This window comes from Astatotilapia calliptera, chromosome 7, assembly GCF_964374335.1.
Source record: "Astatotilapia calliptera chromosome 7, fAstCal68.1, whole genome shotgun sequence".
Lineage (NCBI taxonomy): Eukaryota > Metazoa > Chordata > Actinopteri > Cichliformes > Cichlidae > Astatotilapia > Astatotilapia calliptera.
Genome location: NC_137428.1, coordinates 50,687,168 through 50,748,115, shown reverse-complemented (window position 1 = coordinate 50,748,115; position 60,948 = coordinate 50,687,168). Strand labels below are relative to the sequence as shown.

Here is a 60,948-nt window from a genome sequence, read left to right as displayed (position 1 = left end):
CTGTGATGGAAATCGTCAACTATATCCGCACACATGCGCTTAACCACAGGCAATTCAAGAATCTCATCGCTGAGCTGGACCAAGGGCTTCCAGGTGACCTGCCGCTGCACTGCACTGTGAGGTGGCTGTCAAAAGGCCAGGTACTCTCTCGCTTCTTTGAGCTTTTGGATGCCGTGAAACTGTTTACGGAAGAGAAGGACAAGGACTATCCCGAGCTCTCGGACCTCAAGTGGATTATGGATCTGGCCTTTTTGGTCGACATGCTGTGTCACTTGGACAGACTGAACCTGACCCTGCAGGGTAAGGTAAAAATGCTGCCTGACCTGGTGCAAAGTGTGTTTGCGTTTGTCAACAAACTGAAGCTGTTCAAGACACATATTCAAAAGGGAGATATAACGCATTTTCCCACTGCTAAAAGCCAGCAGGCAAGTCTCCAGCGCTGCCCTGAGTAAGCAAAGAGCCAGATATGCAATGCTGATTGAAAACTTGCACGAAAGCTTTGTGACCCGGTTCCGTGATCTACAACTGAAAAGGCCACAGATTACGTTCCTCATCGACCCATTTAATGCAGAGACCGGCTGTTTGAAAGTCCCGCTAGTCACAGATGAAGCTGCGGCTGAGTTGGAGATGATCGATCTTTGAGAGGAGGACCAATTGAAACCTGCTTTAAGGGAAGGGACCATTGAGTTCTGGAAAAGTGCGCCAATGGAAAAATACCCCAATGTCAAACGGGCTGCGCTTAAGATACTGTCAATGTTTGGGTCAACATATGTCTGCGAGTCTGTGTTCTCATGTGAAATCAAAGCATCGATCTGTTGTGACTGACACTCGTGAAAGAATTGCTCCGAGTGGCAACAACGGAATACAAGCCAGATTTGAAGAGGATTGTTCAAGGCAAGGGATGCCAGAAGTCCCACTAAACAACATGCATTGTAAAAGTAAATGCTATTGTAGATTGTTATATTTTTGTTTCTGGACTTGGTTGAACTGAGAGTTTGTGTGTGTGAGACAGTGCACACAATGTTCATTGTTGAAAATGACTGGCCTGTGGTTTTAGTACTGTAGGAGTCCATTTCTGTCATTATCACGTTGGTGTGTGACATTTACAATAAATCTGGCTGAGCAGAGATGTGTGTGTGTGTGTGTGTGTGTGTGTGTGTGTGTGTGTGTGTGTGTGTGTGTGTGTGTGTGTGTGTGTGTGATAGAGAGGGAGGAAAGGATGGGTGATGTTCATGTGTGCCCATGCGTATGATGTGGCTCTTTGCGGTAACACAGTAAAAAAAAAAGTGGCTCTTGGTCTCTGACTGGTTGGCCACCCCTGTTTTACTTATTTAACATATCAATACAAATGCTTTAAATATATTTTTTTCTTTTCTTTTTGAGCATTGAGAGTCGTGATGTGTGTATTCTGTACAGCAGGTGGGGTTATAGTTTCTTGCAGAGGCATCTTAGACACAAAAATACTAAAACTGTTTCAGTCACCCACGAATTTACAAACCAAACCACCATTACATTAAAGCTGGACTCCACTGCTGTCTCTCAACGTGCTCCTGGGGGACCTCGAGCCCTAGCTTGGGATTATGCAGTGGGTCATATGAGGGGAAAGGACCTTTTTGTGGTTTGCACTGAACACGCGGAGGAAAAAGGAGGAGGAGAGAAAGGGGGAGTAAGTCTGCTTGGGCGGGGTTTCCCTCTTATTTCAAGTCTGCACAGAAGAAGAGCGAAGCGGGAGAGAGGACGGAGCGTCTTCGGCTGCGTGGGAATGTTGCTTTCGTCGGCGAAGCGGGGCATTTCTGTCCCTTTACGGCATTTTTGTACTGTTTCTTTCTTCGTTTTCGTCTTATTACCACGTACTGGCTGAGGTAGTAGTTTGTGCTGTTGGTTGGGTTGAGACACTGCCCGCTATGGAGATGACTGCGCAAGCTACTGCCTTGCTAGTGCTGGTGCCTCCACTCCAGCCGAAGGAGAGAGGGAGAGGAAAAAAGCCCAGCTCCCAGCGCTGTTAGACGGTTTTTCCAGGTAATGCACACCTAGCTATGTAGGCTAGCCTCTCGTGGTGTATTTGAAGCTGTAATTTAAACAAGGACATCTGCTTACTGTTGATTTCTAAGCTGAAGCAGTTTAATTGCTGTATCATGTTTTTTCTTCTTCTTCTTCTAATAAAATAGTCAATGACTGTGGGGAGGGGGGGCACTTTTGTCAATGTATTTTTAATTTTTATTGTGTGAGATTTGAATTATTTTTGGAGAATGGGTGAGAAAGCTGGCATGTGTAGTAATATAATTAGCGAGTTTAAAAAAGGAAAAAAAGCAATTTTTTTCTTTCTTTTTTAAAGATGCACGAGGAAGTGTGTATGCTATAGATTTGCAGTTTTCCGCCACCTCGGGCGGAGAGGGCTATGTAGGAAGCATGTAGGTCAACAGTACTGTTGCTATGAGGAGAGCAGTGACGTGGCTGCTGCTGCCCACAGAGGTGTCCTACAGTACATCTGCTCTGATGCACACAAGCTGGCTGTATGGCTCTCCCTGGACTTCTTTGTTAATAAGAATGCATACCATCATGCTGTGTGTGCTTCTCCTGCACATGAACATCTCTCATATATAAAAGCAGGGCATAAACGTGCACTGTGTTCTCCCTGTATTCTGCCTATCATGCTAACTCTGAATGGTGAACCTCTGTGGTGTCCACATACAGTCACACCACATGATCCGGACCCCCCCCACACACACACACAGTCTGTTGAGCAGCGGTGTCCTCGCGGGTGTCGGTCATGCCTTGCGAGTTAACCTTTGAAATCCTCCCTCAGCTTCCCAGCAGCATCTGGCTCTGCTCTGTAACACATCACCATGAGCCGTCAGGGGTCTCGTGATTGGGGTGTGACCCAGAATGGGTAATGAGCTTTGATTGGCTTGCAGCCTGGGTCGATTAACCCCCACCCCACCACCCTCTCCACACATCCTGAGATGAGAGCGAGCCACTCATTCAGTCGGCTGTCTGACTTGAAGATTGAATTCTGCTTTGACCTTCCAAGAAGACTCCCCATGAAATATTTATGAGTTCACGCTGGATCGTGTGCTATGATAGAGTTATGTTCTTCCTGGGCCACAGTTCTGCCCACTAGCATCTGTGCTGACATTACACAATAAATTCTACGCCGGCTACTTGCTGTAGACACATGTAGGTAGGTTGTAAAGTAGGAGCGCCTTGTGTTTGCAAAAGCCTCTGACTGGTAAATGTAGCACAGTGGAGAGGTGTAGTTATCAGGCCCATGGAGCGGAGGTCCTACAGGCGTTGCATATATTCAAATAACTCCCCCATGTAAGAAATGCAAGTAATCCAGCCTGGAGGGCAAAACCAAACATCATTTATCATATCCTGACTGTAAAGGGAGCCGGTCTATGGATCACTGAGCAACACAGAGGCGGCCTATAGTGTGTCCTTCTCATCCATCTTATGCTGAAGCTCTCATTTGCTGCAGATAAATCATACTTCAGGCAGCCGAAACCCTAAAGCAGTAAATTACAGTCCCCTTTGTGGAAAGTCTGCCAGCTCAGATGGGTATCACAGCTGCACAGATGAAGCGGTGCACCGACAGGACGGTCAACCCTCGCGTGTCCTTTGTGTTATCAGATCCCTCTGCATGATTGTAAAAGAGAGGGGGGCAAGACTGAGAAAACCAGCAGTTTGGCACGTTTAAGAAGGTGACGGAAGTGTTTGGCACCTTTGTAGACGTGTTCAAAAATAACTGAAATCAACACTTTCTGAAAGCTTATCTGTGTTGGTGTGTAGAGGGCTCGCATGATTATTAGATGGATTGTGAACAATGTTTTAAAAAAATTTTTTAACTAATAAATATATAGTTTAATGTATAATGTTGAAGTAATAAACACGGATATTTAGCAAAAACTATCTCTCCTTTTGCCTTTCATTGACACAAACTGGTTACATTCAGGCCTCTTTGGAAGGCAGCACTTTTATTTTTTTTCCTAAGGGCTGGGTTAATAAATAAAACTGTTATTTACTACCTTTATCCTCCTCCAAAAGGAGTGTTTCAAGGCCGTGCCCTCGACTGTCCCATGCGGCACTGCAGCGAGGTAACGCATCACCTTCTATTACAGCAAATGAGTATCGCACTCCGAGCCCACTCAGCATCTCCCTCAGATCTGTCCATGGGTGGGGTGGGAGTGCTGTGACCTTGGAAAAAACAAGCCACCCACAGGAATGACTGTGTCATCATTGTCGTCATCCAATCTGGACCACACACGCACACACGTGTGGAGAGTAGGAGTGGAGTGCCAGATCCGAGCTGGCCTGACTGGAGGAGGATGCGGTGCTGGCCTGTGGGGACCAGATGGCCCTCCAGCTCCTGCAGAGGACCCAAGAGTGTGAGATTCCCACGACAGCGCTTAAAAAAATCTTCTGAGCGCGTTCCACATGCTTTCATAAAGGTGATCAAGTATGCAATATCTTAATATTGACATGTTGGAAGGATAACATTGGTTATAACAGCAATTACAGCTCCATAAACATAATCCTAGGTATTTATTTACTGTCGAATTACCGAGAAACTATAAAGTACAAATTTTACCAATAAAAATTGAACATGGAAAAAGAACAAGTTTAAATAACAGCAAAGACCTGGCTGCAGGACCTTGCTCAACATTCCACACCCGTGTTAAACAGCATTATGCAGCAGTGCCTGTGAAAGGATGTCAGGAACAAATGGTCTTACTGATCACCGTCAGTGATGCAACTCTGATGTCTGAGAACTAAACGAAATCCAATCTCTCCAACTTCCTGTGCACAAGAACACAGTTATTACTAATGCTTCATTTGACACGATCCTCCTTTCATATTCCTGAATGTATATTTAAAGGCAGTTGTTTTCTTTTGTTTGTTCGGAGGTTATTTTAGCTACACATTGGGGACTTTTGAGTGTCACAGCTGGGGAGTGGGGGAAGAGTGGGGTGGGGGCACTATTAACCAATCCAAAAACTAACACTTTCACTTTAAACATTTAATTAGTTTAGCCAGGTTTACTTTCCCTCCTGACTCATATTGGATGTTTTATTCTCCTGACATGTTAATTTAATTTACATCCATGGTCTCTCAGGTATTTCAAGTATTCAGTATGACATCACCGGAGAAGGACTCAGCAAAAATGTTGCAGATATTCCTTTTTAGCTCCACAGATGTTTGACTTGCATTGACAGAATTTTTGGGTGAAAGAAAATGGCCCACATTCGTACCTTTTTTTGGTCAAGCAATCAAGTACGTGTACGTACGTGTTTTTCAAAAAGTCAAGATTACTTTCCTTGCAGCAGCCTCCACCAGGAAATCTTCATTGAGTTTGGCTATCGTGTGAACTAATACCCTTCATCCACATTTTTGCTTCTGGACTGTCTTGACACAGTTTGTCAGAGCGGTGATGGTCTTATGTGGTGCAGATGCTGTCTCCATTAAAGTCTAAGTTCCAAGAAAATTTCTTGTTTGATGCAGAATCAGTTATATCCAGTATTCGATCGTATTTGATGAGTCATTTACATCAGCGCTATATCAGTTCACGTTTTTAAAAAAATCTTTTCTTTCATAAAGTTCATTTGATACAGTTACCAAAGAGGCCAGGCCGCTACTTTTCCCAATACTCTGAGCTGTCTGCCAAGTGCATTCCAGAGCCAGGATCAATCAACACCATTTATTTATTTTTTAAATCACTGAGGCAGCAGAGAATTGTCACAATTGTTGACCAACTACTTTAATAGAGCAGAAAAATGAACTTCTTCACATTTATTTTTTTTATTGTTCCTATGGGATTCTAAAACAGTACAAATCATGTGTGTTTTGGTTTCGGTAAGATATGCGTGACTTACAGTAAAAGGAAGGGAGAGTTTGTCTGCTGGAAAAGGTTATTTACATTTTTACATTTAAATAAATTTACTCAGTTTCACCATTTTCACCTTCAAAATAATAAAAAAAAAAAGTACAATTTGAAATAAAATATGGAAACCCACTCCGTAACGTAAGAACTGTGTTGACTGCTCAGACACAAGTTTAGCAATGACGGGCCAGATTTATGCTCTGAGGGACATCTGTAACATCAGCGTCGTTACAGGTACCTGTTATTTATACATTTTGATGTTTTTTTTTTTTAAAATGAGAACAATAAATCTGAGAAAAGGTTCTATGAGGTAAAGCAGGGATGTCAAACTCCTTTTACATCATGGGCCACATGCGGCCCACTTTGATGTTAAGTTGGTCCGAACCAGCGATACTCCTCTCCTTCTGTCAGTGTAAAGACATTTGACTACACATTTAATCCCAATTACTATAAGAAAAAGAAGTGCAATTTTTAATTTTTCTACGTGATAAAGAACTGTAGCTGTTGGAAATGAGAGAAATCGGTCAGTGCAAATAAATAAATGTGTAAAAATTACAGAAAAAGCTTCTGGTGGCTCATTTACCCCCCGCGCCCTTGTAATTACAAAACTGAAGGTTTTTGTTAATTCATAGAAAATGCCTTGTTTTATTTTTATTTTTACTCATTTAAAAAAAAAAGTTCAGTGAGAAAACAGGAACCTTTTTGTTTTGATCTTTGTTTATCTGTTACATTATTACCAGTGTCTTATAATTGGCAATAAGGGAGATCTTCATAAGGGGAAATACTATGTCCTCTTTCACATATCCCAAAGCCATCCAGTGGGCCAGATTGAGTCTTTGCTAGGCCAATTCTGGCCCCAGAGCCTTATATTTGATGCCCCTGCTGTAAAGGATGACTACGTAGCTTAATGATGGCACATGCAGCAGGTGAACGACAGCTTAAGGAGGAACATGTCTGAAACATGTTTGTTTTTCTTTGTAGATCTCAACTGATGTTCAAATAAATACAATAGTAAAGAAATAAGGAGTGTGAAATGTATTGGGCCAAAATCTTTTAAGTGTCACTCCACCTGGTAGTGTAGTCTTCATTTAAAAAAAATCTCTCCTTAATAGCAAACGCAGTATCGCAATGGTACAAATGAGCAAAAAAATGGCAACTGCAGTATTAGAAGTAACAGCCGAAAGTCAGCAGAAGGAAACCCATTTTTCCCACCCATTTCACTGGGAGGTGTGGAAAAGTGAATGGCTGAGTCTGGCTAAGTTAAAAGCGTGCGTGGAACAGAGCTGGAATGATTCATATTTACAGCAGCCTTTAGGTTTTGGGGGGGGGGGTAAACACTGTACAGGTGTTCAGCCAAACACACTTAACCAATGTCTTGTGTTTCAGATTATTTACATTTTCACATTATTAAATATTGTGCATTAGTTAGTAACAGCAGTCCTGAGATGTCGTCATCTCATTCGAGAGTCCAGGTTTACAGGGTTTGCCCCCCGAAACACAGCTAAGGATGGCTTCCACGAGAATTAAAAAAACAATAATAACAGTAATCATTAACAGCTACTCTTATGATTGTTTCCTTTTCAATATTTAAAAAAAGGGAGAGAGAGAGATCACCCTGATTGAGGATAATCAGGGTGAAACTGAGACAGATCAGGTTTTGATCTGAGCAGAAACAAAAGCACTTTTAAAAGGAGAACAAGGAATGAGGTAAAACTGCACATGTGAAGTTTTAAAAGGTCAAGGCAGGGTTGTGTTTCAGCGATGGCTGCGGTTTCGTAGCTTGGCTAGTTCTGCTTGTTTCCATACATGAGGGGAATGATGTAGACAGAGATGTCATCTCCGGAGCCTAATCTGTCGTTGGCTATCCTCCAGCCTCGATCCTTCAGCACCCCCCTCGCTCTCATTATGAGGTCTTGAGCTGCCATCGTGTACCTGAGGGAACGAAAGTGAGAAGTAGTTACGGTGTCAGCATCACACGGCGATATTCAATTAGATAATGATCAGAACAGGGAATAATGGCAACGTGCAGCCATTGAATAAATGCCTCTGCCCACAGTCAGAAGAAAACAAACAAAAATTAAAAAAGTAAAACCATTGAGGAAATAATCAGGGAATCCTGTTAATGAGCTGCTCTTTGACATCATTATCTGAATGTTTGGAAATTTGCGTAATCGTGAGAAGATAACCACGTTCACCCTCTCCAAACAAGACAGAGGTGAGAGGAAGTTCAGGCCTGTCTGCGACTGCAGCTGTGTGGGATGGGTGAACATGCCTGTGCTGATCGTCAGGGTCGCAGTTTGCCAGGAAACAGCCGACCGATTCAGCCACTTCCTGGTTGGAGAGGACGTCCCACAGTCCGTCAGTTCCCAGCACCAGAACGTCATCGGCTCCATGCTCACACTGTGCTAAAGGATAAACTCTGACCTGAAGTTAGAAAAAAAAAGAGAAGCAAGAATTGTAAAACTTTGCTGTTTGTACAAACCTTGTACACCCGTTACATATTTATAGACAGAAAATATTGTATAGATGGATTGTGCATTTTAGCCGTGTTTAACCTGAAAAAGCTGCTGCAACGCACTTTATAATGTGCTGCACATTCATCTGTTCAACATGCTCACTCTGTAATTAATGGACAGCAGTCTTAAGCCTTAGCCATGGCCTCCTAGTGGTTATCTTTAATCTTGAAAGGGTAAACTGATCCAGATTATATTCTAATACCAGGGTGGTGAATCTGAATTACAGCAATAAGAGCATTTAATAATTTCAAGACGGGATGCAACTTTAATACTTCAAAACTAACAGAGCAGAGGATTTGCTCTGTACACAAGGCTCAGAGTGAATCCTGGAAGTTCATCTCTGTAACTGATGGCTCAGCTGATACTCTATCACACAACATACTGCCTGTCAGAGGTGGGAAGCAATGAAGCACAGACACTTTATTACTGTACTCGAGCAAAATTGTCAGGTAACTGTATTTCAGTGTTTATTTTTCTGACAACTTTTTACTTTTACTCCCCACATTTTAACACAATTACCTCTGTTTTTTACTCCTTGCATATTCATGTACAGGCATGTTATTTTTTGGTTCATGCATTTTCGGGGAGTCATTGTTTTGTATTTGTCATTGGTGCTTATTGCATAGGATTCACTGCAAATCTTACTGTGCACATGATTCATTACATTATACTCAGGGGTTAATATGTTATAATATGTTAATAAGTTGTGATTGCAGAATACAGCACCTAAGTATGTATACTCCTGCTTAACTGACAAATGTATGTACTTCTGCCACCCGTCTTGGCTGTTTCATACAGGACATGTAGCTTCGGCACCTCTGCAGGCTGCTCTGCAACCCGCCTCAATCCCAGCTGTTTTTCTTTCTTCCTGTATCTGATTTAATCTGGGTTGTATCTGTTGTCACTGACGCCTCTCCTTTTCTGTGCTGCTACTCTCCCTGCTCCTGGCTTTCAGTGTTACAATGCTTTCCCACAATGCAATACAGAAGGCAAGCAGAGGAGAAGCTGGAAATGGCGTAATAATGAAACATCCGATTAAAGTACACCATCTTAGTGGTAAATGGACTGGTTTATCTATAGCACTTTTCTACTTTACTTGAGCACTCAAAGTGCTTCTTGCTTCAAGCCTCATCCACCCGCATTCATACAAGCAATTTTTCTACGCCTAAGTGCTTTCTATGTCTAACATTAACACTCAGAGGGTAACTCAGGATTTACTACCTTGCCCAAGGGTACTTTTTCCATGCAGAGTGGAGGAGTCAGGGATCAAACCACTAACCTTCTGATTAGAAGATGACCTGCTCCATCTCCTGAGTATACTATAATGTTTGCTAATGGGTCACTAACCAGTGACTTAAGAAAAAATGGATTACTGAACTGCTCCCGAGTGGAGCCACGCTGGCCATCTTTTACACAGTCACTGGTACTGTTCAAAGATTTGACAGCTTAGAAACCAAAATTTTCATCTATCATTAGCGCTACATGCCAAGTCAAGGAATTTCCAATTTCATTGTTGTGCTTCAAGCAATTCTGGACCAGAGTGCTGGACCACCCAACATTTTTATTGACATAAGCTACTGAGATTATAAGAAGAAGAAAAAAAAAATCAATGGCAGCCACAGAACACAATGTAAACTGTTTTGTGGATTACCTGTACTGTAACAAGTCTCTTAGTGTGGATATCTCTACATGAATCTCTCAAAATATCAGAAGAAAAATTACTAGGATGATCTTTCCATTTAATCTCTACTTTCTTAACACATCCGCCTCCATATACTTGTCTAAACAATGTCGATGGTCTCAATCCTTCAAAGATATTCTGAAGCAGGGAAACTCGTGTTACTGTGGCAACTCTGGTGAGGCACAGTCTTTTAAATTACTATGGGCGAACAGAAGCATACTCTGAAACAGCAGGCAAAAATAATACCCAGTGGCCTTGGATGGCTTTTGTTTGGTTGCTTCAAGTAATTCTTTTGCTACTGTGGAGGCGTTGCCTATTCACAGCAGGCACACCAACTTAGGCTACTTTAAAAACAGAACACCACACGCAAGCAGGGAGAGTCACTGTAAGATTATCAAAATGAGTTGTGTGTGGATCACAAGGCTCCATGTTGTGGGGAACCTTGAGATGAACAGTAAGTCAGGCTTTGAAAGACAGAAACACAGCGAGACTATCAATCTATGAGGCAGCATTCCTATAGTATGTCAAGAAAAGGGAAGGACCTGATCCTCTGATTTTTACTCAAATACCCAAATTCTATGTCAAAATGACTCAAACTGCCAAGGTCAGCCTGTTTTATTTATTTTTTATTCACAACCTGAGAGAAGTCTGTAATTCTAACTTGACAGTGTGCAGGGAAAACATGTCCCCGCAGGACGTTTTCACATTCCCTGCAGGGCACTCTCCCACACATTTCTTTGAACATATAAACTAGTGGATGTCAAAATAAGTCAATATCAGGAAAAAATTCTTCTTTTTGAATGCTTGTATATCTCCTGTGAGAGGCCAGTGGTCTATCCAAGGTGTACCCTGCCTCTCACCCTATGACTGGGATAGGCTACCCTGAATTAGCTGAAAAACCTGAAGACGGCGAATGGGTTTATTAAAGCCTAAGTTACTTTGACAGTGACCTTCAGTTTGTGTGTATTTTGGGGTTCATCTTCCTATAATACACCACAGATTCTCTATGGGGTTGGGGGTCAGGTGATTTGGTTGGCCAGTCAAATGCAGTAATAATTAGTAGTAGTCCTGGCACTTTGGCAGAAACTTCACACTGGAGTTTAAAGACCTTTTTTCTCCTCAAGACTGTAGGACCTTGATTTTCCCATAAAATGCTAATTTTACTTTCATCTGAAGAGACTTTGGACCTCTGAGCTACTGAAACGCTTCTTGCTTTCCTCAGCTCATGTCAGATGCTTCTCCGGTTCAGGCATGGCTTTTTATTAGCGTTTCAGTAGCCTCTTTCCTGAAGACCATCTGTATGTGGTGGCTCTTGATCCACTGACACCATTCACTCCTTGTGAAACTCTCCCAGTTTGTTGAATTTACTTTTCTTAACAATTCTCTGAAGGCTGCAGTCATCACTGTTCTTTGTGCACAGCACTCTGACAACAGTCATGCCTTTCATAGTGACCCTCTGTGACTTCACCCTTAAGCCGATGTTTAATTGTATTGTTATTATTTTTCTTCAAAAGAGGCTATTATGGCCCCTTAATGCTCAGGAATACCACGTCTTTCATATAGAAATCATGTTTTTATGCTCTATCTGGAAAAACCTTGACTTCACTCATCTTATAGGAACATCAAAAAAAGGAGGCTGAACTATGACTGAACTTTGAGTGCAATGAATTAAAGATCAAGAGAATGTGCAGGTTTTCATGACTACTGCAATCATTTGCAGTGGATTCCTTCTTGCAATCCACTGCACTGCAGGGACCATCAACGCACACGTTGACCACACAGTTCACAGTCCCTCCTGTTACTGGCTATCAGCGGTTACCTCTGCGCTCTCGTTATATCAGGCGGCTGACACAACGAGGGTAATATAAAACAAAAGAGCCCCTCTAAAACACTAATGTTAACATACTGCCACTCTTGTTCTGACTTTTCCTTTTATTCCGTTTTCTCTCCTCCCCTCCTGACACATGCTCAAATGCAAAGGATTTTAAACCCTAACCCAGACTTTGGCTCCCTTCCCCAGAATAACTTAACATATCTCTCAGATTTTAGTCATTCAGCAGCTACGCAGCAACAAGGCCAAAAAGGAGTAGGCACAGATTTCCTCACTAACAGTCCAAGCGATGTATGTGCCACAAGAGTGCTCTGCTTTCATCATTCTGTATTTGTGTACCCACACACCCACTGTTTTATAGCAACAACTTTATGTAACCTGACGGAGGATAGATGCTGTGAAGTGACCGATGAAGGTGACTCTTTGAGAAGAGTGAGAAGGTAAAAAACAATTACATTACAACTGCTAACATCCAGGTTTTTCTTCTTCTGCTTTGTGACAGACGATGTAATCATTGCATTTGATGCAGTCATGTGAAAAAGTGTAACCCACAGAAATTGTTCCTATTAAGGCAGGTTATAAACTCAAGTGAATAGCACACAAAATTCATATTTTGTAGACGATTTAGATTTTTTAAGTGGCTTTAAAAATAAGTAGGTACATTTTCAGATTTGTTGCCATAGATTCAAACATCCTAAAGTGTGGTAGATGAATCCAAGATACTGTCTGGCCACAGTAACATTAGACCTGATTGGTGAGACATGGGCAGCTCTGTGGGAGAAAAACCTCATACAAGCTATAAAGGACACTGACAGAAATGTTGTATTTTGGAAGTTGCTTCGCTGCCTCAGATACTGGGCACATTGCAGTCATTGATTCAAATATGTATTCCGCACCATATCTAAGAGTGTTAGGAGATAACACAAGGCCATGTGAAGAGCAAGGTTTGCAATTTCATTAAAAGAGCACCTCTCTAACTGTTGAGCACAAGGAGTGAGGATCGATAAAGCCTTCAACTTGTGCTGAGGCCAGTGGCCGGGGGAAGCGTTTTAGTTTAGGGAAGAATAGATTCAACTGAATAGCAGCTGTTTCAAAAAGAAAACCACCTGTGAAAAAAAGAGAGAAACTGAAGATGAAAGAGGATATGATGATGCAAAACAAACCTCAAATGCCACAAAAGCTTAAGGCATTCAAGTTTGAAGGTTTCACTGTGGCCCCATAGTCCTCCAAAACGCACATTATCGGAAACCTTTATATATGTCGTACATACAAAACGGCCCAAGAGTTTCAGAGAATTAGTATCCTATAGATAAGAACTGCAGGAGAAAATCCACAGAAAGAACTGAAAGACTGCTGTTTACAAAATGCTTTTGTAATCTGTAATAGTTTGCCAAAGGAGGCCGTGCAGTGTGTGGCCAGTCTTTGCTCTTACTTTCTTATTTTGAAACTAAAAACGATGGAAACAAAAGTAGTGCGCTCACCGTCTCGGCTATTTTTGCATATTTGCTGTGGTTGTGTTTGTTAATATCATCGTTATCTATAGTCAGTATTTCAACGATTGTCAAATGTCTGGTTGCTCAGACAAGCCATAAAAGCCAACAACCTCCCATGGGATGTACTTATTTTTTCACATGACTGCATATCCTTGAGAGCCTAGAGGGTGGTAGAGCCTGTTCTTGTCAATACTTGGCGAGAGGCCCAAACCCACTGGACAGGTCGAACAGAAAAGACTCTGAATCCTTTTTCCTTCTTTGCTGTAAGGCAAAAATTCTAACAACATGACCAAGGCAGACATAGAGAAGGACACAAAAATGTAAAACTGGAGCGTACCTCTGGGCAGCAGGACAGGAAGGGCTTAATGTAAATGTTGGAGTCGTGCACTTTGAGACTGTGGTCTCCGAGGCCTCTCGTTACCCCGATGGTCGCCAGCACGCGAGCCTGGAAAAGATCAGAGGCATTTAAAGCACAGCCTCCGTATGAGTCAAACAAAGCAGCAACAAACTCTACGAAAGGCATTTTCATTTCTGCCCATGACTGATCGTCTTATAATGAGTGAGAGCTTATGTAGATGTTATCTAGAAGGCCACCGTGGAAGCCTTTTTAAACTCGGGTCTCCATTTTGAAGCTTGGTCATCATTTCTGCTCTTCGTCACAGACTGCAGAGATCGGAGAACCTGACGACACCATGACTGGTGAACAGTTTAGAAACGAGCCAGAGGTTTTGATTATTTGAATCGCTTTGCTTTTAGGAAAATCTTACATCTAAAATCTTGCATAAACCACCATGTGTAGAGCAGGTCGCACATAAACCAGGAAGATAGATGTCAACAACATCAGCCTGTGGTAATAATTCTACCATTCATTATAATTTTTCCAAATATTTGGAACATGTGGTTAACATTTGGGTTTGTTTAATTATGTCTGTGGGTTTTAGACTTCAGGCACTGACTGCAAAGTATTAAAAACAGCCCTTAGATTTTAAATTATGTTAGTTTGCTAAATTACTTTTGAGCCTCTGAAAATGTGGGATTCTGTATAAAAAGAGTAAATGTAGCACTTTGGATCAATCCACTGAGAGACAGACAGCCATTAGGCATCTAGAGCCAATTCAGAAAAACTAGTTAAACTAACTACCGTACATGTCAGAGAGAACATGCCTCACAGCAACAGATGGTGGGTTCAAACCCAGGACCTTGTTGCTGTGAGGTATCAGTGCTAACCACTGTACCACCGTGCTACGCTTTTTCCCCCCCTCTTTAAATCCTGCAATTAAAGCTGAAAGTCTGCACTTCAATCACATACTGATTGTTTGATCCTCCCTGAAGCTGATTCATATTGTCTGGAAATCTCTACTGTACAGAGAAAGAACTTTTAGGCACGAGCACAAGAGGAGCCGAGTAGGACTGAGCTTGGATCAGTATGCAGAACGACGCAGGGAGAGTGTTTTAAAGTGGTGGAAAGGTTCCTCCAGCAGAGAAAGAGGTAAAACATCCTGGGATTAATTGTAGAGTGCCGGTGCCCAGAGGGCGGCGCACCAGGGGCTTTGAAGTGTTCTGGCGTTCCTCTGTCTCACTCTATCTAGCCATCCATCTCCGCTCCTCACTTCAAAGGGAGAGGACACGACGTGGGCACCGGCAGCTGCGCCGGGGTGAGTCTGAATGCGGTTGTGGGCACATAGAATACTGTAGGGGTGACATCTTTCCCCTGCTGTCAGTCAAACTCAAATCTATTTTCTGTACGTATGGAAGTGAAAACTGGGGAAGAGCACGGCGAGAGCATATTCGGGTCTATCACACTGCTCCTTTGACCTTTTCAAGTCAAAAAAAGAGAGAAAGGCTCCTACACACCACTGCATGTACAGTGTAACTGAACGAGGGGGAAACTCTTGACCTTTTGTTTTGTGTCATTTCCCTTTTTTCAGCGTTGACAAGATTTTGTTAGTACAAGTCAGTGTTTCAGTATTGATATATTCAGTTAGCATATGTTACCTTTCATCAGATCCATCTAACACACGACTCAGATAGGACCATCACATTAGACCTCTGCCTATTTTTTTTTTGTTTTTGTTTTTTAAATTGGCTGAAAAACATAATAATAAGTCCTCGGAGAGCTCGTTTGTGCTACAGGTTGTGCAGGATTCAAAAAGGCCAGGAATGTCTCTACACAGCGATTTGGGTGATGTGAGGTCGGGTGTACCAATGATGCCCCGGTGAGCTTTGATTACATGCATGGCACATGAGGCTGTGGAAGCACTTCTTACCTTCTTCCCTTCACCGTAGATCAGGGGAAACTTTAGGTCATCTTCCTCTATGGTTTTATATGCCCTGTGCAAAGAATACAGAACACGTTAATGTTTTTTTTTCTTCCTGTTTATAGCAGGCTGCACACACACATGCCCTAGAGATACTTCACTTCCATACCCCCACCCCCTCTCCTTCCCACAGGCCCTGCTGCTGACATGAGGGGACTGGCACAGAGAGAGAAAAGGCAGAGTTAAAAATTCACACAAACACACAGAGATCCTTAGCTTAATTCTCTCACTTTCTTTTCCCCCCCGTTTCTAACTGATCCTGTGAAGGTATCCCTAGCGACAAAGAAGACGCCTGCACGAGACAGTCTAGGTGCACTGTTGGTTTTCTGCAACTGTCTGTGGCGCCTGCGCATGTACGCCTCTGAAGGTCTGAAAGTAAAGCAGCTAAAATGATGCAAGAGAATCCACACTTTCCATTCTCCTGTTCTCAGAGCACTCTTTAAACTCCCCACGCGAACTAATGAATAATTTACCATCTTCACACTGGGACTAGACAGAGCTGCGCTGTGAGGAGGAAGACTGTACAATGCTCGCTGTATTCATCTCAGATCTAAGCGATACACTTTTCACCTTTACAATTCGGAAAGTCGAAGTGAAGAAACCCAGCACTCTTGCTCCTGGTGCGTGTGCTCCTATTCATCTGCGAGCAGCTGTACTTCACAGGAGCAGCTGTGTAACTTTACTGTACCAGATACATAACAAAACCCAGCCAATTTCCACGAGAGCTGCCAGGTCAGAGTTTTCCATTCAGAACTCGCACCAGGTGCTGTGAATAAAATTCTGGCTCTTGAGCGAGCGCTGACTTGGTTGAAAATACAATTAGAAACACAGGTTTCTCTTTATTTTAGCTGTCAGATCACAGGGAGCGAGGAAAAGAATATTCAGAATGGTCATAAAAGTGGCCTAACGTGGATCGGGGGATGCTTTTCATGTAGGGAAATTTCCTGAAAATAAATGTTTAGTTTGAAAAGCTGCTAAAAAGACAAATGTTTCATTTGTGAATGTGACCCAAGTCTGCCCAGCACACCACAGTCCATGTACTTCAGATTAGCGGGGACCAGGATGGTTTCTACATTACTGCTGGTTTCACTCAGAGAGACCATATGTTTCCACCTTAGGCGAGCGCTACACTGCTGCACTCAGCACTTTTTTTTTTTTTTTTTTTTAACTGTGAAAGCAAGAACTATCACAGAGAACACAGCCCACAAACACAGGAATACAGTCTAGAGCCTCATCTAAGCGAGGAGAGCTGTATTACCAAATAAGAGCCTTCAGAAGGATTTCCTCATCAGTTTCTTAGATCTAAAATAGCACGACCGATGATACGAAACTTAAAACCATCTACCAAGACAGGATTCACTGTTTTTGTTAGGAAAAAAAAAAGAAAGAAAGAAGAAGAGGTGCTACTTCTGCTGTGTCACTCAAAACTTCTTTTGTTTTACCCTTTCACCTTCAAGATTTGTTAAATCTCCTGAAAAAAACAACAAAACTACGACACGGAGACACGCATTCCTGTCATTATTTCAAAGATGTCTTGGATAAAATCCCCAGAGCCTGCTGTCAGGGACGGCCTCCCCCTCGAGACGAGTGTTTACAGCGAATCCAGCCTGTCTGACTCGAGATAACAAGAGTGTGACAGGATGAGAAAGATACACATTAATCCTGTTATGATACCTGCTCCTTGCTCTGGGACACTGAGTTCTAAAAACAGCAAAGAAAGTTGCTCAAGGGCTGCGCTGTTTCACCACACTTCTTTTTAAAGAAGTGTGGTCACATCCCTGTGGTCACATCCTCACATCCCCTGAGCTGGGGGGGGGAAGCTCAGGGGATGTTAGAGGTGGGCGAATGGAACCAGATATCGACATTATCAATACTACCGCTGGAATTGGTATCAGATCAATTGGGCACGTCTATTTTATTTATAACCTACAGTAAAGTGCTGTAGAGGCAGGTGCATTTACACTCCAGATCTTCAAAACCCCAAATCAAAATACATGAAACGTAAAGTAAAAATAAAAAGAGGGATTTATTGGTGAAAATGGGTTCAGAATTGGCAAATTAATGATGATTCATCTCATAAATCTCCCCTAAATGACCTGCCTTTTATTGACCCTGTATTTACTTGGCATTGGTTCAGTATGAAACTTTGCAGTATTGTAAAGCACCGCAGGATGTTTGGTTGCTTGATACATTGCAGCATGTGACTAAAAGGGGGGCGGGTACACCAGGGAAAGAGGGCAGAAGGGGTTGTATCATGTTTTCCCTGCAGGTGACTAAAAGGTGGACAGGAGGGAAGAAGGTGGTGTCACCTCCGCCCGCTGCAAAGAGGGGGTGACAGAAAAACATTGGCAGTGCATGCACCGCGTCATAACTCGCTTGCACACTGCTATATATACACACCTGTCAACAGATACTGAGGTGACATTGTAACGGGCCGTGTCAGCACTGGATGAGTCACACAAATTAGTGCAATTGACAGTTGGTTTTTAAAAAAAAACAATTTTTTTGGTCAACCTTGATAGATTGAGTGGTGCTTTCAAGAGCAAAGCAAGGCCAGAGAAAATGGCAGTGACCCAGCGACTCCTCTAATGCAAGCTGTAGGCATCAGTCATACCAATACAAAGCCATAATGGAAAAAGAAAGAAGGAGCAGATGGAGGGCTGGAAGACAGAGAGATTCCAGGCGGGCGAAATTAATACAGCACTTTGTGAAGTTTTCAGCACTATGGCTGTTTAGACGCATCGCACGCTATAATCAGGGAGATATCTAATCAGCCCCCAAATTCATTCATTCTGCAGCTTGACAACAACCCAAAACATGCATCCACAGTCATGAAGAACCATCTCTAGCAACAAGGAGGCCTGCAACAGATGGTCTGGCCCCCACAGAGCCCCGATCTCAGCGTCTTGGAGTCAGTGTGGGATTACATGAAGAGAGAGAAGCAGATGAGACGAGGCGCGTTTTCCCGAGATGCCTGGAAAAATCTATTTGCCAAGTACCTTGAAAAAAGTGTTTGCCCACAAGAACCTGGTATTGTTTTCAAGGCTGACCATGGTATTTTCTTTTTCTTCTTACATACAACACTCTGTAAGAAGAAAAGTATACCTTAAAGACTTTTGAGTGAATGCCACTGATACGACTGTTTGTGCTTCACAACCATTCACTGTCATCCATCCCTTCCCTCCTTTGTGACCAACACAACATACCAATCATCCTTCCTTCATCTGTTTATCAATTTTTACATCTTACCTCAATCCACTTACTTCTTTTTCCTTACTCCAGTCACCCACCCCTCTTCCCCAACCTCCTTCCCTCCCTCCACCTGCCCGCCTGCGTTACCGCAGCTTCTACATTACGGCGAACACGGCCGACTGCTCAACATCCATCATTCTGGGCAAATAACACAGCCTTCCATGCCGGCCAATGACCACTATTACAGCCGACAATGCCAACGCCAGAACCTCAATCTGGTCCAACTGGCCGAGGGAGGGGAGGTAAAGAAAGCAAGGGAGGGAGACAGAGAGGTGGGCTGCAGGCCTGTATGCCTTCATTAGACTGCAGCCTTGATCACGGATGCCTTTGAGGGAATTGGACGCCAGCGTACGCCTACACGCTCACAGCATGTGGGCACACAGGCTGCACATACACATATACATGCACAGACAGAAAGCTGAAGAAAGATTAAAAAAAAAAAAAAAAGATCCTCTCTCCCTATACAGCATATAATCTGCACCTATAGACGATGACACAGTTAAGTCAGAGCCATGCACTTCAGATCAATTAGCTACAGCAGCTGACAGGGTACTAATTTAAGACCCAGACTTAGTCCGGGTGAAATTGAGCCATAACTGGGTTATGGGTAGAACCTGATTAAAAATACATCACAGGCTGTCTCTGCTGCTCAGACAGTAAGCAGGCAGACTGAGTGAGAGTTTTGGGCCCAATAAGAAGTGCAGCCACTGACTGACCTACATCTGCTTGAACTGAGCAGAGCCATAAAACACAACTGCATGCAGGTGGAGTCAAAAAAATATATCCTGCTCAACTCTCGTCAGTCACCCACTTCATCCTCAGTTCACGCTTTCCTGCGATAGAAGTGTCTCTCCTGTAAATGCATCTGCATAGCAATACTTGTAGTTTTCTAGAAACAATACAAAACATAAAACACACAATAATTAGCTCTGCCAGTCATTGCATGGATTCTGCTTAGTATCTCAGCCAGCTCGGGATAGACTGCTGCCAACGTATGTCGCAGTGCAAGTGACACAAACGGCACTGAAATCCTATTTAAGAGCCCAGAGCATCCTGACTGAGATGCAGAAGTCTGATTAGAATCACATTAAAAAGCAGGCTTTCTAAACTGAAATGCCTTTTCCACTAGTTTGGGGATTTTTAATAAGGGATCATTCTACATATCAACTTAAATAATCTGTAATTATTAATAATGGATAAAAAACTGTTTTTAAAACTATATTTAACTATATTACACGCTCTCAGTGTCAGCACAGGTTACCAGTTCAATTTCCTAAAACAGTGAGTCTTTTCTAAGAATTAGTCACACCTCAAGTAGAGCACCAATACTGACTGTGGTCCACCACCACGAACCAGATACGTGAATAATAATAATAATAATGATAATAATAATACACCTGCACCTTCACTTCGAAACAAGCATCTGGTTTTGAGCGTTATATTTTTCTCATCCCCTCTCTCTTTACGTGTGTCTGTGTGTGCTTGCATGCATGAGTCATTAGTTAATAAGAATACAATCATATCCACAAACTTCATAAAAGGCTCTCTGAAGGTCTTTCAAAGATTTCCTTTGGATATTGGCTGCTTTGTCACTCGTTTTCAACCCCATCCTTGTACCTGAGCATTTTTGGAAGAATGTTTTTTTCCCCTTGTTAAACTGACTTATGAATTATTCAACCTTTAAAAGCGGTCAAATCGTTATCAGGATGTAAGGAGGAAGTCAGCTGAGAGGTACAACAGTGAGTGTCTGTAGCCAACTGTAAAACATGGCAGAGGCTCGGTCATGGTTTTTGACTTGTCTAGATTTTGATTCGCAATGCAACACCATTCGGAAAGCATCTGATTGGCTGAATTTATCAGCGTGGCAATGAACCCAAACACACCGTCAATGCTGTAAAATCATACATGAATAGCAAATCTCATAGGCTAGCCTAAGCAGAATGGAGAGCTCAATATTATTAATATAAGGAGTGTTGTGATTGCACGTATTTTTAATAAATCTGTAACCCAATTTCCTTTTTTTTCCATTTATAGAGCTTTGCACTGTTCTATATGTTTAGTTTTGTAATCCATATTGTGTTAAGTTACCTGGGTAAATATGCTAAATTAGCTGTTTAATCGTAAAGGTAGCGATGAAGACCTTACTTTATTTCTGAGTGTTTTTGAATTGCGGTAATGCTAGTTTAATAGATTGCCATGGCTGGAAAAAGTAAAAACAAAAGGTGAAGATTCAGCAACGATAACTAAAAGCTTTAGTGGTCCTACAAAATTAAATGATCTATCCTTGAACCCATTTCTATATAAAGAAAATGTAAACACAATGTTTATATAATATAACCTTCCCTGCCTCCGTTTCTCTGGTGCCCTGGTCTCAGCTTTTTCTGTTAGTCACTTCTTAGTTTTTATACATTTTTTTCTATTTCCCTCCTTTTCTCTCCATCTGTACACTTTTTATTTTTCTCTTTACTTTAGGACACAGGGCAAGGTCTTTGCTTTGCCCACTAACACACAAAAGAAGAAATACGAAGGACAGTTCCTGACCTCTTTATGACAACTGATGACTTGAATGACTTTTTAAAAGTAAAAGTTTCTTCTCCCCATTGTGGCCATTGTGTTAATAGTTAAGTACTGACCTTACAATCTAAAGTTCCCAAGATGATTGTGGAGTGCTAATGAACTGAATTACTCGGTGAATGGGACACAGATGAATTTCTTTATAGGGTACATAAATGCATTCAACGAGATATGTGGCTAAATAACATCGACAGCATTTCTAACAAATGTGAAGGACTTGAGTGCAGAAACCAAAATGTTATCCTCCCAGGTGGATACTGGACACTGACATACATTCAATCAGCAGTAATTTAGTCAAGAAAAAAAAAAGAAAAAAAAAAAGTATTAGTTAACCCACCATCCTGACATGGTGAAGTCACGATACAGCATCCTCTTCCCCACCTCCTTCCTCTGGACTCTCCTTGGGAATTCCAGATGTGTAAACTCATTCCCTAATAAGTGGGGCTGCATGTAGGCCTGTGATATGAAAAGAGAAAAAAAAAACAGAAAGAGAAGAAGATTGACGCGCCCTAGGGATAGGAAAAACAATTCCATAGTCTATTAAGCTGGCACAGAGAGCAGGCCGTGTAAGAGAGACAGAGCTAAGCATAGCTGGTGTCTCAACAGGAGGGGAGGCCAGCTCTGCTAATATCTGACAGCTGTGCTTGCTAGAAAGGAGCTGAGAAAGTTTCTTTCTTACCAAGAACTGCAGTCGCTGCCTCTCTGACTCTGGTGTGAACTCTGCTGACATGGGAATGACTTCCCCAGACCGGATAATGATAGCTCTGAGGGAGAGGAGCAGACAAAGCAAAACTCTATTCATCCAGGAAGGGACACAGTTGTTCCTGTAGGCTAAAGGGCACGAGAAGGTGAGCGAGAAACACAGAGACGAAAACAAAGAAGATTCTACAGTCTGCTACAGCAGGGGAAATCACTATTTTTGAATCTCTTTCGAATTTGTTAGTTTTCTCACATACAAATAAACAACACTTTAATGAAGAGGGACGGAATATTAACCAAAAATCCAGAACAAATAAACACTTCACATAAAAGTTCTAAATTAATTTAAAATGTTATTAAGGGAAGTAAGTGTTTGATCCACTACGATCTGCTGCTACAGATTGGTTGTGCGCTTGTGTGCCACACAGATTACAATCAACCAAGCAATTAGAGATACTCCTGATTATAGCTCATTATGTCCACAGACACCTGTCCACAGAATCAGTTTAATTCATTAAAACCTCCCCTCCACTGTGGACAAGACCAATGAGCTGTTAGACCATTAACAAGAAGCTTCACGTGAAGCTGACCACTGTTGGTGTGATTATTCAGAAAAAACTCTCTCTCTCGGTCTGGAGCTCTTATGTAAGATATCACCTCATTGGGTGAAGATGATCATGAGAAAAGTGGTGGAACAGCCCAAAACTACACGGCAGGAGCTTGTAAATGAGCTGAAGGGAGTTGGACCGCAGTCACCAAAGATGACCCAAAGATTACCATCCCCATAGTCAAGCATAGAGGCGGAAGCGTTATGCTTTGTTCGTGTTTTGCTAGGGGATACTTATTTTAGTCAGTGACATACAAATCAATACGTATTTTTATGCAATGTGTTTTTTTCTGGATTTTTGGTTGATATTCTGTCTCTCCATTAAAATAAAACCAGCATAAACACCAGAGACTGTTCCTCACATCCAAGCGAGCAACCTCACAAACTCAGCAGGGGATCAAATAATCATCCCCCCCCCCCCACTGTATCTTACATATACACTCATTGCATGTGTATCACACCTGCTGTCCCCAGCATTCCCCACATAGAGGTTGCCGAGTAAATAGACGACCACCAGCGCTGTGCAGCCACCTGAGATGTTGTAGACCGCCTTCTCCTTTTCTATCTGTAAATCCTAAAAAAAGACAAAACACACAGAGACACAGACAGATTATGATGACGAGGACACATAATCCACAACCGATCCTCTGCACACCGTCATGTTTCTAATCACCACAGCTTTGAAGAACTGTTTTTCCCCATACAGCTTAAAACTGATACTGAGAAAATATTGCCTTGATACTCAAATCCTGTCATGATGCCGTTATTAATTATAGCACCATAATGAATTCATTTATCAAGAGTGCCACAAGTCAAGGAGCAATAAAAAAATAATGGAAACCAAAAAGGACAGATGAGAAAGTTTGGAGGGGCCCACTGATTATTACACCAGCTAATTAGCCCAGATTAATTTGGTGCTAATTAAACCAAAAATGATTTGAAGAAAACCATGCCGTCAGTTCATTCATTAGATGAATAATTAACCTGTCACTGAATTAATCAAAGCACTAACGTAAATTTGAACCAAGCCGCTCAGACTGCATTTAACCCTTTTTTGTGCTCTCCGTCTGCTGGTAACGGCTCCTCTGTTTTTTTTTTTTCCTTTCTTTTAAATCGCACTACAGAAGCGGAAAGATATTTCAGGGAAACGAGTGACCCCATCAGGCACCTCATTCCCATCCCGGCGTCACTATCAACAGACTGAGTGGGGCCGATAATGTTGGCAAACACATTTGCAGCAAGTCCACCCTAGCACGTTTTTCCCATGAGGGATGTCACCCCTTACTAAAGCGTATCGCCCTCTGCTCTGCCGCCGACGCCCTCCATCTGAATACAACTCTGTAAGCGTGCGAGCATTGCAGTGCGAGCAGTGTGGTTCTCTGACAGGAGACAGGAGTGGAATGCAGCGTGTGCGCACTCTGTGTGCATAACTATGTGTTCGTGTCCAGATGTAAGATGCATTAAGTGTGAATCTGAGTGCGCGTGTGTGTGGGTTGCACTCCAGCAGACACTCCTGGGGGTAGGGGGCTGAAGGAAGGGGTTGGAGGATAGGAGGGGTGAACAAATGTGTCCTTCACCCTGGATGAATTATGAATCCATAGCGAGCTATGCATATTTATCCTTGCTGTATCCAATACCTCTTGCTGCAGGCAAGTCTTCAATAATGAAAATGTCTGCATAAACATCTACACCTTTCTCCTGTGCGCCTGAGCCAGGAAGAAACAACTGAGCTTTAAACCAGAAGGCAGACCAAAAAAAGAAAGACGTAGAGCAGTTCAACGCTCATACATGCTCATCTCTTTATACCATACTACTATAAATGCTGAAGCGCTTTTTGCACAGCCCTGCATCTTTATTGTTTCCTGGAAGGAAGAAAAATACCATCAAGTAATACTGGTAGGTCTGACATCCCTGAGTGTCACATCAGTCGTGCAACATATCAACAAACTAGCCAACATACCAACAACTAAAGGGACATTAAGTGAATTAAAACAAATTTAATTGGACATTCTAACAAGGAGAGTCCAACCAGAATTAAGCAATTGTTTCCCACTTCAAAGTACAGCAAGTATACACAAAAGGTATCGTACGATTCACGCCTATATCGCATCAGACAGCTGAATCTCAACTCAGTGAAACACAACTGGGAAAACATTTCATAAAAAAAAAATCTTTTAGCTGTACCAACCCATCAACCAATCAGCCCATCAACCATGTTCGTTGCGGAAGATGACTAACTGGTTCTGCAGGATATCTTCCTATCCTAAGTTTTTCCTTCCCAGTGTCACCAATTGGCTGCACAGGAGGTCCTCTGACTGTTGGGGTTTTATCTGTATTATTGTCGGGTCTTTACATAAAGCAGGTTGAGGTCACTGTTGTTGTGATTTGGTGCTATATAAATAAAACTTAATTGAATTTGATATTTATGTATAGTGCGCCCATAAATAATTTGGATGTTGCTGTTTTAAAAAAAATCTTTAAGTTGCTCTAAAAGTCAAAAATAGACACGAGGTAGACTCACATTTTGTGTGACTGCATTTTCGAAGACCAAAAGTTTTTTTGTGTGTTGTTCTTCCAGTCAGGAAGGCCACAGTACTGCTCAGACCAGCCTTATCATTTAGTGAGTTTACTGAATCAGTGAGAGAGCCCAAAGATATTAGGTCCAAAAGCAGGAAATGAAAAGAAATAACTCAGGACAGTCACAACAGGAAAAGAGGATTAATTTCAGGCAAGAGAGCTCTCATGATCGACAGTGTGGCAGGTAATTAACGGAATTAATCATTTTTAAACTAATTAGCGACAGCAGTAACTATCAGTTGATTTTGAATGCAGAAAAAGACCTTTGGGTGAAATCTTTTTGCAAATTAGAAAAACAATCCTAGCATCAAACACACACTCACACAGCCACAAGCCTATCTGACAGGACAGGTACTATTCACTACTGCTATACTATGGCCATATGAAAAACAATGTTTTCAAATGACTGTATGCAGGCCTGGTGGTGGGACTCAAGTGAATGATATGAGGATATGAGGGATGAGTCAAAACATTTGCACAGTCGACTACTGTGCAAATAAATACTAGTTTTGTGTCTGCATGATAAATATACTGCTACAGTAAGCAGCTTGTTAGCTCAGTACAGGCTATAACTTTAAATCAAAATGTTACACTGTCACATGAGAGGTTATGTGCAAAACTATTTTAAAGCTCGGGCCACAACACTTTCAAATAACCTGTGATTATAACTCGTACGCATATTTCTCTCGTTCTGGCTCTTACGTATTTTTAACTGATGAGCTGGTATTTCAGCCAATTAAGCTAATTAAGCTAACCTTGGTTTGAGTCTCTCTCCTAAAGCTGCAAAGCTAATAGGCTAATTTAAAAAGTCAATAAGCATGTTGTAGCTTTTGAAAATGTAGTTCTAATGTAAGCTTACAAATCAGAGACCAAGCCCCACAGTTCAAAAATAGTGGTAAAATGTACAAAGACAATTATTATGGCTAAACTCGATTATACGATGTATACATAGTACGAAGTGTATATATGATATGATCTACAAATAAATTGGACAAAAAAAAAAAAAAAGAAAAAAAAAAAGGTGAGTGAGTACTGACATATTTCCTGCCCTGGCTTTAGATACAGCTCAGGTGATACACCTCCGTCTATCAGCTAACACTGGTTTTGATATTTACACAGGGTTTATCAGGCCTCAACAGCCCCTCTATTTCCAATGGGGATGTGTGCCAGAACTGAAGGTGGAGCCTGCTGATAAGATACAGAGATTGGTCTCACAAAAAAGATCTCACTCAAACCTTTCCAAGACTCCCTGACACTTTCCATTTTCTTTCTTTCTTGCTTGCTTTCTTTATGGGGGGGTAAAAACGAGCTTCCTTGAAGAAAAACAGGTCTACAGTGGGGCAAAAAAGTATTTAGTCAGCCACCGATTGTGCAAGTTCCCCCACTTAAAATGATGACAGAGGTCAGTAATTTGCACCAGAGGTACACTTCAACTGTGAGAGACAGAATGTGAAAAAAAAAATAATCCATGAATCCACATGGTAGGATTTGTAAAGAATTTATTCGTAAATCAGGGTGGAAAATAAGTATTTGGTCAATAACAAAAATACAACTCAATACTTTGTAACATAACCTTTGTTGGCAATAACAGAGGTCAAACGTTTACTATAGGTCTTTACCAGGTTTGCACACACAGTAGCTGGTATTTTGGCCCATTCCTCCATGCAGATCTTCTCGAGAGCAGTGATGTTTTGGGGCTGTCGCCGAGCAACACGGACTTTCAACTCCCGCCACAGATTTTCTATGGGGTTGAGGTCTGGAGACTGGCTAGGCCACTCCAGGACTTTCAAATGCTTCTTACGGAGCCACTCCTTTGTTGCCCGGGCGGTGTGTTTTGGATCATTGTCATGTTGGAAGACCCAGCCTCGTTTCATCTTCAAAGTTCTCACTGATGGAAGGAGGTTTTGGCTCAAAATCTCACGATACATGGCCCCATTCATTCTGTCCTTAACACGGATCAGTCGTCCTGTCCCCTTGGCAGAAAAACAGCCCCATAGCATGATGTTTCCACCCCCATGCTTCACAGTAGGTATGGTGTTCTTGGGATGCAACTCAGTATTCTTCTTCCTCCAAACACGACGAGTTGAGTTTATACCAAAAAGTTCTACTTTGGTTTCATCTGACCACATGACATTCTCCCAATCCTCTGCTGTATCATCCATGTGCTCTCTGGCAAACTTCAGACGGGCCTGGACATGCACTGGCTTCAGCAGCGGAACACGTCTGGCACTGCGGGATTTGATTCCTGTCGTTGTAGTGTGTTACTGATGGTGACCTTTGTTACTTTGGTCCCAGCTCTCTGCAGGTCATTCACCAGGTCCCCCCGTGTGGTTCTGGGATCTTTGCTCACCGTTCTCATGATCATTTTGACCCCACGGGATGAGATCTTGCGTGGAGCCCCAGATCGAGGGAGATTATCAGTGGTCTTGTATGTCTTCCATTTTCTGATGATTGCTCCCACAGTTGATTTTTTCACACCAAGCTGCTTGCCTATTGTAGATTCACTCTTCCCAGTCTGGTGCAGGTCTACAATACTTTTCCTGGTGTCCTTCGAAAGCTCTTTGGTCTTGGCCATGGCAGAGTTTGGAGTCTGACTGTTTGAGGCTGTGGACAGGTGTCTTTTATACAGATGATGAGTTCAAACAGGTGCCATTCATACAGGTAACGAGTGGGGGACAGAAAAGCTTCTTACAGAAGACGTTACAGGTCTGTGAGAGCCAGAGATTTTCCTTGTTTGAGGTGACCAAATACTTATTTTCCACCCTAATTTACGAATAAATTCTTTACAAATCCTACCATGTGGATTCATGGATTTTTTTTTCACATTCTGTCTCTCACAGTTGAAGTGTACCTCTGGTGCAAATTACTGACCTCTGTCATCATTTTAAGTGGGGGAACTTGCACAATCGGTGGCTGACTAAATACTTTTTTGCCCCACTGTAGATCCTTTGAGGGGTGAGACTCTGCCAAAATCAGCTTTTGGGTAGTTTCTCAGCAGGAGCAGAGCTGACAGTGTTTTGTTCCAAGAGGAAATGTGTGCCATTTGAACCAAACTGCATCTAATTTTACGGAAAAATGATTACTGAAATTAAAATAAGTGACAGCTCGGGAGGAGAGTAAGTACTGTAATTAGAACCCATTGTGTTGTAAGAAAAAACACACTGTGACCACCTGAAGAAACAAATTAGTGTAGCACTGAACAATGAACCTAAAATACACTGTATGTGCTTTAAAATATATGATTTAAAAATAGCTCTTTCAGGGGCAAGTTCGGGAGGAAAAGAAGCCAATGTTGGTTGCAAGTAGAAAAATAAAAGAGTAAGGAGGACTCCACCACAGAGAATGTGCTGCCTTTTCGGTGAAACACTGAATTGAACCCGAAACCTGATTTCTACTAATTAATGCCACAATGTTCAACAAATGTTAGCCTGACATTGTTTCAGTAATCACCCTGACTGTTTCTAAAAACATCCCTCACAACTTCGAATCAGCAGTTCAATAATCAACAATTCACAGTTGAACTTTTAGTTAACTAATCCTGCAAAAAGCATTGCTGTACCTACAAAGACAGACGAGCACCAGTCCACAATTTCTCTTTGGTTGGCAGTGCGGCTTCTTAAACATTACTAACCACACACTACCACCTAGTGGTCAACAAATGGAAGCACTAGACGGCATTAAGCACTGATTTCTCCGAGGAGACTGGTCCACACTGCCATTCACCAATATCTGACCCGTGTTACATTTTACAGTTAGAATTTATGATTTTGCAATCAAAAGGATAATTCAGTGTCAGGCCTAGCCTATTACAGGAGGGGGTTTACCTCCACCACACAGATATTAGTCTAAACATGGGGATGTGTGGTGTACACAAGTGTAGTGACACAAATTGTGTTGTGTTATAAAGAACATATCACCTAAAAATCTTCCAAATCAAACATGTGGCGATCCCTTGTGTATAACACAGCAGACGGAAGCAACGTTCCCAGGAAATGCACATTATGGGCTAAGGGACAAAAAGATTCCGGCTTTAATCATTAGTAAATTCCATGTTTGAGGTACAGGTGCATCAGCAGTTAGTTCTCACCTGTTTTACTGGAATTCTGAACATACCTAAAAACCTTTGCTTATGTAAACTGGCTGACAGGCATTATACTGTTTACATGGGAAACTGTGAATGACTGCAAATGAAACCCTCTTTGACTTAAGAATTTAATCTCCCTATACAGGCGTGCATAGGATAATTACAAACATAATCAAGAACAGAGAGCCTGAAGGTGAAACTGAAAAAGTGAACTTTGACCCCTCAATCACACAGGCTAGCACTGTTTTGATTAGCTCTGCTCTTGATCCCATGGCCTCTCCACGGGTTAAATCTCAAGCATCCACTTAGAGCGCAGCCAGATGCCGAGTGCTTGTGACCTGCAGCAGCTTATGGCGAAAGAACATTACTTCTCCTGGCTGTGCTACTTGCCGTCTGACTCAGGCTATCAGGCCTCTGGTAAAATTTACAGCGTGTGATCACGCCATAAGTACCTTATCACCTTTAACCAGCTGTCAGAGACACATAATCTCCTCTCTAAAGTGCTGGAGGATGATGCTCAAGACAAGCCCATTAAAACCTGCAGTACTGTTAATACAGAAAAAGTCAATTTAAAAGGTACAATGTGGAAAATCTCACCACTGGATGGCAGCAGTTGGCTCTTTTTGCACCGATTACCTGCTGTTAGCCAGTGTTAGTGAAACTTCCTTTGATCTAACATCGCTGGACTCAGACACTCAGTAAAGAAACTCTCATACAATGTGAGAAACTGTTAATTAGAGGAGTACCAAAACCATCTCAGCCACTGCATTTAAGATGGTGGAGCAACATGGTAGTTTCCACAAGCCAAACCTGCTCCTGTGTTTTTTTTTAATGGATTAATTCAAGTTTATGAAAATGCATTGATTTGTGGGAAGACATAGTTGGGCACTAATCAATGTAGCAGAAAGGGTAGCTCAGGTCATTTCTACACCGTAAACAACAGATTATATTGTGTGCTGTATGTGTGTATGCGCTCACCTTTACACACCAGCAGGAAGTTAGGAGGCTTATGTGCAATTGGCTTGACTGTCTAATCATGACAAATCAGCATTTACTGATAGCAACTAGAGGCTAACAGATGTGAAGATTATTAATTTTATAGTATGTGCGCAGGCAGTGATGAAGTGGAGCGTGGGATGCAAAAGAACAGTAGTTTGGAAATTCCCTGTATGTGTATGACAGCTAAAGGTGTGTGCAGTGATCAAAAAGTATTATATGGTTATGGGTTTGTAACTTAGCTTAACAGAATACAGTTAATCTTTTCATTTCCAGCAACGCCCTGCTTCCAGGCAAAACAGCTGGAAAAGCGTCATTTTATGAAGAGCAGGAGAAGCTTTTCTTTGTATTCTTTTCATTGTTACAGCATTTTTTTTAACTAGCGGATAAAAACAGGTGTGGGTGTGGGCAGTAAAGTGCTCTGCTTAGAGATACACCACCTGACTTTAATGAAAGGCCCAAAAGTGCCATAGAATCAAAATGCTCCTCTCGAGCCTTGAAGATGGTATCCTGCAAATCAATCTATGACGCCACTGTGGCTAAATCCATCTTTTATATACAATCTATGCATTTGACATGGAACGTTTACAGGTCAAAAGACAACTACAGATCACGCACGTGCCTCTTACCATGTCTTTGAAGGCGTTCTCGATGGCTCCAATCACCAGGCTCTCCTGCGACACCTTCTTCTCTGTGAAGAAGCGTGTCGGTGGGGTACTGGGGGAACCCGGAGCCCCTGCGGCACCCCGGAGCGATGCAGCCCTTGTAAGGACACGCTGAGATGAAGGGGTGAGGTGGTGATTGATAGGTTCCTCACCCAGGCACGTGGGCGGCACAAGGTTAGGAGTACAGAGGATCTCCATCACTTCCTGTAGGTGCAGGGCAATGTGGTGGTGGAGAAGACGAGAGGCCATTACAGCTGCCCCGGAGCCAGCGTGGCCATCGAACAGTGCCCAGTAGTGTAAAGTTAGGTCTTCAGAGTTGTCCTGGAAACGGATAAGAATCAAAGTAAATAAAAATGTGTCAACATTAAGTATGCAAAATGCGAGAGGAGGAACTTCATCTGACTTTGCATTCATACTGATCTATGAACTGCACGCCGAAAATCCACTGAATATCAAAGGTGGAAGTATGTGAAGTACAGCCTGATGGGCAAAGAGTCGTGACATTTAGGAACCGCTGATGTACAATCATGGTAATGGTGCACAGAGTGAAAAGAGAGACCTTTTTAATACCAAATCAGAACCAGTTGAACTCAAGGTACAGCTCTCAAACACAAACAGGAAGCTGTACTATGTAAATTGCGCTGCTCACAGTTGGTGGATGAGAGCGCCTTTCTACACAGCATTCAAATTCATCCCATCGGTCTTCAGTGTGAAGACTTCGTAATCTGATCTGAGCTCAAACCTCCCCACAGATATGCACGATGCCCATAAGTGAATGAACCTGATGTTAATGTTTGCTTTCGCTTAAATCTGGAGGTATTAGTAGGTGCGGCATGATGCAGTTTGTGCTCTGAAACCGCACACCGCGTCCTCTGTGTTGATCTACAAAGTCTCATCTCCCACACAAGATTCAAAATGTCTTGTGATCTGGCTGATTCATTGCTCACCTTTGAGTTTTTGGTCTTCACAAAAAACAAAAAAAAAAAACAATGGCCTGATTTCTGTTTAAAGTCTGTTACATATCAGCACAGCTCCCCTATCAGTAATGAAGTCACATAGCCACAGAGTTGCTGTTGCATGCATCACATTTTGCTGCGCAAAGTAAGCCTCTGATTGTCTATATATGGCACAGGCAAATTCTACAGCGTGAGTCTACGAGGCAGGCAAAGAGCACTAAAAAGGCTACATCACTGCGAAAGTGAGTCATGAGATACTTGCATGAGTTTGCTGTAAGCTCCGGCTGGGCCTGAGTAAAGTACTGGTGAGCTGAGAGGAGATTTTATGAGCAGTATTAGTATACTGTAATCACAAAGGACTTTAAAAGAGCTGGTAAACATTTTGCGCTTTTCATCTTTTCTCTGCCTTGTAGGGAATGGGATAAATTGCAAGTGATTGAATTAAGTGTGTCAATATGTCGTGACAGTAGAGCAGTGACACTGCATTTTGGTATAATGATACACAGTTTTCTTTAGTACTCCATGACACAATGTTCTTGTGAAAGCAAACAAGGGTGACTTTAAGAGTCATTGAAGGTTACCGTGGAGTGTGAAGGACGCTAAGCTGTCCGCTCCAATAAACTGCTGGGTCTCACCAACAGGCCCCAGGGGAATTCACTGATGAACTCATTCTACCTGCATTACCTTCATCAGTAAAGCTAAAATGTAAAGGCTTCAGTCTGCCATGGCATTTTTCTAGAAAGAAAGGAGGCATTATGACCCTTAAGTCATGCATGATAATCTGCTAAATTCTGTAAAATGTTTGGTCTGCAAATATAAGACTGTCTCGTAGAACACCGTTTCACTTGCTCAGTGATCCTTTATTAACTTTCCACCCGATTTCACCAAAAGACTTTTCCTTTTTTCCATTCTTTTTACTTCAGTGCAAATAATTATTTTGGCTGCGCACATGTTTATCCATCCAGACAGCGTGCTATTTCTAAAGATAACAAATGGAGAAGAAATGCAATAGATCACAGCACAGTTTGTACTCTATCCTTCTCTGTTGTCCTTTCCTGTCGTGAAAATGCATCTGCAGAATGTCCGTGAAGGTGGATGTGATGGGGGGATGGGGGGGTTGGGGCATGAACCCTCCATTTTGACTTACCGGGTTCTCCCGGAGGCCCAGACTCTCACCATTAGGCAGGGACGACCTCCTGCGGGTTGTGGGGGTTCGGTTAGGCGCGAGGCTTCCTGCAGGTCTCCCTTTAACAACCAGGACCTCACAGCAAGCCTGATCTTCATTTAATGTGCTTTTCCCTGCATTGATGACCCTGGACAGAGAGATATTTAAGAAATTCCATATATGAAACTATCATTTACACACTATACACATTGCAATGGCATAAGAATCTTTAAATTAATGTAAAAAATTTAATGTCTGTGTAAAAGAAATACAGAAATATAGTCTGGTACAGAACAAAAATGTTTAACAGACACGATATACTGTAGTTACAGTATGGTTATGTGGTATAGTATCATGTAGAATAGGTACTTTATTAAATTCAAATATCCAGCAGCTCCAAAACAAACATCCTTCCAAGAAATAAATACACTAATTGCATAATATTAAAAATAGGATTAGTAAACACATTTTTGAGGGAACTATGTATAAGACATCAGTTGTCATCTTTGCTCAAATCACTTCAAGTACGTCCTTCTACCAGGACAAAAACAAATTTCAATAACAGCTGTGGTCTGTGACTGTGCCTTTAGCGCAGTCACATAGACATGAATGTTCTACATGTTTAATAGTCTTAAAGTTTCTTGGTCAGCACATGGCTGCAGATGTATGAGATGGAAGCTGTGTAGTCTGTCAACCCAGTGATGGTTTTTGGACTGTAAAACCATCCAAAAACACGATTTCTGTGAAACAGTTTACGTGACACCCATTTTGACAGCGAAACATTAAGAAATGACATCAACGAGTTCACTTTAAATACATATTTCAATTTAAGCCTTACACAAGCAGGACAAAGGACAGCAAGACACATAAATACTGCATTATACAACACCTGGCAGATGGTGCGCTGCTGCTGCGAGCTGCTGTGTAGACATTGACAAGCACACGCTGCTTAACACCACTCCAGGCATTCTCATTTTAGCCACAGTGAAGTCTAGTCAAGTGAAGTGAAGTTGTCTACAGGGGGCTTTTCAAACTACGTGTATCATTTTTAAGATCAGACCACAAGAGAAAAAGAGCCAACATATGAAACTGGAATGTAAATTTATAAAAATTATGCCACTTTTTTTCCCTTTAGCCCGAACCATAACAAAGACCCTTTAATATTTCCTACTATCCTTAAAAGCATTAAGCTATTTTGGATCTTATGTGTCCAAAGGGAAATTAGACCAAATAAATGACAAGCGATATGGCTACATGTTGATATGAGAGGCAGTCACGATTATTTCCCAAAGGAGAATCCTTTGTAAACAAACCATGAGAATGAAAGCAGTGATCCTCTGTCTCCAGCTAAGAAAACACTGAGCCATAAAACTGACAGGATATTTATAGGATATTATTATTGCTGACCTACACAGTGAGCTATTCACTGCTTCCCCACCCCAAAAAACACAATAAGAGCAATGTGTGTCAAGGATACCAACAACCATTAGATGACATAGTCATGGGCCAGAACTCTTAATCTCTGAATTCAAGTTTTTTAAGCCTATTGCCACAGGTCTGTAAAATCAAGAACCTAGCCATGCAGGTCGTAAAGAGTTCCTACTATAATAGGATGCCACCACGGCAAAAATACAATACAATACTACTTTATTTGTATAGCACATTTAAAAACCAGCGGTACACCAAAGTGCTTCACAGTAATACAATAAATTAGAGATAGGAACAATAACAATAAATACACCAGCAGGTGGAGAGCACTAATTAGCTGCAGCACAGTGTAAATAAGTAAAAGAAAATACAAAAAAACTCGACTAAGAGGTTATTCAGCAATAAAGTAAAATGATTAAAAGTACATAAGGGAACATTTGCAGGAAACAGGCACTAAAAGACTGAATCGATTCAGATGGACGAATAGCAGTAGGAAGATTATTCCAGAGGTTGGGTGCAGCTATAGCAAAAGCACGATCACCTCTGGTCTTCAGCCGTGACCTAGGTTGCACTAAGAGCAGTTGGCCCGTTGACCTCAGTGCTCTCCTAGGAGTGTACAAGCTGAGAAGTTCAGTAAGATAGCTAGGAGCCATGTTATTTATAATTTTAAAGGTAAGCAACAGAATTTTAAAATCAATGCGGTATTTGATGGGAAGCCAATGCAAGTCAGCGAGGATGGGGGTGATAGGATCAAACCTGCCAGTTCCCGTTAAGAGGCGTGCTGCCGCATTTTGAACGAGCTGCAGTCTGCAGAGAAGGGTAGATTGGAGGCCAATATAGAGAGTTACAGTAGTCTAATCTGGAGACGATAAAGGCATAGATACGTTTCTCAAGATCCTTACAGGGTATGTAAGGCTTGGTCTTGGCAATTTGGTGTAGTTGGTAAAAGCTAGATTTAACTACAGTGGTACTTGTTTGTCAAGTTGAAAAGAACTGTCCAAGAGAATGCCCAGGTAGCTTACAGTAAGAAAGTCAGAAAGAAAGGTAGCAAACAGCCCAAGTGAACCTGTTAGGTTCTAGGAATATGGCTAGTGAAAACTACAATTTCCGTTTTGTCGTTTACAATTTCCAATTCATGCTGTTAAATTTCTTCCCTCCAAGATATTCTACAATGAGCTGTAAGTGTTATTAATACAAAGTGAAAGCACAGCAATCAGCCACGAAGTTACAGAGGATACGACACATGGTGTGTAAAAGTCACCAATGCTCTGAAGACTCCATGATTGGACTGTTCCAAACTTCCTCTGGCATTAACATCAGCACACAAACGGTGCGCCAGGAGTTTCATGGCATGGATTTCCAAGGAGTTTGTATAGAAAGTGTATTGTATATTGTAGGTGTATTGCGTAGGGGGTTCAGAACTATTTTCCACAAAGTGTAGATAGAGAGAGAGACAGAATTATTATTTTTTTATTAAGCAAGATGAAGAACATCTTCATCTTCAAACATCTTCAAGCGTCTGGACTTTTCTTTCCAAGCTCCTACACTACAATGACCTGGATGACTAAGAACTTTCACAGATGAAAACAGATGATACTAATCTAGAAAAATTAGACAAGGGAAGCAAAACTGAATATGTCACACAAAAGGCAGGAGACTATCAAAGTAACACCGGAAGTAAGATAAGCACAAAAACAAAGACTAAGACACACAGGCTTGACACTGGGACCGGGGAGGCAAAGAAACGAAACAGAGAGAACACTCAGAAACTAGGTTTAAATAATGGTATTAAGAACATAAACGGTCTGAGGCTCAATTGTAACACTCATGATAACCTAAAAAATAACATTCAGGAACCAGACATTATCAGTCTATCTCCTCCTTTCAAAAAATACAAGTCCAGACAAAAACTCACAGAAGTGATGCCAAGTTATAGAAAAAAAACAAAACTAACCTTGAGGCAATGAACACATAATTATAGCTTTTCATGTTAGCTAATAGATGCTGAACATCAACCCACCTATTTCAATTCTTTGTGTTTTTCAAAGTTTTATAATGTTACTATAATGATTGTAGGGTATCCATGTCTGCTCCCTAATTTCTCCTAGACACTTTAATAAGTCTGTTACTTGTACATGTATGTTTTTATCTGTATGCAAGTTTAGCATTGTTTAGTGCAATGGCACATGTCTGTATATTTGCTACAGTGGGGGTGGGCAGTGAATTCTCCCAAGAGACAACATAAGAAACTGGCACTGTTAGCTGGGAGGAGGAGGAGGAGGAGGAGAAGGAGAAGGAGAAGAAGGAGAAGAAGGAGAAGGAGAAGAACAAGAAGAACAAGAAGAACAAGAAGAACAAGAAGAACAAGAAGAACAAGAACAAGAAGAAGAAGAACACCTCAGTTTGGCTCGATGTTGATCCTGAGGAAAATGAATTGCACATTCCTGTGCTTTACTGAAACTCCCACATTATTTCTGCTGATTGTTATAAGTATTCACACTTAGATTCAAACTAACTTAAAGGACAAATATTCCTATGTTATGCATGTTTGGGTAATTTTTTCTACTTTTGTGGTTATATGCTGTTACAGCTTCCTGTCACTTCTTCTGCAGAATAATATTATCATGATATCAGTCATGATAACTTGATTAAGGAAGTGCAACACGTGTTTTGTTCAACAGTTACTCATACTTAAGATACAGATTCATCAGGATTATGTCATTCCCACCTCTGAGCGATGTGTATAAGCAACATAAGCAAAAAACCATGTGCTGCACCATGTGACAGAGCAAGCACTGGGAAACACTGTATGTATGAAGTGTGTATGTATGAAGTGCTGCTCATGCGCCTCCTCTCCACAGTTGGGACTGACATTTACTTTATGCATCTTCTTTCCCATGGGAATGATAAATTATGTAGGCTACCGGAAAGACAGTGCACTGATAATGCTTATCCACATTTACTATGCCACATGTTTGTGCTGCTTGAAAAAATGTTATCTTTTGTTACCTTGAAAATGTTAGCTGAACACACCCTAGCTGTCAAACACCTCGGAGCGCCCACTCTCTCACCTGTTAAAACAGATTTGATCATCTCACCGGCATGCCCTCACATATGAATGCCAGCAGACCTGCAGATAAAACATGCAGTGTGCAGTGGTGGGACTAGTTTTTACCTTACAGACACGCATATTGATTGAGAATTGATTGTATTGCTGAGGCTGCAGTGTCCACTGGGTCAGTGAGTGATTGAATGAGTGGGTGGAGGTCAACACAAGCATTTGGCCTCCCCAAAAAACAAATTTCAGTCATACTTTAGCAAATATTAGTAGGTAAGATTAACTGCCTTTACAAAAACCAAAAGCCAAAGTCTAAGAAATCTGTTTAATAAAGGTTAGAATCACCAGATTCCCCATAATACGATATTATCGTAATATTTCACTCACCATACAAAACTATTGCGATTTTTAACATTATGTGATATGCTGAGGATTGCAATGACATATCTTGTGATTTATCACTTTTTTCCAGCTGCAAATTAAATCTCAAAGTTACAATTTTTCATTGACTCTTTTATCCAATAAGATAACCTTATCTTACTTTATTTATTTATGCTGCTCAATTAGGTTGTCAAGCAGAACAACACTGACACTAAAACCTGCCAAAATGTTGCAATAAGCATTAGCTTGCTTTGAATTAGGAGGTCGTGTGTCCAGTGTTGGATGGTTTTTCACTTGATTTGATTTAATGTAAGTGCTTGGCTAACATTATCTCAGGATAGTGGCACATGAGATGTGCCCATAGTTTTCCTAGATTATTTTAACTTATTTAATAAAATATGGATATTTGGTGTCCCTGGATCAATACATATGCCATGCAATATATCATGATACTATATACTGATTTTTTCCCCCACCCCTACAATTTAACACGATTGACCACTCTCTATCACACATAGAAACCTGGTATGGCTTGCTAACTTGCATACTAGCTGCAAAAGTAAACTCCCCTGTTGTTCTGCGAGTACATTTCTGTTAAATAAGCCATGGACTCATTCCTTTCTTCCATACTGTTCTTTATATTTTGACCACATAAAAGACTAACTGAGTCTTTTAAGAGCTAGATAAGCTTGATTAAGGTGAGAGCAAGAGAAACTCCCCTCAGCTTCTCAAGTCTGGGAAAGTCAAGCAACACATAGCATGACAGTGCTACACCCAAACAATAGAATGAACAAGCGAAATGTTAGTGGTCTTTGTGTTTAGGGGAAGAAAAAATAAAACACTGGGGAAGAGCTGCTGTAAGTGTTACCTTTCTGCAAAAGTGAGGCATGCGAGTGTGCTGCAAAGAGACAGTGACACAATTGGAGTGAGCAATACTCAGTGATCCATTCAAATGTTCGCGTTCACTGGAGCAGACAGTGCACCCACTCAGAGACAGTGCATCAGAATCCTCCTTGTGAAGGCGAACTGCTCATTCTTTCTCTGCTGGAAGCCACGAAATAACCCAGGATAACCTCGGAAAGCTCAGCAAGGACTACTCAGAAGAGCAGGAGCAAGAAGGAGAAAAATGAGGCTGAGCCAGCCTAAGCCCAATCAGACTTTTACTTTCCATCGCCAGTGGTCAAATGTTTCAATCAAACCTACAAGAGGGATTAAATATTCATAATATTGAAAAAGCAAAAAGTGCAACAAACATGAGCCATTTGAGTAGAAAGAAAAAAACAAAAAAAGCAATAAATGTGGTCAGTACTATATGCTGGTATAGTACCTTCAAAGTCTTCATGTTTTTTGGTTTATCAAAGTGATCCATTGACTCCACTAATCCTTCTGAGTAGACCTGCAACGGATCACCACTTCTCAGATGGGCTCAGGTTTTCTCAGCTGGCAGTGATATTTCATGACAACAAAGCCTGCTGGTCAGCCAGCTGTTGACAAATCCCTGGTATGACGTATGTCTCGGTTTTGGTTGATTCTATGCCAAGCTAACACACACACACACACACACACACACACACACACACACACACACACACACACACACACACACACACACACACACACACACACACACACACACACACACACACACACACACACACACACACTGCTGGCGGGAGTATCCGCTGGATGTGTTAAGCAGAACTGTTGAACTGATCCTGCAGAATTATGCATCTCATTTGAATATGTTGATTTTTATAGCCACAGAAACCTTGTGACACAATGATGATGAATAACAATGATCACAGTATCTACACAAAAATCTGAATTTTCATTTTAATGGAAACTTTGATCATAAAAATAGTCGATGGCTTCTAAAAACAAGCCAGTCCTAATCTGCTCTTTTATGTCTTGAGATTAAAAATTCACTATGGTAGATTAGTAAAAATAAATAAATAAATAAGGGCGACTCCCACAATTTCTCTGTACTTCTTAAATCTACATGAAGAGACAGCAGATAGCTCTCCTAGTATTGAAACAGTCAATTTATCAACTAGCTGATCAGCAAAAAGTAATAATAATAATAATCTGCTGTATTTAAGCAAGACAGCAAGAAATGTTTTTTTTTTAATTCTCTTCTTCCAACTTCTAAAAATTCAGGATTTAGGAAGTAATGTTTTTACAAATAACCAGTATTAACAGATCACACTGAGCTCTTGGAAATGATTTGGATCATTTCCTGCTATAGTTTAATGTTTTTACTGCATAAAGCAAGAGGAAACATTAACAAAAGATCAGGTCAACTGATAAGCCAAAGTGCTCTTTCAGGTCCTTGTCTCTATGCTGCTCAAGCAGCTGTGTCTTAAGAAAAGAGTGCTACAGCAAGAAAGCCTCGACTTGAGATGACATTCGCTTGCACTACTAAACTGGCTTCCTAGCAGGACTGCTAAACTGAAAATATTAGATTTCCATCCTGGTGCTCTTACTAAATGTAATCGATCAATAAGGAAAGAGAAACTTCTTTATAGAGAAACGGCATGAAGATAAGACTGAACTGGGGCGTGGGGCAGTCACGCACTGTAGGTGTAGGTTTAGGATTTTTAGGACAGGACACAACCTCACTGACTTTTTGTGGGACTGCATGAGTAGGAGGGACTGTGACTCTGCACTCTCAGGAAGCAGATAATAATGAGACATCCCCAGATTACTTGAGCTGTGTACATCAAATGTAAATGGAACATAGTGATGAAGTAATTATTTTTAAGCATGTAAATCTCAATGACTCATTTGTTTCCTCTCCAGTGTGTAGGCTTTAGAAACAGGTTGAATAATTCACCCTGTATTTTATCATGTTCCGCCATTTTAATTCAGCTGTGTTCCTTGCTGACCAAACGCCAAGCCAGAAATTGGCTTTTTATGACTCCAGCAGCTGCACTAAGCGCTGTTTATAACACAGTACGTCCATTAAGAATACATTGCAGTTTGTATTGCACTTTACAACGGATCACCACTTCTCAGATGGGCTCAGGTTTTCCTTGGAAGGAAGATTCGTGAGAGCCAAATGTATGCCTAAACAGAAGATGTGATATCAATAATACAGCAGATGATCTCAGGTCCAGTTGCAATTTTGGTCTCAAGTTATCATGTAAGAGGATCACGGGAGTGTAACATAAGCTACATTCGAGGTAATTCCCCAGCTTTAAACAGATTAACTGAGAAAAACTATTGAAATGAGATTTTTCACACAGGGAACGAGTGAACGGAGTACAGAGATGAACCTGGAGACAGTTATTCAGATCCTATCTGTGAGTGCACTGCTTATCTCATACAATATCAAAGGCCTGTGACCTTGTGTTATCCAGCTTAACTGGCCTCGTTATAACCTGCTTTATGGTATCTTTCCCTTTTCTACACCATTTGAAAAATAAAGCATTCTTATCTGGTTACAGGGGAGAGATCACAACGACCTTCAGCTTGGTGGAGGTATTTTTATGTCTTGGAAATACAGGAAACCTTGATGTTTATAATAATATTTGGCATGGTGCATTATAGAGCCATCAGCTGTACTTGAACCTGTTTATCATCTGAAACATATGTGAAGCAGATCATAATAAGTAGAAGAATAAAGAGAGGGGCTTGTGTTTTCTGTTTACGCCTGTGTGAGTGCTCTCAGTGGTCCAGGAAGACCGCGCTCACTTCCAAAGGATGCTGCGTGGAAGAAAAGATGGACGCATACAGGTTATACTCACTCTGCGTAGCCGGTGGACCACGGCAGCCGCTTGGTCTCCTTCAGGATGAGGATCGGTCTTGCGATGTGATCCGCCGAACACTCGATCTCGTCTGGCGACAGTCCCAGGAAGTCCGGTCGGGTGTACGGGAATTTCAGCGGCAGATCCGAGCCGCTGGGATGGTCTCCGTTGGAGCCACCGGCCATCATACCTCCCATGAAATTGGCTACCGCCGACTTCACCCGCGTGAGCATGGTCCTGCTGCGGCGTGGGTCCAGGCAATGCGATTGCGTGAATGCCACCCCACACGCACCCCCCTCTTCCAGTCTCCCTGGCAGATCCCCGCACGGCGACGCAGATTCGCGGCGTGGAAGAAAGCAAAACACTCAGGATCCGCGGAAAGTCATTCGGCACAGCGATCCCTCTGCGAACACGGAAATAAAAGCTGAACAGGCTCTCTCTCACACACACACACACAGAGCCAGACTGAGCTGCACAGCAGTCATGTGACAAACCGGTTGCTGCTGGTGGATTTGGTCGCTGGTAGCCTATCTCAGTGAGCCGCTTACTGTTGACAGTGCTGGAGGTCAAAGGTGCGTAATCCCGATGTGACGATTACCTCCCGAACAAGGTGCAACACAAGGCTTTGTAGCCTGAGAAAAAGGCGGTGACCCAAATACATACATATACATATAAATGGAGCCACACTGACTGAACAACACACAGTACAATAAACCAGCCGTGAGGGTTTCAGTGACTCTTTTATGGACATCTGCAGTCGTCTAGTCTTTGTTTTTTCTTGACAGGGTGTGGTGCCACAGCTGTGTTGAAAAAATTAAAACCAGCTGTTTTGTTTCCATCTTTCTACAATTTTCTTTATCAAAAGATTGGAAATACAGTCATTGGGGAAAGTGTGGTTATCAAAGGTCAAAGCTTACAACAGATCAAAGTTGTAGGCTATAACACAAATCAAGGCTACATGGGTAATATTCTTTTATCAAAAAGGCAGTTTTGTACTTTGAAGCTAATGTCCACAAGAAAGGGGTCCAGTCAACACAAATATGCAGTAAAAACCAGAACTGTTGTTTTAAATATGGCACTTACTGGGAGCCTTTCAGTGTCTAGTGGCATATTGCGTTACCACCTTCTGATTACATTTTTTCTTTCTCTTCCAAGAGTCAGTGCAAATCTTACTGACTGGGCATTAAGCCAACCCAGCAGGATGTCTGTCTAGAATTTATGGACTTACTCTGTCAACAAAGCTCCATTTTGGAGAAGTGAACCCTACTAAATGATATGTCATAAGTGAACCGCAGTCTGCAGAGCGACCAAACCACAGAATCGTACTCAGCTGTTTCTTCAGTGCTGAAAGGTGAGGGCGTTGCAACAAAATGACTTCAAATGATCTGCTCATGATCCATATTCAATCCCAAAAGTTCACTGAGGAAACAAAAAGCCGTGTGGACGCAGTCAGTTCTTTCAGCTTCGGTTTACTGAGCACAGACATGCCTTCAAATAGAAGTGTGAGCATTTCACGTCGGAGTCCCAAAATCCCCAGCCAAACTGACATATGGCATTATTTCTAGCCTTTACCTTCACTTTAAATGCAAATGGCAAAATCTGCTCTTAATCACTTCATCACCTATTATCTAAGTCATGCTCTTTATAATAAAATTCCACTTATTTGACAAACACTAATGTGGTTTGGGTTTCTTGTCAAGACACCAGAGGAACTTATTTTGTTACATAAGTGCAAAAGTTTGCTTCAACCTACCAGCATCCAAACTCAAACACGCGTGTCATCCAGTGCTGTAGGAAAGAAATTTGATTAAACTTACAGTTAACCTGCATATTTTTTTTCTTTTTTAAACAGAATGGTCCTCTTTCAGCACAAAACTAAAACTAGGTGTGGACGCAGGGCCGCTTTCTAAAACAGGTTCCAGTTCCCCAATCTCTTCACTGGTTTCACTGTGGCAACTGTATAGTTGCTTTCTGTTTTATTTTGAAAACCACTATGAAAGATATTTTTTGAACACTGTGCTTGTGATGTACAGTTTCTGTGTGGAGTTTGCATGTTCTTCTGGTCGGCGTGACTTTCTCTCATAGTATAAAGACATGTGATTTAGTAAGGGTTGGGTTAACTGGTAGTTCTGCAAATACAGCAGGATCGGTATTGCCGAAACCAACACAGATATTTTTAACCCATGAGGGCAGCTCATATAGGACAGAGCAATGTGTCATGATTTATGCAATTTATGAGCTTTATGAGATAAATCATCAGTTTGCCAATTCTCAATTCAGATTGTTGTGATTTTTACTTTCCACAATAATTGGTTACCTACCTTTCAGCTTTATTTTGAAACTGCTTCTTTTTTGTTGTTGTTTGGAGACCTGAAATGCAAATGTGCCTGTCTCTGCTGCACTTTGGGTCAAAAATGTGCTACAGACTAGAAATAAAATAGACACAAAAAGCTTTCGGACATTTTTTATAGTGCATGTTAAAAATGGAGTGCATGATTTTATTTTTTTTATTTTTTTGATGGGAGTGATTTTTTTTCTTGAGAATCCTGTAAAATACAGCATGAACTCTTGGGGTTTATATTGAGGAACACTCAGACACATTATCTCTTAAATCTTGCGGGCCAATTAAAATCGTGAGCACGCTTATTATACAGAATGTCTCCAGTGAAAATGAGTAAAGCCTGATGAAAGTGAAGTTGGGAATTTGGCAGACTATAGTAAATCAATAATTCATGAGCTTGCCAGCAAAGAGTTCTACTGACCTAATTACACAGGAAAAGCAACAGCCTGTGAGCAGGATGCAGAAGATGATATACTCTACCTGCGACTGGATTTTCAATCAGGGATAGCTGGTAAAAAATTAACCAGAACAATGAGTGTGGCTCTTGTCTTTTCTGTGCTAATTATACCCCATAAACTGACAACATGCACAAAGATAAGCTCATTTCCCAGGAGACCTCACATACATTCTTTTGAAGTGATAAACTATTCAAAGCTTCCAAATGACAACAATTATTTAATGGAAACCATGTGTTCAGCATGCGCACTTTTTAGCAACAGACATTCGTTCATTTGATCTGTTGTTGCACAAGATGAAAAGTGAAGCATCACCAAAGTCATTAAGACTTCATCTGTGAAACATCTATGCAGTCTTAAGGCAGTTTATCTCATTGTTATTTTAACTTGATGCACTGTAGTATCAAAACAGGGTTCACGGGTTGAGATGCAGCATCAAATCATGACAGAGCCTCCACCGTGTTTTACACATGGCTGTAGTTGTGTTTGAATGATATGTTAAATATGTATGATGTGCAAACTGATATGTTTAGATCCACCACTCCATGAAATCCGTTTCCACTGATTTTCAGTCACATTAATGTGTAATCGGTCATACCTTGCCCCCCCCCCTTCCTTCCTTAAGGAACTGCCTCTTGACAGTGAGCTTTCCACTGCGCCCATTTCTTATCAGGCTTCAGTGAACAATAGATGAATCAACTAAAGGATCAGATGAATCTCGCAGGTTTTTTTTGCTGGAATTTATCTGTCTTAAGTACGATTTTTTAGATGTTTGCCTGCAACAGAGATTTTACGCCTGTCATGATTTCTTTTGTCCTCCACTTGTCCAGTTTCTTCAAAATTTTAACCACACACTGCACATCATGTCAAGACATGCTGAGTTTACAGTAAATTGCTCTTTGGGAATCACCTTGTTGACTATTTTATGCCTGTCAAACTGTTATCTTTGGCGTTTTCTTATATTCAACAAAAGAAATCGGAACAAACTCAGTTTTGTGACGGGCTGCTACAAAGTGCCTAAAGATACAAATTGAAAATTGGTTCTTTGCCAAGTTGTGTGTAGACATGTAGCTTGTTTATGCATGTCTTGAACTATTGCTCAAGATCTCCTTAAACAAAAGAAAAGTCTGGCTTGGAAGAAAAATATGACGAAAGGAAGGCTGGTTCAAGACCTTTGCACAGCACTCATTTTCCAGTTAAAGGGGTTGATTTGTCTGCAGAGAGACATCTTTAAGGCCTTATCTTGTAACATCAGTAGCTGACCTTACTAATAATCTTGTGGCCTTATGGGAGCAAAAATTCCTACTGCCAAAAGCAATAATGGAAACCACATCCAGAAGAGGGAAGGCTGCATAGTCCACAGATTTGAGATGAAATGTGTATCATATTGGTGCAAACCTCAGCTGATCCCCCAGAATAAAGCGTCATCAGAAAAAGAAGCCAGAAGAGATGCAAGCAATAAAATCAACCATATATCTCTCCCCTTGCTACATTGCATAATTTGCAATATTTATCCAGTGACTATTTGAAAACTACAGTTTTCAAATAATCTGTTAAGCGTTTCTCTTTGCTCTGTCTTCAGCTCCTTGTTATTCCTCCCAGGATAATGATGGAGATGGCAGGGTCAGGATAGCTTGAAGAATCTGTTTGCATTTCTGTAATCAGTCTGCTACTGGAACTGATGACTGACTCACAGATGGATAGAGATGGCACACATGCATACTTGCAGCATGGGGTAATGTGGAGACAGGGAACTCACATATAAGCATGGATCACGGCAAAGGCTTTTGTTAATCTGCAAAGTCAGCAATGAGTAAAATCTAATTTTGAAGTCAGGATAAAATAATTATTTTCAGATCCTGACTGCAATATTTGAGATCAGAATCAGTTAGGGCTGGATAAGGTGACCTTGAAGCATCACTTTTTTTATGCTGCATAGGCTGCTGTAGGACTGTCTGTGACGCACTAAGCATTTCTTCGATGCACCTCGTTTCACTCCAGGTGTTTCTGTAATATCGCTGTATGCAATTTTCTTCCTGTGTTTTGTCTCCATCTCCCTCTGCTCTCCTTTTGTTTCCCCTCACCCCCAACTGGTCGCAGCAGATGGCTGCCCCTCCCCGAACCTGTTTTTTCTTGAGGTTTCTTCCTGTTGAAAGGGATTGTTTTTTCCACTACCGATTTTGCAGTTTAGGCTACATCATATTAAGAACATATGCAAACATATCAGTTCCTGTTGAAAGGAAGGCATTTTCCATTGCTTATTGTGATTTTATCACCAATATCATTCGTTCTGTACCTCGCTGCATGGGACAACTGTTGTTGTGATTTGGAGCAATGTAAATAAAACTGAATGGAAAAATGATAAACTACTACTAGTGGTAATTAGTGTTATTGCTCCCAATAGAATGCAAGACCAAGCCAAAAATAAAGATTCTTTCCTCCGTTTCCTTTCCATTTTATTGCAAACATACAAACCCAATTTTAAGAATGCTGAGATGGCAGCAACATATCTCAAAAGCACGGGGATGAGAACAAAAAACAAAAAACAAACAAAAAAAAAAACCTAGCTGGAGGAACACTTTGTAACCAATTAAACTAAGTTAACTGGCAACAGGACCGTAACATGACTGTGTATAAAAAGCATCTCAGAGAGGAAGACTTTCCTCAGAATTCGAGATGGGCAGAGGTTCAGTCTGCAATTTTGCAAACCAATTTCAGAATCATGGTCCTCAATGTGAAATTGCAAAGACTTTGAATATCTGGTCATCAACGTCACACAGCATCAGCGTTCTGAGGTTCTGTTGAAATCTGTGTGCGAGGGAGAAGGCCAAAGTCATTATTGGATCCCTATGAGCTGAGGGCCATCAGAGAACACTGCATTAAAGACAGACGTGATTCTGACATGAAATCATGGCATGGGCTCAGGAGGTTAAAGCTCTGTCATGTAAAGAAGAAGCCAATATGTGAAAGTGACTTGCATCTCTGATGGTACATTAATGAAATTGAATTGGGAGCTTGCACATCTGGAAAGGTAGCATTAATACTTTAGAGGTTTAAGAGCAACATGTAGGCCCATCCATGGAATGTTGTTTTAGGGAATGACTTTCCATATCCAAGCAAGAAACTGTTCAACTCTGTCCATTTCAAAAATGACAAATATGAAAGACCCAGGACCAGCTAGAATCCTAAGACAAAGAGGCACAGGGAACATGGCCCTGTCCCAACTCTGAGAGGTATTACTGCCATCAAATTCTAAACAAGTTAATATTTTTCTTAAGGTAGGTCAATTATCTCAGTTTAATCTGCCAGATAACAACATTAAACATACTTCAACATGGCTCCAAAACCACAACATTAAGTTAAGATTTACACTGGAGTCCACGTAAGGTTTTACGTATTTTTTATTTTAAATTACTCCACACCTTTAGTTTAAAAAAAAAAAAAAGAAAAGAAAAAGAAAGAAAAGACACTTGCCTTCATACAACATGATGGCAAGTGGTGACATCTCCCCTAGCCAGCCTTACTTTATCCACTCTGTAGACAGTTGGCAATTAAATCTTGGCAACACCCAGAGACTCTTTCACGAGTACAAGCTGAAGAGGACTTAAACAGTTCCCGTCAAAAGGGTCACTCCAAGAGCCCCAAATAGAACTTCTGGACTCGCCCAAATTTGAAAACCACTGGGGAAAGCAAGCCATCACATGTGCTTTCCAACAGGGAAAAGGTACTTATTTGTTAAAATTCTAATGAAACAATAAGCAACCCTGCACAGAATACTCAGTTGCTAAAGTGCATCATGCAGAGCAAAAACCCCATTTTAAGTGCACCATGCCAAATATACATGGATACTCCAACATGAGTATGCCACAAGTTGCAATAATGGACAATCGTAACATCATAAGCACAAGAACCACAAACTGAAAGGATTAAACAAACAAAATTACTACCACACAACCAAAAATAACCACTAATCCCAACCAGAAGGGATCTTTTGTCCCCACAAAACAAAGTCACATACAAAATGACCCCATAACACAACAAGTTGCTGTTCACAAATGAGAACTATACCCACATAATTATCACAAGGTCGGCTCAGCACCGCAGTTAATGCCGTCACGTGGCCAGCAACATTCACAAGTCATCCACCACAAGTAGGCCGACATCGCCACAACACTGAAGGTCACTGCACAAAACACTCACCTTCTCATTAGTCATCCATAAACACTGCTGCAGATGTACGCGCGCACGCTTACCTGACACAACCAGTGGGCCATAACTAGTAAGGGATCTCAAACGGTTCAATTCAGTGTTACTGGTTTAACACACCAAAACAGCTTCTTCCCCAAACACTGCTGACCTCAGTCCGACAGTAACTATGAAGAAACCACCATGTGCAATATTCTTCTGCCTAATTCCACGTCCTACCCATCAGGACATAGCGCCTAATGTACGTCTTATAATATGTAGATTACACACGTTCAGTTTAAGTGTGCAATATTCTTACATCCCAGTGTTACTAGATGGGTAGGCATGGTATAAATGTTTAAACATTTTAATTCACATCAGGAAATTTTATTTAAATAGTGTATGTCATATTAAGGGCGACCGTGGCTCAGGGGGTTGGGAATCGCATCTGTAACCGGAAGGTCGCCGGTTCGATCCCTGGGCTCTCTGTCCTGGTCGTTGTGTCCTTGGGCAAGACACTTTACCCTACTTGCCTACTGGTGTTGGCCAGAGGGGCCGATGGCGCGATATGGCAGCCTCGCTTCTGTCAGTCTGCCCCAGGGCAGCTGTGGCTACAACTGTAGCTTGCCTCCACCAGTGTATGAATGTGAGAGTGAATGAATAGTGGCATTGTAAAGCGCTTTGGGTGCCTTGAAAAGTGCTATATAAATCCAATCCATTATTATTATAATATTTCAGTATGTTTATGTTATTTTAGATTATTGCATCACACAAGGGAGTATTGCTTTAATTTTGCTGTGCTTGCATAATGGCAAAGCATCTTGAATCTTGAACTTTGAGCAACTTTCAGCATAACACAAAGAAAACTGTGCATACCTGGTTTTCAATAGCGTGCCAGCCCTAAGGCACGTTTCAATGCTAAACTCAAACAGACCTATCACAGATGTCATTCACTGCCAAACTCCAAAGTATAACCACCACCTGAGGCAAGCTCCAAACACAAACTAAAACAAAACAAAATAAGAAACAAGTACTTCAGCGGAAGGGCAGCACAGACACCCAGCTGAAACTCTAAAGACAGTCTGCTCAGTCGCAGTGAACGCCTTAAGTAAACCATCACTCACCCCACCAAGACAACTGCTGATATTTAATCTCTTCTAAAGACTATTGATTGAGTTATGACCCTGCAGGAAAGCTACAAAATAAAGGAGAGTTTGTTGGAACATAAATGTTATTTTAAATCCTGTAATAACCCCAACTAAAAACAGCCCACACAGCATGAAGCCAAAAAGAAAAACCCTCAAATGTGCCTCAGGCATGCCTTTATCCACACTACGACAGGTGTAGACAATTGACAATTAAGCCATGGCAACCACTAGAGACTCTTGAACTGTCAACAGATAAACAATTACAATGGGCTCTTAACAGAAAGTGTACAAACAATAATCCAAAAACATGAACCAAGTACTATAGTAGGCCTGCAGATAGGGAACAAAAACTGTAACAAACACAAGCAGGAAGACAGGACTATTTATACAGAGTGCTGGTGAGGGAATGACTGATGACGTTACGTCCCATAATTAGTAACAACATACAGGTAAAGCGGTGGTACGGTGGTTAGCACTGTTGCCTCACAGCACGAAGGTCCTGAGTTTGCGTGGGATCCTCCCAGGTACTCCAGCTTCCTTCCACAGTCCAAAGACATGCACTTAGTGGGGATAGGGTAATTAGAAACTCAGCACGGTTGTCTTTATGTGTTAACTGGAGGTAACCAGAAGGCAGATACTAAATGCAAACACTCACGTTAATACAGAGAGAAAAACAATGGAACAGAGAGAAAACAAAACATATGAGGAATCCAAACAGAGAATCATATAAACAGGTATCCATAACTCGGGAAAAACTAGACAGGAACCAAAGATGATATAGTATATTAAGAAAAGAATTCAAAGTACTAAGATAACAACCAAAACAGAAACTAACAGAGTCTAAAGCTCAGACTTTGGAGAAATGGAATAAAAGCTTCCAGGCTGTGTGTCATTCCAAGCTGTATTCTCATGTTTCACTTTAGTTTTGTTCTATATTGGATGAAATCTTGATTTCAAAATTTGTGTGTTACTAATTTTTATGTTAACAACCGACATCCCAAACCCTTTAATATTTTTCTTTTTTTTTTTTACATATCTTTGCGAAGTCTCTACATAAATGTAAAATGCACCCTGTTAGTGAAGCTAATTAATTCTGTGTGTACCCTGTTGTTTTATTCTCTGACCAGTAGATGTCACCAGCTTACTGAAAAATGTGCGAGGGAGTTCCTTTGGCTTTTATTTTATGAAAACCACATATCACATGGCGTGTCTGGCTGCATGCTGTTGTTGTGCTTTCCTTACTAAAATACTGGAACGTATACTTTTTTTATGTGATACAAGGAGGGGACTAATATCACACCAGCCTCAGACTAGAAGAGATGAATGTGTGTTATTTATAGCAGTTATTGGACCCAAATTCTTTTCCCATCCCTGCAGTCACAAAGATAAGCTCGGGGTGGTCAGATTCCCCACAGGGTGAGCCTGGACTGAGCGGGCTGGGTCTGTGTGTGTTTCTGCCTTTTTTCACTCTTTCCTGAACAACATCTCCCCCATGCAGAGTTAACTGGAGAGACTGTCAAAAGAAAAAGAAGAAAAAGTCTGGGTTGCTGTTGTTTTTGGAGAGGTGTTAGGAACATATTCAGTGACTGTGCCATATCAGTGTTTAGTAATTAAGAATGACATCACATTAAAAAAAAACAACTCTCTTGCTTTAGTGTGCCAGAAAGATAATTTGTAGCCTCTAGCTAAATCTCATGTTACTCTGTGTGTAAACATATAAATAAACACATACAAGCAGAGGACATAATGTGAAATGGTGCTTTTTATTGCTTTATAAATACACGTCAATTACAATTGAAAAAAACTCTTTGACATGTGACTTACAACTAAATGGATCATGTTTTTTTCACTACTGATTTTGCAGTTTAGGCTACATCATATTAAGAAAATATGCAAACATATCAGTTTATTTCATACACTAATATTTGTATTCTATTTATTACACCATATTAATGGAAACTCATAACAACACATTGTTACGTTTTACTATAAAATTGTGCCCCAGGGATTGGTGCAATATCCCATAACAGTCATAATAAAACCTTAACTGCTTCACAAGTGTAAAGATCGGTGGTGGGGGGATTATGGTGTGTGGCTTTCAGGAGTTGGGCTCGGCCCCTCAGTTCCAGTGGAAAGGAACTGTTAATGCTTCAGCACACCAAGACATTTTGGACAATTTCGTGCTCTGAACTTTGTGGGAACAATTTGGAGATGGCCCGCTGTTCCAAAATGACTGCACACCAGTGCAAGAAGCAAGGTCCATAAATACAATACAATACAAAGCAATTTTATTCATATAGCACTTTTAAAAAATCAGAGGTGTGCCAAAGTGCTTCACAGAATCAAAAGACATAGAAGAGCGAGCGTGATGTGGAAGAACTTGACTCCTGACTCCAGAATCCTGACCTTAACCTGACAGAACACCTTTGGGGTGAAATAGAGCCAAGACTGCAAGCCAGGTCTTCTCATCTGTGTCTGTGGAAATCTTTTCCCAGAAGAGATGAAGCTGTTATAGTGGAACATTAAAACCTATGGATTAAGAATGGTATATTTACAGCATATGAAAGTACATGATAAAGTGGGATTCATTGGTGCATTATAAAAGGAAAATGCAAACTTTACTACGTTTAAGCATGAATGCCCATCCTTGACCTTAGAGAGAGTCTCATTCAAAAAACAATGCTAACAATATGACAAGTTCTGGTATGGTCTCATAATGGGGCTTTTTTGGGATAAATATCTCAAACTGCTATTTATAAAGTCAACAATCAACTGTTATTGTACACTTACATTTAGGTATTTTGGTTATAACTTAACAGGCTGTCAAAAACACAATCATAATTATTGAATTTCTTTTTTATTCAGTAATATCCTGTCATATTTTGAAATCACAGACATTTGTGGGCACTTTACTTTTACTCTCTACATTTTGTCTAGTTTTGTTTGCTTTTCCAATTTTCTGCCTCACCTGTCCATAATCAAAGTATATTATCATCCCAGTATATGTTTAATTACCTTGCCAGTTGCCTTGTTGCATTTTGTAGATATCCAGGAAATTTCTCATATTTTTTGTAGTTCAAGTCTGTTTCTTTTCCTAATGTATGACCTAAACTATCTACCTACAGCCTTTCTTTAGCACAGGGGTGTCAAACATAAGGACTGGGGGCCAGAATCAGCCTGGTGAAGACTCCAATCTGGCCCACCGGATGACTTTGGAAAGTAAAAGTGGACATATACATTTCTGACTTTTAACTGTGTTTTAAAAAGTTTTTCCTATTGATAGAAAACTCCCCCATGGCTATGCACAATACACCAAAGTAATTTAAATATAGATTTCTGTAATTTTACACACATTTACCTTTTCTAATCTAAGCTCAAAGAGACATAGATATTGTCGAAATTGCACTAGATGTGTAGTTAAACTTCTTGAGCTTGGGAGCTAATATAGAAAAAAAAAGTTATAAAGCTACATGTTTTAAAGACTCTTGTCCCTCCTCCTTTTTATAATGTTCAGAAAAGTGAGCAGTACGCATTAACAAGTTTACATAAAGTCTGTTTTCATTTATAAAAGAAATATTGTGATTCCTCTGGTTTCGGTCCTCAACGTAGCCTAAAGATTCTCAGGAATTCTCAGGGAACACATTTCTAAGAAGGTAACGGATTGTGCTTGTCAGCTACTGGAAAAGACATCGATCAAGCAGCCATGCAATACCTCATCTCTGTCCTTCTAGTGACCACAGAGAAGGCCTTCATAATTAACGAGGGTCAAGATTCTCTGACCTGTGTGCACAAGCAATGAAATCCATTGAGCTGACACTTTGTTAATCATTGTCCACAAAAGCAGTTTGACCTGCTACTGGTGTCTAAGCAACAACTCTGCTATGAAGGTATCACTCTCCTCTCATGTTCTGGCCATTACATGCTCGACATTTTTGTGCAAAATATACCTCAGACTAGTAATAAACACATATAGAGCAATATACTGTGATGTTTTATCATCATAATTTAATTATGTTGCCAAATTCTTCAGTAAAGAATTTAATTATGTTTTGTATATTCTGTTTGTAAGACAGGGGCTGGTGAACTAATGAATAACAGCCTGTCATTTTGCCTCTCGTGCTCTGCCTTTGATTTCCACCTGGGTTCTGTTTTTACACAGCAAGTCTGTAATCTAAATGCAGACTATGTACAGCCCTGCGCTGTGATCCCACGACACATCAAAGCACCTGTTTTGATTAATAAAATCTAAACATGTGACCTTTCCTTCTGTTTGAGAAATGAGACGAAGCGGTTGCTTAGGTGCATGTTAAAAGCACAAAATGTCTATCCAGAAAAAAAAAACCTGTTGGCTGTATTAAAGTTTATTAATTTTTTAAAACATGTGATGTTTTTGGTGAAGTCATAGTTACTGCATTTCACTCATGTAGCAGTGGCAACAGAGAGAAGGTCACATTACTGAAAGGTCTCTGTATGAAACGTGTGACTCATAATGAATGTCTTAAACCTCCACCCTTATAAAAATGAAAATTTTGTACTGTAGTTTTTGGATCTTTCTCCAAGTAAAAAATAAACACATTGGGTCTGGGTGCGGAGCTCACGGGCACGTCACTGCAACCCCCCCTGGCTTCTGCTCCGCGGCTGCTGAGTGACCCCTCATCTGGGGCTCCCCTCAGCTCTTTCCGGGACAGTGGCGCGGCTGCCCCTCTGTTGGTCTTCCTTGGTCTCCTTTGCTCTTGGGGCCTCTGGATGTCTGGAACCTTGATCTCCTGCTTCATGCCCTGGAGGACGGGGCTGTGGCCCCCCACACCCTCTAGCAGATCATTACATGAAGGAACCTTTTAAATACAAGCGCGTTCATGCTCACAGGTGTACACACGGGTGCTTACACACACAAACTACACCCTTTTTGGCTGCTACCTCAAAGCACACTGTGCGCTGTCGATATTACGTGCCGCACAATAATATTTAATATTTGGTATTTACTGTTATATTCACATAGATCATCGTGATGATGTTGTTTATTATATTGCTCTCTTTTTCTTTGCTTATTTTCTCTTTTTTCTTTCCCAACAGGTGATCCAGGTGATCGATGTATGTAGTTTCTGTCTGTTTGTTTTGCTGGTTTTTGGTTTTTGCCCTTTATCACTGTCCCTCTTCCCCGCTCTTTTTCTTTCCCTCTTTCTTTGTCCCTTTTCTTTTCCCCAGTCAATATATATATATATATATATATATATATATATATATATATATATATATATATATATATATATATATATATATATATATATATATATATATATATTTTTTTTTTTTTTTTTTTTTTAATTGATATTTGGTAATTGTACAAAAGGAGGAAGTCTGTGCTGTAATTTTACCAAATACTAATTAGCAGCTGTTCATTTATGTATACAGTCTCTGAATGCATCTTGCTAACTAAGAATGCTCATATTAGCTGATAGGCTCTAGTCCCAATATGCCCGTGTTCTCCTTTTTATACAGTCTGTGGTTAATGAAGCAATGCACGTTCCCAGAGTGGTTTTAGAGCTTAAACCAGCTGAGCTACCCTCTATCACACAGTACATCTTGATTATCACCATATTAATTATTTGTAGTTTGTTTAGCTCATTGTCACCTACAAACATACTCAGCTTGTCAAGTCAGAACGGTCCCAACCAACCAGTCTAACTGGACTTTTTTTTTTTTTTTTTTTACCAAAAACACATCCAGATTCTTCATCTTTTTAATTTTTCTGTGGCAAACTATTTTTGTTGTGTTGTTGTGTACTATGTATTTGAGAATTTTTTTAAAATAATAAATTGATCATTACTACTATTAAGCTGTCCAGACCAGTTTTATTATTTTGATATCAAATTAATGCTGCTTCTTTATTTAATTTAGTTTAGTTTTACTTTAGTTTAATGTTATATTTCTTTAAGAAAATCCCACCTTAACATAATGATTTTATAAGTAATCAAATTCCACTCATTCAACGATCTGAACTAAATAAATTCTGTTGCAACTAGGAAACAATAACTTACAGTCGGTCAACTGGCCTAAGAAATTTGCTGACAGCTGAGACTAAAAGTAGACAATAGACATGCTGCCCACAATCTATGTGAAGGAAATTTGTTTGGTAACACAGAACATGAGTAACAGAAAAAAAGTTAGTTATGCAAGCCTTGTCTGGAAGAATGTGAATGCTTTATTTTCCAGATTTTGTGTACTAGCATTTTTTTTTTTTAGATCAACCTGTTTGAATAGATTGATTGATCTCTGGGGGGTGATTAAAGAACACAATGGTAAATAGAAATATGCGTTACTTTCATGGACAACAGAAGGAGAACAATGGAGCAGGAAGACAGAGGCTTGTATGTAACTGAGGCAAATATGCTGCCACTCTGACAGACCCTCTTCTCATTTAACTCTCATCAGAGAGCTGAAAGAACTTCCTGTGTTTGAGACTCTTTCAAGTCGGCTCCACTTAGAAGCAACACATCTGGTTTGTTATGTTACCATTAACCAATTGAAGTCTAATTCAGCCAAGAAAAGAAAGAAATCTGTATCCCTCTTTTGTTAACATGAACACTTCTGTCAGATTATTGACTTTCTAAACATTTTGTAAAGCCTGTTTCGTTTACACTAGCATGCAAGCAAGAATCTCTGTACCGGGTTGAGGAAAGGCCAGGGTGTCAGGTGGAGGGAAGGCAGCTGTGGACACAATTGTCCAGATCATAACAGAAAACAGGACTTGGTTCCTGCTGGAAAAACACAAGTTGTTTAGTCATTAAGAAAGGGAGTATGAGTCTTCTTGGCATGATTCCCGAACAATGCGGGATCTTAATGTTTTTTAAGCTAAAGAATATGACAGATTGGATATCATTAGGAATTCTTGTGCTGAATTCTGTGGCATGAGCTTAAATGCTGAAGGAGAAGCTGAGGGATTTCCAAGAAAGAGCAAAGTGGTGCTTGAAAAATAATGTTTCATGGCTTTGAGATTTTGGAGCGAAGTCGGTGTGAAGTCGCTCTTCAGAAGGGTGCCAGCGAACAAAGACCTTCATATGCATCTGCAGCTCATATCTCTGCATTTTTCAGACCCCTTACTGACATCCCTCCAACTCTGTCTTTGCCTGAGGTATCCATACATGTGGCACACAAAAGATATAAAAGTCTTTGATGTTGTCGCTCTTCACAGACCCCTGCACTCCAGTGAGATCCATTTATCCTTTTTTTGTTCATCTCCCAAGCAGCTCGGGGTGAATAAATAACTGTATGCTGAAACTGATTTGCAAAAATAAGAAAGAAAAAGCCTTTCTTCACAAACTTCTATGTAAAAAGACCATCAGAATAAGGCATGATCACAGCCTGATACAAAATGCTCTGGTCTCTATAGGTAATATACTACTTCATAACAAATCTAGGGGATAAATATTTTTTAGCTATTTAATTTTTTTAAGGCTTCAAGTTACAGATGTATCCACTTTGACTGGCAGTTGGCTTTACCTAGACCACAGGTGTCAAACTCCAGGCCTTGATGGCTGCTGTCCTGCTGGTTTCCCAACTAACCTGCCCTTGTAGCTTCTTATTGGCAAAGCACACCTGATCCAGGTAATCAGTAGCAGGTAGGGCAGGGATATCTCAAAAACAAGTAGGATGCTGGCACTCAAGGACTGGAGTTTGACACCCCTGACTAGATGCTGTAGGGTTCACCTCCCCTAATAGAGATCTCTGGCCATCTCACCTGCATTTGTGGTTTTGGTTTTGTACAAATTGCATTGCCCTGTTTAATGTTTCCAATACAAAATATAGAAAATCTTGGGTTGTGCACATATTCTGTGGATATGCTCCTAATTTTGCAGTCCTTATAGTAAGATGTCTGTTTTCTGAATTTCTAAGTTGAGGTCCTAGTTGTTCAAAGTCTCTAATGAAGCTCAGTTATTATTTTCTCAGTCTAGACTCTGACTGCAGACCCTGTCCCCCTGTCCCCCTGTCCCCCTATCCCTGGCTCATGGCCAGCGTTTCGTAGGAATGCTTCTTCATGGTTAGCATTTTGTAATGAGATTCACAGTGTATGCTAGGTGAGGAATTTGAGCTATGTTCACCATATCTAAAACAACTGTCTCTCCAAAACCAGTCAGAACTTGATGTACTCAGCGCTATGTGAAGGAGTCATCATTTCCTGTAACGAGTTCCTCTGTCATCCATCTATGACACAGTCAACAGACCCCTGCATTCTTAAAATCACATGATTGGTGATAAATTGTACCTTAGAGGACATAGTGGGGTGGAAAGGTTTTAGATACTGCAAAGGGGAACTCCAAAAAAGCGGCATTATCAACAGATGCACTAAGCAACAGCAGATATCATTCTTGTTCCAAATGCTAAGCAGTGTGGCGTGGCTGCTAAAGTAAAGGACTAAGACATTTTTGCTATTGTGAAACAGAATAATGCAATAATATGATGTGTTACACAATCACACAGTATTATTATTATATTACAGTATTATCACTATTATTAAATTAAATGAAATTGCATTTCTGATGGAATCTAAAGGATGACTGAAGGGTCAGCTTAAATAGGAAACATGTTTTCTCACAACGCTGGTTTCACGTGTCTGGATTTTGAGATATTTGCCTCTGAGATTTGTAGAATTTTGATTTAATGGATGAAGAAAATAAAAAACAACACAAATCTTACTAGAATCTGAAACAACAACCTGGCCCTCTGAAAACTATTAACACTCTGTTTTGTGAAGCCTGTTGGGAGCTATGGTTTTTGGATTAAAGCAATGGTCTGGTGTTTGAGGAAGTGTGCTCATCTGGTTTCTTGTACTGATAATCTGTAGGATAAATGTGATGCTACTGCTCACAACTGGTTAGCTTGGTTCATAAACATTGGGCTAGTCTGTCTTTGTCGTAATGATAACAGAATCTATTAAAAAGTTATGACTCATTAAATCTCTTTTTAATCAGCTGGAGTTGCCAACAGCCGGTTAAAGCTCAAGGCAACAACTACTTTGCATGAAAACCCAGGAAAACTGTGGCACATGACACAGTAAAATCTGTGAAAATATGGTTTTACTATGAAGGGATTTTTCTTGTTAGACTTTTTCCCCCTACTGTTTTTAACCACATGTTGAATTTTACCATTTATGAAAAAACTGACAAAATTACCTGGACATTTTCCATTTTTCCATTGCCCATTTTTCTACTAAAGAAATCCTACAGATAGATGTATCTCAAAACCTCCTCACACTGAAAATAAACAGTAAAAAAATCTTAACTCTGTTGAATAGGTAAAATGACCTTTTAATACAATGATTTATCACTTTATTACAAGGTGCTATTCATTCTATTGGGACATATATTATCCATCAGTATGGGGGTGGACAACATGTTGACAAAAGGCTGCTCATTAGCAGAATTTCCCATTCACACGTTTTCAATTGAAAGGTCAAGCAGTTGCATAATCCCAGAGCTTGGCAAGCTTCAACTGCTTAGATTGGCAAGAGACATGACTTCACAAAGCACTTCATTTTCAGCAGAAATAACACACATAAATTTCTGTGGCTGTGCACCAGCTTCATGAAGCACAAACTATGAAATGTTCCATGTAGTAAAAACAGGAACAAAGACAACGTAATATTTAATACATTGGCGTGTATATTTCAACATAAGGTGTTACAGTAGGTTACCTCTTAAAGATTTGCACAAGCCATTACAGACCAGCAACTCATGCCCAATAGATTTACATATATTACTCCTATTTACAGACATTTAAGTGTTTTTAATATACAACTATGCAACATTTGAATTGATATGTACATACTTTGATACACAGTGCACACATATATACACAATATCTATGTACAATCTTGATTCAATATAGCTTTTTTGTGGGGGTGGGGGGGATTATTTTTAATCCGACAATCATTATGGTGTCACATATCACATTGATTTCCAGGAAGTTGTTTATCTCGAGTGCAAATGAAGCCAAAACTCAGAACCACCAGTGGTGCAGGATGTCTGAGGAAAATCAGGAAGTGTGCTGATGTGTTGTGTGTGGAATGTGTGAGCTTCTTCCCAAGATTTTATGAAAGACATGGGAACAGTTTGTGAGAAGGTGGGCTGACTTATCCAGCAGTGGTCAGTCTCACTTCATCAGAGCCCCCTGCTTTCTATCTGTGAGTGAGTGTGTGTGTGTGTGTGTGTGTGTGTGTGTGTGTGTGTGTGTGTGTGTGTGTGTGTGTGTGTGTGTGTGTGTGTGTGTGTGTGTGTGTGTCTATAAAACTTGAAGGAGATCTCATTTACCAATGCTGAGCAGAAATGAAAGCCATCAAATTTAGGACTGTCTTGTGCAACATGAAACAATTCCTTCAACAAATCATAAAAGTGCACATAACCACAAAAATCTGGCTGATAAATGTAACTCCACATGCTTCCCTTTTTTATTTTATTTTACTTTTTTTCCCCTCAGGTCAAAGCAAAAGGTTCGAATCAGATTTACAAGCCACTAAAATGTGGTTCTAAGAAAAACAGGAAAAACGGAAAGCTAAACACAACGGATGAGGTGACTGCCTTGGTTACTTGGAGACGAGTGGTCTGGAAGAGTCGTTTTCACCATCACTACACACATCTCGGCTGCTATATGGGTTTTATCTTTGTAAACACTTTAACAGGGAAGGGTGTTCGGCAGCACTGTGGGGAGGCACAACAACCTTTGAAAGCATCAGGATTCCTGGAAAAAAAGGTTCTCGCTAAAGAAAAAAAAGGAAAAAAAACACTCAGAAGAACTCATGCAGGAATCTGCAAAACACTGAATATTGAAGATTTATGATTACATTCAATAGAACAATTTAAAGCCTGTGCATGCTTTTTTCTCATTATTTATCTAACGTTTCTGCTGAGGTTATCTAAA

General features: G+C 40.8%; 2 protein-coding genes across 2 annotated transcripts in view; both read right to left on the bottom strand.

Annotated features, from left to right (window-relative positions):
• Positions 1-5,780: 5,780 nt before the first annotated feature.
• Positions 5,781-42,457, bottom strand: ppm1h (protein phosphatase, Mg2+/Mn2+ dependent, 1H). Its single transcript, XM_026175288.2, has 10 exons — positions 41,906-42,457; positions 33,275-33,440; positions 31,136-31,492; positions 23,311-23,423; positions 22,223-22,307; positions 21,881-21,999; positions 15,667-15,730; positions 13,737-13,844; positions 8,151-8,302; positions 5,781-7,810 (listed from the first exon to the last, which is right to left on the bottom strand). Exons 1-10 carry the CDS (start codon positions 42,136-42,138, stop codon positions 7,663-7,665), a joined length of 1,545 nt encoding a protein of 514 aa, XP_026031073.1. The 5' UTR covers positions 42,139-42,457; the 3' UTR covers positions 5,781-7,662.
• Positions 42,458-59,663: 17,206 nt separating this feature from the next.
• Positions 59,664-60,948, bottom strand: part of avpr1aa (arginine vasopressin receptor 1Aa) — a 4,789-nt gene continuing 3,504 nt past the window's right edge. Inside the window, exon 3 of the mRNA XM_026175286.2 lies at positions 59,664-60,787. Coding sequence (XP_026031071.1) covers positions 60,675-60,787 — 113 coding nt within the window. The 3' untranslated portion in view covers positions 59,664-60,674. The remainder of the gene's footprint in view (positions 60,788-60,948) is intronic.

Coding starts and splice junctions, on each gene's coding strand:
- ppm1h (XM_026175288.2), bottom strand. CDS start 42,138: ATGCTCACGCGGGTGAAGTCGGCGGTAGCCAATTTCATGGGAGGTATG. Junction 22,308..23,310: donor GGGAATGCTGGGGACAGCAG/GTGTGATACACA, acceptor CCTCTCCCTCAG/AGCTATCATTATCCGGTCTG. Junction 13,845..15,666: donor TCTACGGTGAAGGGAAGAAG/GTAAGAAGTGCT, acceptor GATCTTTTCCAG/GCTCGCGTGCTGGCGACCAT.